The 64,297-nt window shown below is 37.0% G+C and overlaps 2 protein-coding genes and 3 pseudogenes across 2 annotated transcripts; 1 reads left to right on the top strand and 4 right to left on the bottom strand.

Moving 5' to 3' along the window:
• Positions 1-15,866: 15,866 nt before the first annotated feature.
• LOC147292065 (basic leucine zipper 24-like) lies at positions 15,867-17,511 on the bottom strand. The gene is given in 3 exon segments (XM_086238293.1): positions 15,867-16,025; positions 16,028-16,824; positions 17,351-17,511. Coding segments are annotated over 2 exon segments (789 nt in total). The 5' UTR covers positions 16,758-16,824; positions 17,351-17,511; the 3' UTR covers positions 15,867-15,966.
• Positions 17,512-20,376: 2,865 nt separating this feature from the next.
• On the bottom strand, positions 20,377-24,711 carry LOC147292066 (putative disease resistance RPP13-like protein 1). The gene has a single exon (XM_086238290.1). The coding sequence runs from the start codon at positions 24,709-24,711 to the stop codon at positions 20,377-20,379; it is 4,335 nt and encodes a 1,444-aa protein (XP_086094416.1).
• A 6,820-nt stretch (positions 24,712-31,531) lies between these two features.
• LOC147292067 (putative disease resistance RPP13-like protein 1) lies at positions 31,532-43,102 on the bottom strand (annotated as a pseudogene).
• Positions 43,103-45,975: 2,873 nt separating this feature from the next.
• On the top strand, positions 45,976-51,223 carry LOC147292068 (SKP1-like protein 1A; annotated as a pseudogene).
• A 9,064-nt stretch (positions 51,224-60,287) lies between these two features.
• On the bottom strand, positions 60,288-63,544 carry LOC147292069 (uncharacterized; annotated as a pseudogene).
• Positions 63,545-64,297: the final 753 nt, after the last annotated feature.

Raw genomic sequence — 64,297 nt, forward strand, 5'->3', positions numbered from 1 at the left:
CAGTTAAACAGTTAAGCAACGTTTCGTCTAAAACTACAACTTAAATAAACAATTGTTAAAGAAGTTGGGTTACGAGCTTACCTGTAGAATACAGTGCACGGACAGAACCTCAGTACAATTAAATTAGCAAAATAACAAAATAAAATAATCTAATTAACAAGAGTAAAAATTTAATAAAATTTTAGCAGATTTTCAACAGGGGTTGAAGAGATTACCGAAGGCTAAAAATGGAAATTCTAATTTATGCAGAACTTCGACTCTAGAAGGTGGGGCTCGGCTCCACGAACACTTAGGCGAAAATGGCTCGCCAATCGGACCTCTAAAACTCCACTTATGATCAAAATATAAATTTTTTTATTTGATCTCTAGAGAGAGAAAGAGAGCAACTAGAGAGAGAGAGAGAATTTCTAGAGAGAGAAGCTCTAGAAGTCTAAGAGATGGTGTGAATAAAAATGATGGTTTTGGGGGGTATTTATAGGTGGGCAATAGTGGATGTAATGGCTAGGATTAATTTAGAATGGATGACTAGGATCAATTGGAAGGATATAGATCCATAATTAGAAATAAAATAAATAAAAATTAAATAACAAAATAACAAAAATCAGAATTATAGAGAATTCTACAACATTCTAGAAAATGGGCTTTGGGCTTTGTGGGATGAGCTTTGGGCTTTGTGGGATGAGTTTTCAAAACTTGAAATGAACTTTAAAAAATTTAGTGGAAAGGTGCAGCCCAAAAGAGAGAGACATGGGCCGGGCTTAGGGTCAAAGCGTGTCGTCCAATCACGTTGCGCCACATGTCACCGAGTTTCCCACTTTTTATGCATTCTTTAAAAATTCGTCAAAAATAACTCGGGACTTGGAAAATTTTCCGAAAAATCCTACGGACTCGTCTAAGTGAGTACTAATTATCTAAAGAGTCAAAATACCAATTTTTCCCTTTGATATTTTTCAGAAAATTTGGGAACTCCAAATTAAATTCTAGAAAATTAAAATACTAAAGAATCTTTGGAAATTCATAGGATAATTTTCCAAATTTCAAAAAATACGAGGTCTGCACCGTTGGTCTTCTAAAAACAAACAAAACTTTTCCCGTGAACGCGTGTTACTCGAAAGACCTCTCAGTCTTGAAGGAAACAAATTTCCTTCACAAAATACATTTTAGAATTTCAATAAAGTCTCAAGAAAATTCTCAAAAATAATTTTGGAAATTCTCGGGTTTCACACAAGTTGGGCATGAACGATATTTATGCACCAATTTGAGGGGGGTGTTAGTGTGAGTCAACTGTATATAATAGGCAATCCTTGTGATCATGTAAATCCCTGTAATCATATAATTAATTTCTCCTGTAATTTTGCTATAGGCTTCTGTACTTATACCCACGTTTGTGGTTAAATAATATTATCATAAAATATTCCTAAAACACTTTGGCAATAACAAGTAAGCTGCAATTAATACCTTCAACATGCATAGAAAATAACAACAATATCACAACCATCAAGCTCTAAAAAAATAAACTAATATTACCAAAATATATATTAAATAGAAATCGGGTTGAAATCCAGGTTCAGATTCGAGTTCGGGTTCGAGTTCGGGTTCAAGCTTTGGCAGGTTAGACCTCTACCCATTCCCAACCCAAAAATATCAAGTTAAAATTATGTTCGAGTTTGGGCAGGCTTTGATGTTTTCAAACCCACCTACATGGATTCAAACACCGGGTTGGGTTTGGCCAGGTGGGTTTGGGGTTGGCCCATAATGAGTTGCATCCCTAATATGAGATTTTTAAGGCTTAAGTACATTTATATCCACCAACTATATGGTCTATTTCAAGTTGGTCCATAAACTATAAAATATTTCAAATTTTCCCATTAATTATATGGTTCATTTTAAATTGGTCCACGAACTATAAAACATTTCAAATTTCTCCATTAACTAGAGGGTTCATTTCAAGTTAGTCCATGAACTAACAAAAAACTTACAGAATGGAAGACAAAACCGAGTTGACAAAAAAACCAAACCGAATCGGATTATTTATATATATATTTTTTATTTATTAAATCAAAGTTATATATTTTGAATAAAAAATGTATAAAGTGTTTTTGGAACATGCTGGGTTTAAACCGATGACCTTGTGAGGGAGTGAAAGTGTAAATTCACACTACACCATTTAGTCACTTATGATATTTAAGTACATGCAATATATTTATAGGCATACTGATACTTGAAATATAATAATTTATAAAATTATAATTGGTATTCTACACCATAACCTTATACACTAAACCATAAAAGTCTGAAACCTTATACCTTAAAAATTAACCTTATGCTCTAATAATTTTAGTATATAAATTATAAATTATAGTTTTGGACTTTTAGTAATATGTTTACAATATAGAAACTATAAATTATATAAAATATAAACTAGTAAAATTTTTAGACTTTTTGCAATGATAATATTTAAATAGAGACCTAAAATAATATCTTAAAAAAAAAAAAGGTATGATATATAAAATATATTTAATTTTATAAATTATTATATTTCAAGTATCAGTATGTTTATAAATATATTGCATGTACTTGAATTTCATAAGTGGTTAAGTGGTGTAGTGGGAATTCATACTTTGACTCTCTTCACAAGGTCATGGGTTCAAACCCCAACATGTGCAAAAAACACCTTACATCTTTTTTATTCAATATATATAACTTTTATATAATATAAAATATATAAATAATCCGGTTCGGTTCAGTTTTTTTGTCAATCTGATTTTGTCTAACATTCTGTATGTTTTTTGTTAGTTCGTTGACCAACTTCAAATAAATCATATAGTTAATGGGGAAATTGAAATGTTTTATAGTTCGTGGACCAACTTGAAATGAACCCTATAGTTAATGAGAAAATTTGAAATGTTTTATAATTCGTGGACCAATTTGAAATGAACCCTATAGTTGATGGATATAAATGTACTTGAGCCGATTTTTAAATATGGATATAGAACTCGCACCTCCGGGGAGGTGCTAGTTCTAGATTCCTTTATTCATAATATTTAATTATTTTATAAATTTTATTATTTTAAAAAGTATACTATTAAAAAAATCTCAATGAGGTCTTTAAAATGAGACTAATATTGAATACATTTAAATAATTTTAATTTCATACACACGTTTGAGTCTTGCTATTTCTTTTTCTATCTACTTGGTTTGGTATTTTGCAATATTTTAATTAATAAAAACAATACAATTTAATGAATGCGCACAAAAGATAGATAAAGAAGAAAATAAAAATAAAAATGCTTAAATTGAAATATTTGCAAATGACACGTTGCGGGCTATCATTGGAGAAGGGATCAACACATTTAAATTTTAGCCAATCGAGTTTGTGCTAGTGTAACGTCAGAAGGATTGTTGCAGGCGCACTGTCAACGGTCACATGAAACACCAATCAACAATCACCAGCTGGATCACACTTTAAGGGGGGTTGTACTTAATCCAGACTTCTAATGACTTTCAAAGACCTTTTTTAAGTGATAGACTTTTATAAACTTTCAGAAATGTATCCGACTTTCTTGGAGTTTTATTAAAAAAATTTCATCGACCTTAATAGACTTTCAACGACTTCTAATAATTTCAATGACTTCTATAATTTCTTTTTCTTCTACTTCATTATCTCCATGCATGTTGTACTGAGAGATTATGTAGACAGAACCACCTAAGAAAAAAAAAAAAGTAATAAACAACGCCAAGAAATGCTCAGTAATATAACATCATTATAATATAATCCTGAAACATATATCCATTGTATTAGTACTAATAAACAAGAAAACAAAAAAATAAATTGTTGGTAGACGAAATAGCGCCCGAGGATGGCTTTTAGGGATTCAGAGACAAATTATTCATGTGTAAGGATGAAGAACGTAGACCTCATTATACAAATCCAACTTGCAAGTAACATTGATATTATCAGAGCAGCCTTAACAAATATAATTCTAAATTCTAATTATTTTTTGTGATTAGTCCAACCCAAAAAGTATTGTTATTTTCATTTGGGTTTTGAATTGCGGAAGTTATCTGAGGAAGAATGAAATTGATTTGGGAGAAGGATGTATCATCAATAGAAAGTATCAATATAAAAAAATGAAAAATATGTTAGCAGATCCTGGTAGAGAAGAAACCAAGCAGATGATCCACTTTCTAAAAGTCATTCAAAGTCAGTTGGGGGGGGGGGGAATGAGAGAGAAATAAGGAGTTCTGATATTTGTATTTTAATGCCAAAAGTCTTTCAAAGTCTATTAATTTGATAAATCTATGAAAGTTATTGACATTTTGAGTATCGTATGACTTTCATACATTTTTAAAAAGTCTTTATTGAGTACCTCCTGACTTTTATAAACTTTTTAAAAGTCTATAAAAGTCTTTATTGAGTACATTTTGACTTTTTAATTTAACAAAAGTCATTAGAAGTCTTGATTGAGTACAACACCCCTGAGCAAAAGCCTTCTCGCCGTTGGACCACATTGCTAGCAGCTCGCCCAATCGTTGCAAGGCACGTGAACCACACTATCTTTTCTCGCCTATCGAGTTTCTTCAACTGGATTGCACTTATTCTCGTAAGCTTTTCTGGGATGTTACCTGTTCTTGGTGGGTTCCACTTGTTCTTGGCTTCCATGCATCTAATGTCCAAAAAACATGCGTATATATAGAAACAAATTGTGACATTTCCATTAATTTTTTGCTACCAACGGTAGTTTTGCATTGGAGATTGATTTAAGTGTCCATTTATGGAAATAGCAACCTAAATATTTCTTGGGATGGAGTTGCGCTAAGTAAACCATAGTCTATAGTACATTGAAGTTTGATTGTATTTTTTCATAGTATATCAAAGTTGAGGAATCCAATATTAGCATTAATAAATACGTATGTTGGGGAAAGTAATTTTAACTCAAACGTATGATGGAGAGATGCTTTAAGTGCTATGTGCTATAGGCAGCTATACATGTTGAGGAATGTACGTGTAAGCTAGAATGCATTCAGCTATAAGAAGTATATCGAAATTAGAAAATCCAATCTTAGCGTAACACTTGGGTAGAGTTGGAAAAAGGTTAAACCCTGCATATATAGTGTGCTCAAATATTACTTTTCACATGTAACCAACCTATTGCCTGGGGACATAATGAGTATTATAGATCATTTTAGTGCACGTAACGTACTCTTAACATAGGTTAGAATTCAATGCTAAAACTTTGTAAAATTGAAATTCAATGCTAAAACTTTGTAAAATTGAAAATCATTTGGCTATTAAGGTAAGAGAAATAACTCTAAGGAAGCATATAGCAAATAGTTCATTTTGTAAGGGTTGGGGGAGCTTATGGGAGTCATTATTAGGAAAGAGTACTTTAGGGCATGAAGAAAGTTCTTAGCCTATATAGGTTTTGTAGTTAATCCCTAGTCTAGTGGAGTTCTTTTTTTCTTTTTTTAATTGTTCAAATATGGAAAAAATTCCAACCCAAACTTATTGTAGAGGGGTGTTTTATCTGATAGACACTATCTTTGACTTACATGTTGGAGAACGTATCATGTTGGAATATATTCTGCTAGGAGAACACCGAAGTTAGGGAATTCAATCTTAATGTACTACGTAGAGTTGATACGGGGTTGAACCCCGTGCACTCAAATGTCACTTGTATTACCCAGGGCTGTGTTTTATTTCAACATAACTAATCAGACCGACAAACTGATCGACGCTGAACCGATTGGTTCGGTAGTGCTTGGTGGTTTTTCAGTTTCAGTAGGGTTATTGAACCGCACCGCCACAATCGGAGGCGGTAACGGTCTGGAACCCACCCACATTGGATCACCAAATACCCGAACCGCCATCTCCATTACCACCGACCGACTCCAACCAACACCGAAACTTCGGTAACCGATTGCCGTCCGTTCGGTGCCGGTTTGCTTCTGTGCCTTTCGCCCCCTTACGGTTCGGTTATCGGTTTCGTGGAATCGATTCGATTACCGCTCCGATTCCACCCCTAGACTATTACCTAATCAAAAAATTATTTATAGCCATAAATTATCCCAACAAGAATTTATAGAAGGGTATTGATTTTTTTGCACGTTACCATAAATAGCATCACATATGCACAAATTTTAAATTATGAACACATTTTTCTATTTTTTTAATTATTTTATTTTTGTGGGCAATGAATAATGAAAATAGCTTTGTGTATTCATTGCTTTTTTTGGGTTGCCAAATTTTATCGAGCTAGGCTCAACTTGTGGGCTCAATTCAACATTAACTTTTTTTTACAAGATTTGTTTTTGTTATAAACTATTTTACAAAATGAAATTACATAAAATTAGCATCGAAAACATGCATGTATTCAATATACTTATGATTTATTAGGGGTGTAACTCGGGCAAGTTGAAAGGTCGGCCCAAACTTAATTCGTCCCTTACAGTGCGAGTTCAAGTTTGGTTCGGACAGTTCAATTACTAGGCTTTTCAGAATCATTAATTTGGAATGACTTGTTTTGTAAGATCAAGTCACTCCAAAACTATTCAAAAATCGAGCAATGGCTTAGTTCGAGGTAATGACCGGTTAGGACCAACAATCATGACTAGGTTAGTTCGAGGGAGCTCGGACGCAAGAACTGACCTTTAGACATCATGTCTTTTGGATCGTTATTTGACTATAACCTCAACTTAAATAAGCAGTAATATTTTAAATAAGTTGGGTTCACGAGGTTACTTGGTCGAAGATCTCCCACGACAAAACCTCGTTACTAGGGTTACTAATTTAGAAAACAAAAATAGTCTAATTAATAGGAGATTAATCTATCAAAATTTTGACAATTACTCAGCTAGGATTGAAAGATTTACCTAGAGAGCTTGAAAAATAACCTAAACTAAGATTGAGAGATTACCTAGAGAGAATACCTTCACACTACTAGAATCGATGCCATGATCACTTTGGCGAAAACTGAACGTCAATTAGTTATAACTCAAGATATTTCAAAAATAAGATTTTGAGGATAGAGAAAGTGAGGAGAGTAAGTGTCTCGGGTTGAGAGAGAAAAGCTAATATGTGAATGAAGGGGGTTTCGACTAGGTATTTATAGGGAAGAATGACTGATTTAACTTGGGCTGACTCGGTCAACTTGTTCGAGTTGATCGGTTTGACCTGGCTAAACCGTCACAATGTGGCAGCACATGGTGCAGCCACGTGGCATGGTTCCCATATGCTGGCACCATCAAAGTCGCAAGATCTTGCCCTACATGCAGATCGAATAGCCCAGATCGTGCCACGTTGCACTATCTGGCGCTTATTTTATCCTCCCTTTTTTTTTTTTTTTTTTCCTATTTTTTGATATTCTACCAACTTCGGAAATTCACAAGGACTCAAAAAAATTTTCCAAAAAATCCTATGCGCTCCTCTTGACTTCTTGAAAATTAAAATAACCTCTAAAATTTACAAAACTTTGGAAACTCGTAAAATAATTTCCTGGAATCCAAAAGTTACAAGGTTTGTACAATTTGATTCATAGTAACGAGTACTACCTTCCAAGGGTCTTGCTTTGGTCAAGGAACCACCCTAGGTGAACTTAAAAATTAACACCAAGGAGGAAAATTTTAATTTCTTCACCAAATAATTCTAGAGAAAAATGTAGAATATTTTAAAAAGTGTTCGGAAAATTTTAAAATAAATTTGGATAAATTATGGGTCTCACAAGGCATATTATTATTGTACTTCTCGTGAATTCTAATTTATGAAATTTATCGTTTTTAAGGCCTTCAAACATTGCAATATCACCAACAAGTGCAAAGAAAAATTGGTGAAATGAAAATTAATGGAATCATATAAAATAAGAAATTCTAATATGTATATTAAAAAAAAATTTTAATATATTCAATATTAGTCTTATTTTGAACATCTCATTAAAATATTTACAATGATATATTTTTCATAAATATTAAATTATGTAAATTAGAAATTAACAACCACTTAATCAAACTTAGGTATATTTTTTTTTACCACTAAACTTAGGCATATTTTAATTGGGCACAAACATGTGATTCCCAAATTTGGCACTTAGCACCATAGTAGCTATAATAATTGATCCCAAAATTAGCACTATTTGATTCCCGAAAATTGGTTTGAGTATCACAATTTGGGTCTCATCATTGTAGAAGACCTAAGAACGATGACTAACCTGCTATCTTAGGAAGCCAAGGTGCAGTGGCGAAGCCAGGATTTTATTATAATGGGGACATCCTAAACAAAGTTAAAAATGTGATTTGCATTCAACAATACTAACAAGCTAATCATAAACAAAACACCATAAATACAACTAAATATGTTAAACAGCAGCCAAAGAAATTCCATGGCAAGGAAATATTATTAATTATCATCCAATAGGAAGTTTTTTGGCTGCAAGAAATGCCATGAAAATGCAAGATATTTTATTTATTATCATTTTTCCACATTCACAAATGTAATTTACATCTTTGCAAGGGGTCTATGTTTTTGTTTTGAAACAAATTATGGGTTCAAGATTAAATACATGTGGGCAAAACAATAGACTTATTGGGATCACATGCCACCAATGACCCCCACCCGGGCTCCGCCACTGCTAGGGTGGGTTAAAAAATGCTATATTGACAACCATATATATAATATATATATATAAAGGATCCCTCATGGAGTCTATATTATATTGTATTTCAACTATTCAAACTATCTATTTTTTATTTCTCTATTTATAGATCGAATAAAATTTTACCACATTCTATTATATTTACCACATTCTTATACCATATTTTTATACCATCTTACGTGTCATTATTTTACTGAACAAAATTTTTCTTTTTCTTTTTAGATTTTTGTTTTTATTTTTTACTGTCCAATGCATAAATGTCATGTAAGTTGCCACATAAGGTGGTATGAAATTATGGTATAAAAATGTGAGATGTCTAGCACTACTGTTATAGATCATCTATACAAAAAATTAGACAGATAAAAAATTATTAAGATATCTAATTTTGTTCAAATAAATAGACTAATAAAATTTTTCAATAAACACTTGAAATGATGACCATTTAATAAACGGTTATGTGATTTTCAATTGATCTAATTTTTTGCAAGGATGATTCTTCAATGAGGTTCAAAAAAGTAGATAATTTCGATCATAAAAATATAATAAATAAAATTATTTAAAAAATCTCTTAAAAAAACTCCCACATAAATTCATAATATATATATAAATTATTAATGTACACGCAAGAAAAGAAACTAAGTGATGGAATAATATTTCCATACTTACCAACCTTCTGGGATGTCTTTTTCAGCTTAAAGTCACATCCAAACACTATACGAAATATATAAAGCTTTCAAAATGTTTGGAATTATTCAACTCATCAAGAATTGGGCTGAACCTTAATAATTAATTAGACTCATGACACGCATGCTGACAGTCTTTTTTATTTTGCAACAATTAATTTGTTTTCGTTGTGGAAGAGTAGAAGACATATTGAGTTTGTGGTATAATTAAATGGATAATTTTGATAAAAAAACAAATAAATAATAACTAAATAGATAAATAGATAAGTTGTTGTAGAAAAAACTTTATGTCAATGGACAAAAAATAGGGAAAAACTGTTAGTGAATGTGTTCTTTTCTTATTTTCGTTTTAAATTTTTTAACAGGGTTTTTTATTTTACTATTTTATTTTTTCCCTATAATAATAAAATTTCTTTATGTTGGCACATTAGTTAAGCATTTGTATTTTTGGTATTTTGAAAATTTCACTTAATGAATATGTTTCTTTTATATATACTAGTCCTTTGACATGCGCTCACCAATTAACTTTTTACATGCATGTATATAATTATATATAGGCCCATTCCATTAAGGGATTCCTTAAATAATTTTATTTAAGAAATTCCTCATAGGGCTCACTCCATATAGTATTTCAACGATCAGAACTGTTTATTTTTTAGGTCTATATTCAAATATCATCATTGCAAAAAATTAGATAAATAAGAAATCATTAAATTATTTAACTTTAATCAAATAAATAGACGAACAAAGTATTTTCTATAAACAGTTGAAATGATGACCATTTAATCAAACAAGTAAGTGGTTTTCGATTTGGCTAATTTTTTACAAGGGTGATCATTTAATATAGATCTTAAATGTAGACGGTTTTGATAATCAAAATACAATATGGTGAACCCCACAAGAAATATCTTATTTATCTTTAAATAATGAATCCTTTAATACAAATAAGCCTAAATATGAGATCCTACACTTTAAGTTTTTTTTTTCTCTCTCTCTCTCTATATATATATATATATATATATATATATATAAGAGAAGAATTCATGACATCATATTTTTTACACAAGTTTTCAATGAGGCCTACTTCATATAAGATTTTAATGATCCGAACCGTCTATTTTTTAGGTCTCCATTAAAGGATCATCCTTGCAAAAAATTAGGTAAATCGGAAAACATTTATCATATAAGATTAAATAGTCAATATTTCAAGTGTTTATTTTGTTGACCATTTAATCTTTGTAAGTAAATGATTTCTGATTTACGTAATTTTTTTGCAAGAATAATTCTTTAATAGAGACCTAAAAAATAAATAGAGACCTAAAAAATAGATTGTTGATCGTTGAAATCTTATATGGAGTGGGCCCTATAGGGGGTGGATCCATGACATATCATTTTTTACACAAGTTTTCAATGTGACCCACTCCATATAAGATTAAATAGTCAATATTTCAAGTGTTTATTTTGTTGACCATTTAATCTTTGTAGGTAAATGATTTCCGATTTACCTAATTTTTTGCAATAATAATCCTTTAATAGATACCTAAAAAAATAGACGGTTGATCGTTGAAATCCTATATGAAGTGGGCCCTATAGGGAGTGGATCCATGACATATAATTTTTTACATAAGTTTTCAATGGGACCCACTCCATATAGGATTTCAACGATTCGAACCGTCTATTTTTTACGTCTATATAAAAAAATAATCCTTACAAAAAATTAAGTAAATCGAAAATCATTTATCTACAAAGATTCAATGGTCAACAAAATAAACACTTGAAATGTTGACCGTTTAATCTTTTATGGTAAATGGTTTCTGATTTAACTAATTTTTTATAAGGATGATCTTTTAATAAAAATCTACAAAATAAACAATTCGAATCGTTGAAATTTAATATGAAATGGGCCCCATTGAAAACTTATGTCAAAAATATAATGCCATGAATCCTTATATATATATATATAGGAGACTTAGAGTTCAGTCTATTTTATGAGTCTTTCTTAGATTAAGACTGGTAGTAATTTAAGTTTTTTAATAAAGTTATTTTATTTTTTTTCTTTAACGGCTTTATGTTAGGTTTTAATTTCGGAATTTTGGACGGAAGCCTCTATAAAGCATACTCTATACCCTAGGAGGTAAAATACCCTTCAAATCGAAGAAGGACTTTATTATGAATTAAAATAATTTTTTTATAAATTTTAAAACACCCTCGGTGTTCATCTAAAAATTATTTTTGTAAAAGGATCAAAGTTTAATTATCTATATATATATATATATTTTTTTTTTTTTTCAATGAAGGCAGGCGCCGGTAGGGGTGGACGCGGTGCGGTTCGACTCACTTTTCCCCCGGAACCGTGCGCCGCGCCGGATATTAATGGATGGTGTGGTTCGGTGCTTAAAACCGTGAAAAAAATAAAAAAACCAAACCAAACCATTCAAGGTGCGGTGCGGTTCTAGGTCTAATGGGCTATTATTCAGATTAACACTTTTGGGCCTCACATTTATTTTTTTAAGCCTAAGCCCAATTATTTAATGATGCAAACTCATCCTAATTAACAAGTTTTGGCAACAAAAAAACAAATTTACAAGTTAATTCAATGAACTTAACCAAAAAGACTCACACATTAAACTTTGCTTAACCTGCTTAGTATTTAAAACTTAAAAGTTAAAAACAAAATCAATTATACAAGTATACAACCAATGACTACAAGTTAAGAACCTGCTTAAAACAAAGTTACTAACTTACTAGTTACTACAAGTTATAAACCTTATATGGTATATACCCTATACACTTATATAGTATATAACTATATATTATACCCTAGAATTATAAACAATTAAAAATTTTAGTATATAGAGTATAAACTATAAATAATATACTAATTTTTTTTATATACAATATAAAGAATATACTAATTTTATTATATAGGGTAATGGGTATAACTAAAATTATATACTAAAACATTATTAATTTATTATTATATTATATATCTAGAAAATAGGTCATAGGGTTATATAAAATATATTTTAGGGTCTAAACCCTAAAATATAGCTACGTTAATATTAATTCTAATATTTTATTAGGGTTTATGGTCTAAAGTGTATAAAAATGTGTACAAAAAGTGTATAAAAAGTATATAATAATTGTATAAATATATATAAAAAATATATATATAATGGTGTATATATGTATAAAAATATAAAAAAATATATTTTTTGCAAGTATGCAGTGCGGTTCGGTTCGGTGCGGTTAAATAAGGTGTAGAACTGGTGCGGTTCGGTTTTTTTGGCGGTATTGACTCTTTTTTGTCAACGCGATTTTTTTACGGTGCGGTTCGGCCAGTTTTAGCGGTGTACGGTTAAAATGCCCACCCCTAGGCGCCGGCATTGTTGGTCTACAACTTGCACAGGATCTGCAACTTTGCAATATTGTTTTGGAGATTGACGCTGCAGATATTGTTCGTTGTGTGAATGATCCAGACGCTTCTTTGGCAGCAGATGAAGTGTTGATAATCATGGAAGAGCTATGGATTGAATTTTGACGAAGCTTCTTGTCAATTTCGCTGGAGAAATCATAACCATGCTGTCCATTTACTAATTGAATATTTTGTCTATAACCATGGCTTTAATGTTTGGTTAGATGTGAATTCTGGGTCTCCTTAAGTTGGTCTAACTTTGTATGATGATTTATTATCATGATTAAAATGCACAGTTCTCTCTGGCCAAAAAAAAAAAAAAGGAGTACAATTCCCATTTCAATATATATATATATATATATATATAGAAGAATATTGAGGTATACCTCAACTTATTTATGTTGAGATATACCCTATTAGGGTCTACACGAGTCGTTTTGTGTCGATCCGAACTGTTCATTTTTTACATCTTCATTTATAGATCATCCTTGCAAAAAATTAGTCAAATCGGAAATCATTTACCTATTTAACTTTGATCAAATAAATGAACGTATCAAATATTTTCGATAAAACAGTCCATTTGTTTTATTAAAATTAGATAGACAAATGATTTCCGATTTGACTAATTTTTTGCAATAATGATCTATCAATGAAGATATAAAAAATGAACGGTTTGGATCAACACAAAACGACTCGTGTAGGCCCCAACAAGGTCATACCTCAACATAAATAAGTTAAGGTATACCTCAATAGAAGGAGGCTGTATATATATATATATATCCTTTCTATTTAGGGATTTTTTAAATAAGATTATTTAAGGAATCTCTTGTGGGTTAACTTCACATTATATTTTAATGATTGGAATCGTCTACTGTTTTGGTCTCCTTTAAAGAATTATCCTTACAAAAAATTAGGTTAATCGGAAATCATTTGTCGTTGATTAAACGGTCACCATTTCAAGTGTTTAACGAAAATATTATGTTCGTCTCTTTATTTAATCAAAGTTTGATAGCTTAATGATTTTCAATTTATCTAATTTTTTTGTAAGAATGATCTTTAATTATAGACATAAAAAAAAGACAGTTTGAATTGTTGAAATACTATATAGAGTGAGCCCTATGAGAGATTCTTTAAATAAATTTATTTGAAGAATCTCTCAATGGAATGAGCCTATATATAATTATATATATGCATGTAAAAAGTCAATTAGTGAGCGCATGTCAAGGGATTAGTATATATAAAACAAATAGACTCATTAAGTGAAATTTTTAAAATACCAAAAATACACAGTTAGAATGTCAGTCTAAAAGGGTGTTTGTTACACAGGATTAAGGGGGACTGTCTTAAATAAGACATTAATCTCATGTTTGGTTGGACACAGTATTAAGTGTAATTGGCTTATGAAATCCGGTCCCACTAAAAACTTCTCCTTAGCCATTCTAATTTAACACTATGTGAAAGTAGCTCACTAAATAAGAACTTACATTCCTTGCACCAATATCCCCCAACCCCTCCCCGCCCCTACCCAGCCCCCCCCCCCCCCCCCCCCCCCACCCATCCCCTCCCCTCCCCGCCTCCACCCAGCCCTTCCCCATTCATCCCTGCCTCCACCTAACCCTCCCCCACTCATCCCTGCCCCCACCCATCCCATCCCATCCCATCCCCTCCCCTCCCCTCCCCTCCCCTCCCCTCCCCATCCATTCTCCCCCTCCACCTAGACCTGACTCGCCCCACCTCCCTCCCCTCTACCTAGAAACCAGAAACCAAAACCGAGAGAGAGATGGTCTCGCCAATCGGCTTGGGCTAGAGAAGATGATGCCGAGAGATGGTCTCACCAGTCGGCGTGGGCTGGAGAAGATGATGCTCAGAGAGAGAGGTAGTGAGCTTGGGGAAGAAGAAAATGGGAGAGAGAGGGAGATAAGAGAAGAGACAAATTGGGAAAGGAAAATATTTGGGTCACTCCTAGGGGGTATTCCAAAGTCACCCTATCTCCTCAAATTTCGATTTCGGTAATGCCGGTGCATGATCGGAACCGTTCACTTTTTAGATAACCAATTAAAGATTATCTCTGTAAAAAATCAAATCAATCGGAAATCGTTTGATTATATAACTGTTGTCAATTAAGTAAAAAAAAATTGATGGTTTTCAATTAAAGAGTGATTTTTTGACCAAACTGTTGATTTTTTCTATTTAATTAACAATAGTTATATAACTAAATGATTTCCGATTGACTTGATTTTTTATAGAGATGATCTATAATAGGTGATTTAAAAAATGAACGGTTCCGATCATGTGCCGGTATTACCGAAATTGCGATTTTGGAGAGAGAGGTGACCCAAGTAGTGTCCATTGGGAAATGGGAAGAAAATAGAAAAAAAAAGTGGAAAATAGTGAAGGCTTGATGCACCACCAAACGTAGGACAATATTAGTCTAATTTAAGCTTGTCCGAGATAGTTTAGGACAAGTCTAAGAAATAGTGGGTCCTTAACAATGAGGGGTACCAAACAAGCCCAAAGTGAAACAGACGAGTCACACTACATGACTCAGTTCTCTTACAAAAACTATACATATGCCGCAAACAATTCAATCAGAGCAGAAATAAAAAGATGGAAGGCTTCCTTTTTTATGAATTAGATGCAACCCTAATTATCTCCAAAACCATCACCATTTACTTTGCTGTAACTAGCAATCAACAATCCCCAATTTAATCATTCCTTAGCAACTCTCCATGCATTAAAGAATTTAAAAGGAAAACTTAGTGATGATCTGATCTTTATATCCTCACTAATGATATAGTTTGCATGTCACCTCATGTTCTGAAAGCTATTAACTAAAAGGACTTTTCATTTCTAAATTAATTAATGAAATTCATCCACAAAAACTGGATAAGCATATATACATCAAGAAGCAAAGAGAGGAAGTATTATTTACATGGTGGGTATATATTATATTATTCAGAGAAACCAAAGCTACAAATGTAATCATCCAGTATATATATATATATATATACTTTGTTGACCTGAATTTGATTACAGTAAGGGGCTTAAAATATGGACATACAGTGGCACTTAAATCCTTTAAACACTGTATTAAACTATTACTCTCAGCTACAAAAGAAGTGTCATAATAAACGCTAGAATAAAGATATTTCTCTGGCAAATATTAGTGCAGGAAGGTTGAATGATACAGAATACTTACATACTATATTTCCCTCAGTAGCTACTCAGCTTGTGTTGCTGATGATACCGAGGTTTCTACTATGTCTAGAGTTTGTACACAGCACTTGCCATCTCAATTTTATTTGCTTGGCAATCAACTATTGCAGGCTGACAATTTCCTCCCAAAGACACCATAGTTCTCCCACTGGTACCAAGACTAGCCTGCAAAGATGACCCAACAAGTGGACAGAAGCATGGTAAATCGGTTTGACAACGAAGGCCACCTGCCACACGAGTAGTAGACTGCAGATCACAATCACCTTCCTTGAAAATAGAACTAGTGTTACACTGTTTTCGGAAGGGGAAAGCACCCAACTCATTATCAATTTTTCCTCCAAGGTTCAGCAAAAGGCTTCTCAGCCTTATGAGCTCTGCTTCAAGAATTGCCTGCCCCTGTATTTTTCTAACAAGTTGCTGGTTCGACAGCCTCAATTTCTTGACTTCCTCTTCCAAATAAGCTGTATGAGCCTTCTTTTTCTCCCGGTACTTCCGAACTGCTTCTCTATTGCCCGAAGCCCTTCTTCTTCTTGGTCTTGAGGTCAAATGCTCTTTATTGTCAGCGCAATCATCACCCTCCGACGGAAGAAGTTGGGTGTGTGTGTGATAGCAAGTATGTGTATGTTCAGCATCAGGGCCAGGTGGGTTGCAAGCGTGAGTGTGAGTGCATGTCCGGGTGTTCTTCATAAACTCATCTAGAAATGTATCTAAAGAAGTTGAACCTTGAAAATTGTTTGAGGAATTGGGATTTGGGAATAAAGCATGGTCTGAAGTCTCAACCTCCCCATCATCCATTTTTGCTTTCAGTTGATGAAATAAGAACTATTGGAAGCCAAGCCAGGCAACAACAAAGAGGGCGTATCTGCAAAACCCAATTCTCATTTTGTTTGTCAACAGGTTCTACCACTACCATAAAGCTATAACCTTTATGCAAATTACAAGAACTTCATGCATAATTGAACCAAATCACACTGTTCTTACTCAAAATATAATTCAAGAATATATGCAAAGCAGCACAGCCCCCTGAACAAAATCTACAAATTACCCATAGCATCAAATGTCGTAATTAACAAAAACATCTATTAGAAGTTAGAACCACTTATTTGGAGACCTATAAGCAGAAATAAACCCTAAGCTTATGAAAAGCAGGATTATTCAGAAATTTAAAAAGAAATCCTTGACAAGATTATGGTATTGATCATTCTACTAGTGGAGAGAATCCAAGCTTCAAGTGGGGCAATATGATGGAACATAAAAAAGAAAAAAAGAAAAAAAAAAAAAAAAGACTTTTGTGCAGAATCTAAGGAAAAGCAGTAACATGAATTTGCTCAGATTGTGCTGCAGAAAATTCTGGAATTATTTGCAGCAGCAGTGTGACTTTTAGTTACCTGATTTTCACTAAGGTTCTGTGACCATGATATTGATAGTTTCATCTATTCTCTATCTGCCAGCTTTAGCCCATATGGAGCAACAAGCATCTCTCGAGTACTTTTCCAGGATTAGTTGGCCTAAAACATGGATAAATGTCAACCACTGTACAGTATACCCACCGTTGGACCAGTTTAGTCTGCAGAAAATAGAATGGCTTAATAGCAATTCTATTCCCTCCATCTAGGACTCGCGGATTAAATTATCTTTTAAATTAAAATTTTGGTAAATTAAGATGATAAAATAAAAAATAAAAAAAATTTCAATTTAGGTGTCAGAATTAAATCAGAACTCTCCTTTTAACATTGGTTAAAAAGTCAAAGGTTAAATACTCACGGTACACGCGGGCCCACGTTTTGGCCAACATGTAATGCTGAACAACATCTCTTGAGGGGCTTTTTCCATACTCCCACCCGGCATTTGCATTTGCTCTTTGTTTTCATTTTTACCTAGTTTTTATTGCTAAGTCAATTGTCACATGAATTTTGAACTATTCTTTTTCAATCACAATTTTGACAGGCTTCTGTAGTTAATACTTGATTTTGGATCACATTGCAACCTTTTCATTGTCATGAAAGTGATTGAAAATTGTAGTTGCTGATAGCTCACCTCTGTTGGTATTGTCAAACCCTATGTACCCTTTTGTTATATTATATGGTTTAAAGTATTTCTTCTCCCCTGTTTTAATGTTATGCTGGTCAGTATTTAAACAAGGACAGGGGTCTTTTATATGCTAAGTAGATTAGTCTTCGAATTTCATTCAACTTTCAAAGGTATTACTTGTCATTCCTTACAGCAATAAACTGTTAGAAAAAAAAAAAAAAAAACTGGGCCTGAATACTATATTTACAAAAATCCAAAACAATTTAATGCTATTTTCTTTTCTTTTTTTGTTATTTGGAGAAGCTCAAGAAAATCACAGCACACATACTTGAGGGGACATGAACAACCTTACCCCTCAAACGAACAAAGCAAGAACCACAAACAGAAAATGGTTAAAAACGCAACAGAATAACCTGTAATTAGGCAAAAACTCCAAATCATGGACATAAGCTGCAGCCACAAAAGAAGGAACCGACGAACACCATAGGAAGAAATGATTATCTACCCCTCAAGGCTGGTCCTGAGATTTAAGAGACCTTCTCTATAAAAAGTAGATTTTTTTTTTTTTTTTGGTTAAAATAGCTGATGCCCATATGAGAGACCTTCTCTATAAAGTTTTGTATCTTTGGTTCTGCAAATTAGTTAGAAGTAGATTTAGGCCATAATTGCAAACTTGTGCAATTAGTTAAAAGTATCTCAAATTGGTGTTGTCATGCTCTATTTCCTTTATATATCTTGTGCATCAGTACAAAAACCCTAGTATTTTAATTGAAGCTGGTGTAACATGTATAAAATCTTTATATAAATGTCTAAGATGTTTCTTTAGCTTATCAAATTACATGTGGTTTCTTTAGCTTATCAAATTACATGTGGTTTCTTTAGCTTATCAAATTTGAGTTCCTACTATGTTTTAACTTTTAATTCACTGGTAAAGCAGTAGATAATGAAAACATGAATTTGTGAGACAAACTGTGTTTGAGAGCATATAAGATATTAAAAGAGATTAGAAAAAAAAAAAAAACAAAAAAGAATAGGACCAGCCTAATCATTTATAATATGGTGATTCAGCTGAGGAACAACATTGGGCCTGATAATGTGGATTTTTTGTGTGGTCATGGGCTTGATAATGTGGATGAAAATGGTATTTTGATAACTTTGAAAATACATGTGCATACCCAATCCCAAATAAACCAATCCCAACAATGGTAGATTGGACTGCTATACTCATGAAGACAGCATTTCAAAGTTCATATGAAGTTGCTTTTGGTCATACTTTCACAAGCAGCAATCAATAATCTTCTAAAAACAAGAAAGCCACTGTTTAGAAGCACATATGTTCAATTTGGAGTTCTAGACACTCAGAAAATATGCACATCAATGTTACACTCAACAGTCCTAAAGCTGATATATATAAAAAAAAAAGTATCCAATATATCATTCACTGCATAATCACCAAAAAATTGTGAAAGAAAATTAGAACAGAATGCCAGATCATGTAAGCTTCTAAACCATACTGTTGCAGTGTAATAAATGTGGAAAGGCAACAAAGTCGACCTAAGGATAACTTTTTATTTTTTATACATAACTTATTTCTTATTTTTGGATGATTGACACCAAACTTTCACAACATTTACATATAATCTTTACTATTATGTAAAAGTGAAAATTTTGTGTCAGCTGAATGACTGAAAATAAGAAATTTCTGCTAATAATGAGCAGAATAATAATGACAATTTTATTTCTAATTCCTTGTATACAGTCTTTTGATTAACCATGTAGCTATTAACCTGGCCAAAAAAATCAAAAAAACCATGTAGCTATTTAAGGGGTTGTGGGTTGCATCAGACCTCCACTACAAGCATAGCATGATGTTGGCTGCTCATCCTTCAACAGTCAGACACATCTGCTCACAATCTCAGTTTGATACTTCCCCTTAATGGAAAACCTTTGAAGCAAAGGAAGCAGCTACTTTAATTTAGACAGTTAATACAACGAAAATCAAATATATGATGTGTGAACTGGTGCATCACCTGCAACTAGTCAAAATGAGTTTACACGAAAGATAAATGCTTGCTACTGGGGTCAGAGCCTCGATGAGAGAAATGGAACCGAGAACCTGCCACAAGTTTAACAATAGGAGCTTAGGATATTATGATAATGATGTACAGTGAATCGAAAAGGTGCATGTCAAAAAAGCAAACCTGTAGACATTTTAGGACTCCATTTTACTGCTTCTGGTACATATTGTGATTGAAAGAACAGGTAACTGCATGGAGACCACATGGTCATGGTTCAGAACAAAAGATGTGCAACTAATGCTAAAATATGAATGCCACTTTGTTAGGAAATCAGAAAGCACACCTGGTGAAACTTCTCCATTCCATTAACTCAAATGCACAAAGGGGATGTTCTCAATCTTGGGCCAATCCTCTCCTTTGAGATGTTCACACCGATGTTTCAAAAGAGGACAATCCCAAATTTTTAGGTGACAAAGCATAGCTGGCAGCCCCTTCATTGGCAAAGATTGGAGCTTACCACAGCCCATGATACTTAGTCTTTCAAGTGAGGCAAGATTCTGGAGCACCTCCGATATGGATTCAAGATCTGGGAGTCTGTCAATGGCAAGAGAGGTTAAAGTGTCGGGAAGAAGAAACTCATTTGAAAAGGACACCAGCCCATGAAATCCACCAATGGTGAAATCATTTAGAGAGGTGAGTTTGTGAAGCTTCCACTGACTTATGGGATTAAGCTTTTCACAATCAGTAACTCTAAGTAATCTTAAATTGGTGGGGAGGCCCTGCTTTGGCAAGGATGTGAGACTAGGACAACCAGATATCACCAATTTTTGGAGACGTTTGAGTTTGGAAATAAATTCAGGTAGGGACTTGAGGTTCTCACATTCGGAAATCGTAACCATTTTTGTGTTGGTTGGCAACCCACCCTCCGGAAAATGCTCAAGAAGGGGGCAGCTAGTTACTTCCAAGTTCTCAAGATTCATGAGGTTGAGAAGGGTCGGTGGTAAGGTCTGGAGCTTAGAGCAATTTCCAATCTCGAGACGCTCAAGTGTTGTAGGTAATTCACCACTTGGAAAGGACATGAGAGAGGAACAGTTGTCTATCTCCAAGTACTGAAGAGACACGTTGTCTTTGCACATCAAACCCTTAGGCAATGATCTCAGACTCTTGCAATAGTAAACTTTCATATGTTTTAGAGTGGTAGGCAAGATTCCTTCTTCAAGAAATGAAGTGAGAGAAGCACATCTATGAACCTCCAAATACTCAAGAAAATTGTTGTTGCACAATATCTCCTGAGGAAGGGTCTTAAGAGCAGCACAATCACGGATTACAAGACGCTTAAGCATGTGAGGCAACCCCAATTCTGGAAATGATTCAATCTTTGGACACCATTCAATTCTCAACTCTGTAAGACAATCAAGCTTGTAAAGCTTATGCGGCAACTTCATCAAGCCCTGACAATGTTTCAAATCCAAATATCTAAGTAGAGGTGGGAGCTTATCATCTTCATCTGGAAAAGCAACAAATTCAGGGCAGTGGGAGATTGTCAGGCGTTGAAGAGATGCAAGTTGTGCTAGTCCTACTCGCTCATTTGACAAATATTCAAGGTTGGAAAAGCCCACAATACTCAATTCTACAAGTTTTGCAGACTGTCTAATAAAGCCTTCAGGTAGAGACTTGACATATGAAATATTATTTAGGTGCACAGAGGTCAGTGAGCTCAATTCCATTATACATCCCAGTAATTCAGCATTAGAATCTAAAACATACAATGTATGAAGTCCCACCAGTGTTGGAAGTGCAGACAATTTTCCACAACCGTCGATCTCAAGCCCTTCCAATGAAGGGAGGGTAACAGGAAGTTCATCAAGCTCACTACAACCTACAAGAACAAGCTGTCGAAGGCAAGGAAATTCTACAGTTCCCAAGTTCCCGAGTGCAGGATTCTGTGAAAAAGTAGTCAGAGCCCCACATCTCTTGATGCACAGTTTTTCCAGGGAAGCAAATCCATGTGAGAACTTTCTTAACTTGGGACATATGAATATGGATAGATTGCGAAGGCCAGGAAATCCTTCGAGTCTTCCATCTTCTAAAGATGACCATTCCTCCCACTCTTTCATATTCTCAAATTTCAGAGTCTCCAAAGTTGGAAAAGGAATAGTGGAAGCATCACCATCCCCATAAAAATCAAGTCCAACTTGCTTTATTCCATCCATTGCTTCAATTGTGAGATCTTTAAGAGAAGGTAGTTGGCCAAGGGATGGTAAAGATGTGCATTTTTTGCAACCTTTGAGATGCAGGTGTGTCATGTTAGTTAAAAAAGTATCACCCATCCAACTTGGAAATTCTGTACCACCATAATACCTAATGGTGAGCTTCTTCAGGTTTTCATGAGGCTGCAGTGCATCGAGTACATCCGTCTCAATTCCTTCATTTCTTGAAGCATTAAAACTGTTGCTCCATTCCAAAACTAAATGATCGAGGTGCTGCTTAGTCTCCAATTTGGCCTCAATTGCGTCTCTAACACTGGTCACGTCATGCAAACCAGAAATGGAAAGTGATCCTTGGAGATTTGATAAGTCTTTAAACTCTGCCATCCCTGATCCGATAGATTTCCTCACAACAAAATGAGACAGTATTTGAAGGTTAATCAATCTTCCCATTCCCAAAGGCATATTTTCCAGCCCAGTTCCTTCAATGTTGAGATGCCGTAACTTACATAAGTTTCCCATGTCCGTAGGCAGCTTGGTAAGGGAACGACATTGGAATAATATCAATGTCTGCAAATTGTATAGGCTGCTTGTTGACTCAGGTAGCTCTTTTATTTCACAATGAGATAGATTGAGGTAGCACAGATGTTTCAAATTGCCAATGGAATCTGGCAACTTGTCTATGACATAACCACTAAAGGATAGCACCCGCAAGAATCTTAATTTTGGCATCATATCATGAGGAACCTTGTCAGCTAAGTAGCTAAAATTGAATCTAAGAAATGGGTCTAATGGTAGAAACGTTCGCAAACACTCAACTTTGCTGAATGGCTCAAATTTCTGAAAAACTTCGTTGTCTGTACGAATGTATGATAAGTGGCGAGTTTTTGTGGAGTCACTGTTATTCTTTGCATTTTCTTCCAACCTAAAAAAGGTTTTCCCAGAAACAGATTGAGCTAGATCATGTATGAGGTCATGCATCACAAAACGTGACTTGTCATAGATGTATTGCTGAAAGAAGGACCTTGATGATAATTCATAAAAGTAATTCCTTGCTACATCTTCAATTGTTTTATTTCCCTGTGGCTCCAGCACAAAACCCTCTGCCATCCATAACATGATTAACGTTTCTATCTCATATTTATAGTCCTTAGGAAACATTGAGCAATAAGCAAAGCATCGCTTCAAATATCCAGGGAGGTGATGATAGCTTAGCCTTAGAGCTGGTAGAATGTTGTTCTCTGGCAGTTGCCAAATTTTGCTGTCCAAGATATCATTCCAGAATTTCTCATCTTCAGGTTTAGAGCGCAGGAGGCCCCCAAGTGGCTTTGCAGCCAATGGCAAACCTTTACACTTCTCAACTATTTGATCGCCAATCACTTTCAAGTTTGGATAGGCATCTAAGTTCCTGTTTTGGAACACAATTTTTCTGAATAATGACCAACAATCATTTTCTGACAACCCCTTCAAAGGGTAAGGTAGAACAGTGCCCATAATTGATGCAACCTTTTCAGAGCGTGTTGTGGTTATGATTCTACTCCCTGGTGCGCCAACTGCGAAAGGCACTTGTAAGTCATCCCAACTTTCATACTTCTCATTCCAGACATCATCCAGAACAATCAGAAATTTCCTTTTTTTCAACAAATTTCTCAGATTATCTTGAACTAATTCCAAATTGTTTGTGCTCAAACTGTTCCTCGTTGCAGACTCAACAAGTGTTTTTGTTATCATCAAGACATCAAATACATCAGACACACAAGCCCAAGCTTTCAAATCAAAATGACTACCCACAGTCTCATCATTATACACAAGTTGGGCAAGCGTTGTCTTTCCAATGCCCCCCATGCCTACAATTGGAATCACGTAAACGCCATCATCATTTTCCTCCCCCAATTTAAGCAACTTAATTATCTCCTCCTTATCAACCTCTCTACCATAAACACCAGATTCATTAACCATTGGAGTTGTTGCCAATCTATCAATCCCTGACGAAACCCCTCCAGTGTCTTCTCTCAAACGAAGAATATCTTTTTGTTTCGCAATTTCTTCTAGTCTTTCTACCATCTTTTTTATTTTCGACTCTACTCGTTCCCTAAACGGATTAAGAGTATTAGCAATGTCCTTCTTCTTAAAGTCTAGCCCTTCCTTGACTGTCACACTTGCATTAAAAGGGTCAAACAGAAAACTCAGTACCTTATTGTTGTTGCTGTTATGTGATTCAAGAGCATCGTTGACAATATCACCCAATAAGTCCTCAGCATCATAAGCTGCAACTCTGACCTCGTCAAGCCAAGCCTTGACATGTAAGTCTTTGATTTGCTTCTCCTCAGCATGATTGAGAACTGCATGAATTATGAGTAGGTTTGTCTTGAGCTTTGCTAGCAAGGAGTCATCGAGTTTCCACTTGAGGAAAAAATCTATCACATCTTGAGTGGCCAACTTGTTGAGCAGCAGGCTTACAGAAGCAGATTCAAGTGCTCGTCCCAAAGGCATGGTTTCAGTGTTTTAGGTCTGTGAGAGAAATGATGGGAATCAGTCAATCAGATGATCGATATCCTAATGTATATACATATATATAATGGAAAATGTATAAAAGATATAAAATGTATCAACAATGGAGCTTCTTGGATGACTCAGCTGTTGAAAATTATTCAACAAAACCATCTATAAGAAGAAAACTAGTATAATACGCTGTAAATAAGAAGGAAAAATCCAAATAACTTCCCTTGTTTGTAAATGAAGGGTAAATTACGTTTTGGCGTTTTGCATTCATTGTAATACAACAAATAAAAAAATCACTTTATTTTCTAATCTTTCAAAAATCAAAAATCAAAAATCAAAACGTTGAAATATAGATTTAATGTTTAGAGAACAGTGCAATGTTTATCGATCTCTGTCCGTTGGATTGACCAAGTCAACTGTTTTCTACCAACATGGGCGTGAGACGGGTCCACCAAATTTGTAGATTATTGGAGAATACGCCTTCGAAACGTGATTTGGGTTTTGGAAGATTCCTATTGAGGTAAGATTCCTAAATTAGAATATTCTATGGACCCAATGGAATGAGGACACGTGTCTATGATGAAATCACAACTGAAGTGTGCATTCTAAATACATCTTGTGTGAATTTTAGAATGTGATGAGTTTAGCTAATTTTTCTTTGAGTCAAACTCGATCTCCTTTGTTTCCCTGAGCTATATCATGTTTTTTATTCATGAGCTACTGATTTTCTTGGAATCCAAACACTGGTAGCTCACTGATTTTCTTGTTTGCTTTTTGTTTCTCAGACAAAAACAAAGAAGGAAATATGTTTCGATACATGCAGCAGTTGTTAATTAAAGGATCACATTTTTCATACAGCTGAGTTTGAACTACATATATGTTATACACATGGCAGCAGCTCAGTCCAAAACCATGCAGTCAGACAGTCGATCTACAGTCTTCATCGCAGTCACTCCTAAAATGCTTTGAATAGCCTCTCAATAGAGCACCAGGTTCTCTATCCCTGTGATTCTGTAAACTCTTCACTCTGAAACTCAAAACCTGCAGAAGGTGCAAGGTTCTCTATATCCCTGTACGTGATTCTATGAACTCTTCACTCTGAAACTCAAAACCAGAAGGTGCAGGTTTGGGAAAACTCTTCTTTCACAGATTCAAATGGAGAGGATGCCAATCAACAGTTCACCAAAGAAACAATTTGTCAAGGTCCTGAATCGTAAGGTCTCTGAGTTCTCACAGCATTTGGTAACATCCTGCCTTTTTCTTCACTTTAAATTTCAAGATCAATTACTACTTTCACGATGCATGATTGTGATTTGCTACATGACATTAGCCCCTCCCTCTCTAAATGAGTAGTATGTCACAATTACTTGATAAGTTTCCGAAGATTTGGTTGGATTAATCCAAGTACTGTTTCATTATTATATATATATATAAGTTAATATAATGATGTCTTACATTTTCAGTTCTATTTATTAAATATTTTTGGCTTGGCAATCCCTTATTATTGTACTTAACAGTCACAATGGTTCCATGTACATTTTAATGGCCACAACTGTCACAGATAGACCTTAATGGTCACATGTAGACCTTAATGGTCACACTACGTTCACATGTAGACCTAGCTTAACGATCACAACGGTCACATATAGACTTTAACAATTTCAACGGTAACATATAGACTTAAACGGTCACATGTAGATCGATCTTAACGGTCATAGATAGATCTTCACAGTACGTCACATCATATGTAGATCTTAACGGTCACATGTGGACCTTCCTCTTGCAACATGTACTTTAGACCCACATGCATAAGAGGTCACATATTGTAACGGTCACATGCACAAAAATTTCTATGTGAGACTTAATTGCTTGATTTTATGTGTTATGTTATTTAAGAAGCTATTAAATTTTGCAGCATATATCGCCAGCATTTGTCAAGAACTTTGATGGAAAGCCACTTAATTTGCAAAATTTCTCTTAGAGGCCTTTGTGGAACATGGGATGTGGAATTGGATATAGGAGAGAGAATGGCTTGTGTTAATCTTCGATGATCAGGTTGGCAGGGTTTTGTGAAGGATTACGTTTTAGAGAAAGGGAACTTTTTGGATTTTAGTTACGACAGGGAATCGAACTTCGATGTCACAGTCTATGATAGAACCTGTTGCGAGAAGGATGTAGAAGCAGCAAAGAAGAGAAGTACTGGCAGTCTTTTTTCCTTGGTGGACAAAGGAAATCAAGCTCAAGACTCAGAAACTGAGTTGTAAGTTATAGTACTCCGTTTTAGTTAACTTCTCTCTAACAACTTGTTTTACACTTTTTCTTCTTGGATTGTGTCTCAATTTGGCACCATTTATGTAGGCGATCAAGTCATGCCGGAAGAAAGAGGTGCAAAAGGTTATGTAGAAGAAACATCAACAGGATCCATGGTGTTCAAATCAGCGAATTCATGCATGTTTTATGGAAACTTTTAAAAAGCATTTAAGATATCACATGGTGAGTACTAAGCCAACTATATATGTTTTCTAAACGTACCTTTACCTGTTGCGATTGGAAAATAGTAAATGATATCATTAGAATATCTTTTTAATGACAACAAAATATGTGACTCAAGTTTAAGGCTTGAGTATGAAATACTTCTAGCATGAATATGTTTTGATTTTTAGTTTTTGGTCAATTTCCAAGCTATCTTACTCTAGCGTCATGAAATTTTTTCCCCTTGATATCAATGAGGTTCCAAACTGTAGATGATTCCAAAGGAAATAGCTTTGGCAGAAGGTCATATGGGTAAGGAGAGTGTCCTACTTGAAGATCCATCTGGTAGGTCATGGCTTGTTAAACTTAGAAGCAGCGGCCAGTTTGATCCTAATCACTAGCTTGCTCATGACAAAAGGCTGGGCAGAATGCGGTAAAGCGAACCAGATTTCACTTGGGGACACCATCATCTTTGAGTGTGTTAAGCAAGTTGTAATTCAGATTGATATTTTCAAAGCAGGAGACAAGAGGTGCATGTCCTGTGGAACTTGCTGCTGCCTCCTGATCTCAAAAATTAGAGCTTGTTGACTCATTGCAATTTTCTTTTTAGAAAAATGTTGTAATTGCTATATTTGACTCCTTGCAATTTTCTTTTTAGAAAAATGTTGTAATTGCTATATTTGACTCCTTGCAATTTTCTTTTTCGAATATTGTTGTGATTGCTATATTTTCTAATCCATTTTGGGTAAAGGATAATGTTGAATTTAAGGTTATTTTTCATTCCCTCAAAACTCTTCTAATTCTGTTTGTGCCTGGGAAATATTTCTAAATGTTCTGTGATTTGACACTTGAGTTTATATTAGTTTACTTTCCAAATACGTACAACTAATCAAATGTTACAATTAAGAAAGCAAACAAACACCGTTTAAAATTAAAAAGGAAAAAAATGAAATGTGCTTAATTCGTGTCTGTGAAAGACTTTTCTCCTTGGCTAGCTAGTAGCAGTCCATAAAAAAATTTCAATGTATTGCTCATTTATATTATATGGACATGAGTAATATTATACATGTATAATATATTTATTCATGTGTCTTTTTTCATATAATTGAAAAGTATATGAAAAAAATTAAAAATACCTTCATATGCATATAATACCCATACTTACTTACTAGGATTGTGAGTGACGTGATTTTCCATTGGTATAAGTGAGTAGTAGTATTCAATTCAGGATAAGTATGGAAGATATGATTAAATAGGCTAATAGAAAGAAGGAAATTTAAAGGTCCAGATAGTCTTTACTTGTTTTCGTCCTCACATGTTTTTGAATTGTGTTTTCTGTCACCGTGATCGTAAAAATGTATATCGACCATTTGTTTCTTCATGTCCTATTATTTAGATGGTGTTATCTCATGGCTTCGATAAGGTCCAGTTAAACGAAATTCAAAGACGGTGACTGATATTCTCTCTCATAAGGTTCAATGCCATGACGGGTGCAATATTTGGTTAATAATATTTTCAGCTCGTTAGTTGTTTCCTAGAGGTGTTCTTTCAGCACATTTCCTGGAAGCTAGCTCAGTTACAGATAAGCTTGGTAAGTTGGGTAAATCTGATACTTTTTACCATACTTTGGAACAATTAGTTTCCTTTAGTCGTGATAGATCGATGTCGATGAGATGGTATATATGATGATAGGTTATCTTCTGAGTTGTCGTAGTTAGTGTTATTTTTTTATTAGCAAAAACAAAGAAGGAAATCTGTTTTGAAATACAAATGTTACCAAAAAGGACAGCTCAGTTTTTAAACTGCATGATATACACATGGCAGGAGGCAGCACAAGAATGAGAAAAACAGGAAGGCTAGGCGTTTCTGTTCTGTCTTCCCCTGCCCATAAATTTACTTCCAAAAACAGTCACACAGTGTAGAGAGAGAGAGAGAGAGAGCAGTCACTGCTAATAGCACAAGGTTCTATAGCGTCCATGTGATTTTTTTTTTCTCTGAAATTGAAAACCAGAAGGTCCAGGTTTGGGAAAACTCTTGATATAGCAGATTCAAATGGCGGGTAGGATGCCAAATCAACCTTCACCAAAGAAAAAAACGTTTTTCAAGGTCCTGGAAAGTGACTTCTCTGAGTTCTCTCAGCATCTGGTAACATCATTTTCAAGTTCAATTTATACAGTCTGATATGTGATAACTAGTATGGCACAATTTTTTGATGAGTTTTCAAAGATTTGGTTGAGTTATTTCCAAGTATTGTTCATCATTTCAACATATTAATTAATATAGGGATGTCATGCATTTTCAATTCTGTTATTAAATTAATTGTTTTGGCTAGGCCATACCTTAATTTAATTAAAAAATAATTGCATCTAACGGTCATAACGGTCACATGTACCTAACAATCACAACGGTCTCCATTTCACTTCATATTTTGTACATGGTCACGTACCAGATCTCTTTTCAGTTCATATTTGTATGTATTGGCCTCTTTCACTTAATTACGTACGCAAAATGTACGTGAGACCAAAAATTATAGTTTTGAGAGCCAAAAATTATAGTTTTGAGATATACTAATGTGAACTTGCTAGCTTGATCCTATATATTATGTTTATATAACAAGCTAGTTATTAAATTTTGTAGAAGATACCACCCGCTTTTGTCAAGAACTTCAATGGAGAACCACCTTGCAGATGTGCTCTTATTGGCCCTAGTGCGACATGGCTTGTGGAATTGGAAAAGAGAGAGGATGGCTTGTTCTTCCACGATCTTGGTTGGCAGGGTTTTGTGAAGGATCATGCTTTAGAAACTGGGGATTTCTTGGTTTTCATTTACAACGATGGATCAGACTTCAATGTCACAGTCTTTGACAATTCGTTGTGTGAAAAGGATATAGAAGCAGCCAAGAGGAGAAGTGCTGGCAGTTCTGTTTCCTTGGGAAAAAAAGGAAACCAAGGTGGAGCAAAAAATGAAATGATTGACATTGAAAGCGAAAACAAGAAAGAAGATTGTGGAAAAAATCATGTTTACTTAGTAAACAAAGGAAATCAAGCTGCAGTAAAACTTGAAGTTGACTCTGAAACTGAACGTGACAACGAAGAATCTGCAACAAGTGGTAAGTTATAGCGTACTCCATGTTAGTTAACTTCTCTGCATGTTTTCTAGTGATCACTTGTTTTATTCTCTTTCATCTTAAATTGTGTTTTTGGCATGGTGTAAGCAATCATGTCAGGCCAGAAAAAGAACGTGCAGACGATCATGCAGAAGAAACATCGTTAGGACCCAACATGTTGATCAAACAAGAGAATTCATGTTTTAGGAAACGATGAAGGAAGAACCCAATCGTTGCTCATGGCAAAAGGCTGGAGACAAAGCTGTAGACAATGTGGTACTTGAAGACCCCAATGTTAAAAATTAAGATAGTTGACTCTGAAGTTTCTTTTTTTGTTCAATAACTCTGAAGTTTCATATTTCAATTTTCTGTTTTATTTGTTTGAAAACTGTTGTGATGACTATATTTGCTTATCTATTTTGGATAAACTGATCGAGTTCATATTTAATTCTCCAAAATTGTTAGAAAATGTGATCACTGCCAAAATTGGAGCAAAGTAATACTGTAATAAAGTTAATGATAAAAATAAATTGGTCAAAAAAAATAAAGTTAATGATACATATAGGATGAATAACATACACATATAATTCGATAAATTCGTTTAAAAATACAATAAGAAAAAAAATACAAAAAGAGTTATGCATGTAGATACTATAACAGTCCAAAAACCCAAGACATTAGCCAATTGCCCCTAAAGAAATAATGGTTCATAAGGGGAAGAGAGAAGATGGACATAAAAAACGTACAAAGAGTTTAATCCTATCTTGATTGATCAGAGCAACCTGGATGGACACGTTGACGAGAGCCACCAACCCTGACTTGAATACGCAGTGCCAAACAATGGGGCAAAAGTTTGAGATCTACACCTTGCAACAACAAATTATATATACAGCTAAACCAAAAGATGGCTTAACATTTGTTGTGTGCAGAGAGCAAAACAGGATTGATTTCAGTTTTGAGAGAGCACACACCGACCATATAAATTCAAGTTACACATGCAATTAACATGTATGCCAATATATGACTCAAATAAGTGGGAAGTACATTCTGCAGTACTTGCCCTGTATGTGTCACCACAGCTTTTGTTTTGAATATATATAGAAGGAATGAAGAATAATAGATCAAAGAAGTTGAATTAACCATGTACTTTTCCATTGCAAATGCCAATATATATGTTGTCTCTTTAAATTTCAAATACAAGCATGTCACCATAATCGAATTCCCCCCAAAATTAAAAGAAGCGAAACAGAACTAATATGAAAATTATACAATGGAGAACAAACAAACAAACACTTCCATCTTCCATCAACAAAGATTAGGCTTTTACAACTTTGAAACAGAATCCGGCCTTCTACAACCTGGAACTGGACTTCAAAACTAGAAAAAAACCTAAAATCACATCTGGATAAATTTAACTCGACAAGTAGTTGAACCCCTTTCATACATTTGAACTTCCTTGCATAACTTATCTTCCTCTTCTGTATCGAGCTCACCTGCATAAATTTTCATCTTATTCAAACCTCTACCAATCTTTAACAAATTCTTGATGATCGATTTCCATCACAACCAGACATCCCTTGAATCTTAGTATGGAGATAGTCTTGAGGTGGGAGTGTGGGACAAACAAGTAGACACAACCTCTGGTGGATTCCAATGATTCTCTGGGAATTTGAACTGCATTTGGAGCCCTGATGATACTTTAAAAGAAAGAATGAAATGAGAATCTTTAAGAGCTGCATGTTGAAATCACATAGCACAAGGGTAAAAACATCTTACATAATGTAAGCAAAGATCTTCCAGATTAGGTGATCTCTTGAGAAACACTGCCACCAAGTCCGAGGAACTGCAATCAAGACGAACCAACTCCAATTGGTTCAAATTAACAAAAGTAGGCAGCCCACAAACCTTCTTGAAAGTCTGAAAGACATAAGTATTGATCAAATAAAAACTCTTAAATAAAAATATGTTAATCCAAATCTTAAAGTGCTAAAATGGAAAAAGGCTTTCAGTCACTACAACTTATGTTTAGTACAAAGAACAGTAAGAATAGGAAAATGGGGGAATGCAGGGGATGTGTGCCTCTCAGTCATTGTTTTGAATAACAAGGTGCACAACTGGACCTTGTTTGGCTGTATGGGTGAAGGGAACGAAAAATGAGAATCTACTCATAATTACTATTAGAGAAAAAAAAAAAAAAAGATAAATTTGAGGTGAGAGAGTGTATTGGAAAGGGTAGTTTTGGAAATACAATTAATAAAAATATATTAAAAAAAAGAAAAAAAGAAGAGTGCATGTAGAGAAAAGTGAAGTGCGAAAATCTTCTCCTTATATTAATTGGTAATAAAATTAATTAAGGAAACAATTGGTGTGTATATTATTATTGATCCTTTAATACTCACTTGTATTTGTAGATATCTACTCACTAGAGGGAAGTGTTGGCGGGCATCCCCTTAAATTCTCTTTTTTTTTTTTTTGGTCAAACATCCCCTTAAATTCAATCATCTCATTTTTATTTATTTTTTTGTTCATTCAATCATCTCAAATAAGGACAAGAACACTGAAGCAGGAGAATATCCCTATAAATATGAAGTTCTCAACAAGAACATGCCCTGAACGAAGAAGTTGTTAAATAAATCAGTTCTATGAAGTACAAAAGAAACCTGGCCCCATGCTGAACATCATCTGGTTTTGGAGTTCAGGAAGGAAGCACACTGCTGCATTCATTAATCTGCTTTAAGGTGGATGGTTTAACTCAATGTCAACATCTTCTTTGCGCCATAGAAGCCATAATTCACCGCACGCAAAATCCAATAGCATCTATTCAGTTTGGACCAGAGAAACAAATTTCCTTAATAGCATCAGTCCCCCAATCTTTGTTGAACAAGATCCTTTCATGCTGGACAGTGTCAAGGAATCATTATTTTAGTTGACCTCCAGTAATTCTGAAAATAGAAGATGATCACTCCCGTTAGCCATAACAAACAGGAAAAAAAAAAAACAGAGAAGAAACAAAGGGATATTAAACAAGAGACGGTATATGTACAGCTTGTTGAGCTTGATGCCTGTTGAGTGGATCCTTCAGCATTTACAATTTTCCAATTACTTCTGTATAAGAATTAACAAGAGAAAACCTGTAAAAATTGTGATTATGAAATTCTAAGACCAATAAACGTTAATCGGAAACCCTGTCCAATTTTAAACAGCAATGAACTTAGTATCAAAACTGGGGAGAAAGGCAAAATGAAATACTACAAACCAGATAATATACCTAAAGGGCACATAGAGGTTGACAATGCCAAAAGAGTTTACCTGTCTGCAATTACTGTTTTCACTCACTTTCATGATAGTAAAAAGGTTGTAATTTGGTCCAAAATCAAGAATTGAACTAAGAAGCCTGTCAAAATTGCGATTGAAAAGAAAATGTCAAATTTAATATGTGCCAATTGACTCAGCCAAAAAAAAAAAAAAAAACTGCACAAAATTTAAAACAAAAAGAAAATGTTGCAAACCAATAAAAATATACCTTAAGTGCATACTGAGGTTGATAGTCTTTGAGTAGAACCATCCAGTCGCAAAGCTGATAATTGTAAGCCATTAAACCTGTAAGAGAAAATGTGATTGAAAAAACTGATCCAAATTGTAGAAAGATCTTGACATGTGCCAACACATACAACTGACACTTTTGCCAATGTCCCATCATATACAGTTGTATACAAATATAATTACGCGTTCAGAACTTAGGCAACAAAGTAACACAGAAACAAGGTTCAACTGACTAAGACAAAATTATAAGGAGAACATGCGAGTCTCCTAAGTAAATTTCTGTATCTTGATGTCCTCAGGGAATATCAAAATGAAAACCATTGACAATAGGAGCATATAAATTATACAGTTTTTTTTTTTCCCTCTTTCGAATAGCTTAGACACATCGCTTAAACATATGTGTCTAAAGAGTAAAGATTAAAAGGAAGGTTAAATTTAGAAACAGCAGTTACTAGTTGATGTACATAATGCAATGATATTAATATAATAGTCTTTCATAAGTTATAAGCAATTAAGCAGTAAGAAGTGTGTATGCAGATGTCTCAAAATTTGCAATCAATTTGGTAGTGAAGCATAGTGCAGAATCTCCTTGATTCATACTAAAGAAAAGGAGGTGGCACCTACTGTGAATTGAAATGAGAAGAAGAGACACATTTTATCTTTTCATAATCGATCACTATAACAAAGAAGCAAGCATTTTCATATTCAATATGCAAATTAAATTTGAAGCACAAGTAGGTACATCAATCTTTGTTACAATTACAGGGACAGATAATTTGGTACTTACAATATTTCAAGAGCTGGAACCCATCAACATTGAATATCATATCTTACATCGATCAATCTCTATGGCAGGGATGTGAGCAATCTTGGGCCAATCTTCCCCTTTCTCTCTTTGGAATCGTTGTGTTAGCAAAGGACATCCCCAGATTCCCAGCTGAGAAAGAGAAGTGGGTAGTCCTTCTTTTGACAAGAATTGGAGTTCAGGGCATCCCAAAATGAACAACTTTTCAAGAGAGTTGAGGTGTCGAAGCTCGCCTTCCATGGTTGTAAGATTGGGAAGATCGGAGATGCTGAGATAAGTGAGAGTGGTGGGCAGCAGACCCTCTTGAGGAAATGAATCCACTTCTTCACATTCGTAGAAGTTGATTATCACCCTTCTAAGAGAGTTGAGTCTTCGTAGACCCCACTGCGTTCGGTTTGCAACCTGCTTTTTGTAACAATCAAAATCAAGTAATTCCAATTTTAAAGGCAAACCCCCTTCAGGAAATGATTCCAATTCTGGACATCCTCGTATGTTCATATGCACAAGAGATGGGAGAAGGGTGCGCATTTGTTCTGGAAATGACCTCAATTTTGCACATTCATGGAAAGAAATCTTTGTCAATTTGGGGGCATCAATCCCTCCATCCGGAAAATGTACAAAATTTGGGCATCTAGATATCTCCAAGGTAGACAGTGAGAGGAATTTTGGGCCTTTAGATTCCTGTGAAAGTGAACCACTGAATGATTCCAGGTTACACATTTCTAGGCTTTCAAGCTTTGGGAGTTTATCTAAGGGTAATATTTCAGTTAGCTTGGGACAACCTTTAAGACAAAGCTTACACAGATTAGGAAAAATTCCACCTTCTTCATTACCTCCAACATAAGACCACTCTTGCCACTCCAACATATGTGTGAAGGTCAATTCTTTCGAAGATCTAAATGGCTTAGTTACACAAGCATTATTACCATAAAACTCAGGACCTATCGACGCCACTTCATTAAACCCCACAATGAAAAGTTTTATCAACGACGATAGCTGCCCCACTGGTGGCAAGAAGCAACAATGTTTACAATGTTCAAGTTGAAGAGAAACTATTAGGGAACGAATGATCTCCTAACCAACCTGGAAATCTGGTACCTCCATAGCAAACAATCCTGAGTTCCTTTAAGTTTGTGTGAGGTTGAAGCTTGTCGAGCACTTCTCTGTCTTTTCGAGAATCCTCAGTATCAACTGACCATATCAAATCTAGTTTGTCAAGATACTTCTTGTCCCTCATGATAATGGCTTCTTCTAAGGCCTTCCACTATGGTAAATCCATTTTTTGTGACCCAAAATCCATTTTGGATCACAAATAGTGTTGTGACCCAATTCTCACATTTATGGTGCTGTGACCCATTTTGGGTCACAGTGTTTTATACATATTTAAAATATGCCTAATATTGATTAAGTGATATTTAATTGATAATTTTAAATTTAAAGTATAATAAAAATGATTCTAGTGATCTTATTTTAATGAGATCTTTAAAATAAGGTCAATATTGAATATATTTAAAATAAGAAAATTTCATAAATTAGACAACATAAGCCTTACAACATCGGGACTTCAACAACCACAAACAAGAAAAACAACACGATGATTTAAAGGAAAAACAAGTACAACATGATCACTAAAAGAAAAAACAAGAACAATACGAGGATTTAAAGAAAAAACAACAACAACAACTGCATTCGACATGACAGAAAATGAATCGAACTTCTTATTCGGAGTCCGATGATGAAGAATAGACACCCCCGTAATTATACCAATCTGAGATCTTCTGTTCGGTTTCACACTCATCACATGGTTGAATCGGAGGGTTCTTCCCGCATGTGCATGGCACGGGTGGTTTGGGCTCTGGCAGGTGGTTCAACCATTGGTGGCGAAGATTTGGGTGGTTGGCTAGATCCTTGAGCTCCAATCTCTTGCAAAATGCACACAAAGGGACCAAAATATCATCCGAACACTTGCAGCACCTCCAGTCTGGTTCTTTTGCACGCTCCATCTTTAAACAATAATCGCACAATGGTGCAGTACAGTTAGGGAGGCACTTACAGAAGCTTTGATCGCACTGTTGTTTGGAGCTCTCACCGGTGCCTTGCTTGGAGATCTCACCGACGCCTTGCTTGGAGCTCTCACCGACACTTTGCTTGGAAGAGGAAGCCATTTCTAAATGATAGTTATGTGAATGTGTTGGCCTTATAGTTAAACCTTGGTATTTATAGGGAAAAAATGTGCATAACTTGCCCATTGGATTCCCTGATGGATTCACAAATACTCGAATCTCACATGTGAAGCAACAGTGTTATGCATGTGATGGAGTGTGGAGTCAGTGTATAGTCTTGTCATTGGTTCAGTGAATTATTTTGCTATATGTGATGGTTGTGTCATGTCATGTCAGCTAAGAGAAATCAATGCCTTTATTTCATTTCACAAACTGCAACTGACAAACACAAACACACTTAAACGGCAAATACAAAGACAAATAACAAACTTCAGGATCAACTGCGAAGATTAACCTAACAAATCATAATGAGAACAATATTGACGAACCATGATCCAGTCAATATGTTGGGGCAAGTGGTGGGTTCCTCTCTCGGATCCAGATGTGCTCAATCAAATTAGTTTTTAGGGATTCGTTGACATTTCGGTCCCTAAGCAAATTCCGACGAACATTCATCTCAGGTAATGATGATGGAGCGGCACCGGTCGGACATGGTTCTACACCTTCGTATTCAGCTTCTGCCCTTCTAGTGCTCGCTTCTGGGTCTATTGGGTCATCCCTACCGTCATCCTCAAGGCGCTCATCCTCCACGATCATATTGTGCAATATTATGCACGCCTTCATGATATACCCAAGCTCAATCGGACGCCAATAACGAGCAGGTCGTTTTATAATCTGCCACCGGGCTTTTAAAATTCCGAACGCCCTCTCCACATCCTTCCTGTATCCCTCCTGTCGAGCGGCAAACAACTTATGGTGGGGAAGAACGGGACTGTGCAATGTAGTGATAAGAGTTGACCATTGAGGGTAGATCCCATCTGCAAGAAAGTATGGAATGGTGTAGTCTATCCCATTCACAGTGAATTTCACCCTGTGGTTTCGGCCGGAAATCATATCATCAAAGAGATGAGAACAGTCCAGCACATTGATATCATTATTCGACCCAGGTATACCAAAATTTGCATGCCATATCCACGTGTCGTACCTAGCAACGGCTTCAAGGATAACTGTTGGGACACGATAATGCCCACGGTACACAGCTTGCTCGGCCATTGGGCAATTTTGCCATACCCAATGCATGCAATCCAAGCTACCAATCATACCTGGAAATCCTCTACGGCTCCCCTTTCGCAAAAGTTTCCTCAAATCGGTCGGGGTAGGCCTCCGGAGATACTCTGGTCCGAAGACGTCAATGATGGCTCTCACGAACTTCAAGAATGACTGTCGTATGGTGGTTTGGCTAATGGTCATTGACTCTGAGACCAAATCATATGGAATGCCATATGCCATCACCCGCAGTGCTGCAGTCACCTTTTGGTGAGGTGTGCAACCCACTCTACCGACGACATCAACTGTTGGCCGAAAATACTCATCCTGGAGGCAAATCGCTTCGAGAATTCTATTGAATAGCGGTTGGTGCATGCGGTATCGCCTGCGGAAAGTCACGGTGTCCTCGATTGGCGAGGGGATGAAGTAGTTGTCCATGAGACGTTCGTGGGCGGCTTCTCGATTCCGGTGTGTGTACCGGCGATTTGAAGAAGTACCGCCATGCCTTGGTGTACCGGCGACGACGGTATGACCCATTGACACAATCAACTTACCCACCATCTCCCTTCCATCCTCTTCCCTATCCCATTCAGCATCAGAGTCCGAAGACGAGGAGGAGGATGAATACACATACAAAGTATTCATTTGGGTGTTTATGGAATGAGAAATGATCCTGAAATAAGATTGAGTGTAACATGGTAAATATAGTGGTATTTATACTGAAACCACTTGCATTTGAGATAAGGAATGAATGGTCCACATTCATTTGCTTTATGATGGTGTAGTCATTTCATGCATCAGTCTTATCTACTATAAAGCATGCATCAGTCTGTGGTTAATAAGGGAGAATCCAATGTTGGGTGGAAATGCAAACACGAATTGAATAAATAGCAAACCATGACTTAAAACAAGATTGACGTTCAAATTAAAGGATACAATTAAAGAGCAAACATAATTTAAAACAAGATTAACATTCAAACTAAAAAACACATTTAAAGAGCAAGGTCTAATTCTAATTATTAGGCGGGTACCCCTGGTTTGAGTGATTGAGGTTGGAAAGATCTGGGTAGTATCCAGATGGAGTGCACTCCGAATGGTGGTTAGCACGCATTTGCCTCCTTGCAATGACTTCAGCCATCTTTTGCTCCCAATACATCCGTTGCCCATCATTCATTTTGGAGAGGTCTTGGCCCATAATATTTTGTTCTTCCCATTCTAGCTGCCTCTCGATCCTCATCCTTTCTCTTGCTTCCTTTGCGGCGTCTCTTTCACTCCTTGCACGCTCTCTGTCAAGTCTCGTTTGTATGAAAATCCTTGAATTTTCATTATAATGATCTACTGCCTCAAGCATATGAGTTTGGACGGGCTCGGCTGCCTTGGCCCGTTTTGCATGGTTTCTCCCTGGTCGCCTTGGCCGCGAGGAACCTATTGGTTGGAATGGTGGTGGGTTTTCGTCCTCTCCAAGTGGTATGACTGGATCGGTCTCCTCGGGATCATCATCGGCGGGAGTGTCGGCATCGTCGGTGGCGGGGGTCTCTGAATCACTAACCCGAACAGGAGCATGAACCGCAGCATACTTTGCACTTTCCTTTATTTTTTCCCAAATGTGCACCCAGGGAAACTTGAATCCAGTCTTGTTTCGAAAGCCTTCAAGTGCTTGCGTAACCTACAATAATAAAATAAAAATAAAAATATATAAATTTTCTTGTGGAAATGCAAACATAACTTAAATAAATAGTAAATTTGCTACATTTATAAACAAAACAAAAAACATAATCATACAAATATATAAATATGCTTGATAGATAAACAAAATACAATATAATAATATCATTATATAAATATGCTACATTTATAAACACAACCAAAAATAATCATACAAATATATAAATATGTTTGATACATATACAAAACAATAAAATAGTAATACCATTATATAAATATGCTTCATTTATAAACAAAACATATAATAATTATACAAATATATAAATATGCTTGATAATTGGATAAAACAAAAAATAATCATGCAAATATATAAATGCATAAAAACTTACCACATTGGCATCACTTGCACCGCTTGCACGCATTCGCTCAGCCTCCAATAAGCAAGCATAAAATTTGTTGCAATCACGCGCAATATCTTTGAATCGTGCTTTAACACCGCCAACCTTACGAATTGTTTCACCCCCCATGTTACGCTTGAAAATTTGATAAATTTGTTCCCAAAGCATGGCGGCTCTATTTTGGGCACCAAGACAACCGTCGGGAGACCTCTCTAGGTATGCCATCACTAGGGCTTCATCTTCAGCTACCACCCAAGCACTTCCTCTTGGAGCCATGACAAAGAAAAAAAAAATTTGTGTAAATTTGGTAAACAAAGGTTGTAAATTGTGATGAAACCATATGAGTGTTGTGTGATATATATAGACCCATTTGAAAATATAGCTGTTGGAGGGTTTGGGGAATTTTTTTGAAATTTTTTGGCAATTTTTCGGATATTATATCTATTTTAAATGATTTATTAAATATTTGTTAAAAAAAAAAAGGATTTGGCCGATCTGGACCGTTGATTATCAACGGTCCATTCATCTCAGCCTTTGATCCATTTTCCGGCCCATCTAAAAAAAAAATAAAAAAAAAATAACAAACCACAGCAGCCGTTGATCACCAACGGTCATCTCATCTGGACCGTTGGTGACCAAACCAGCCCGCCACGCGTCAACAGCCGAGGAAGCCAGGCGCTGCAACGGTCATCTCCAGCCTTCAGCCGACACTTGCGTCAGCAGCAACAGGCGCGGGGCCCACCTAGCTTTTTGCCCAGCTTTTGCTTCTCTCTCTTCACGTGGGTGGCTTTGCTGATTTTGGGTCACACACAAAATGGCTCACACTGAAACCCTCTTTTGGGTTACACCCTCTTTTGGTCACATTTTCCGGCCCATAGTGTTAAGGTGTGACCCATTTGTGACCCATTTGTGACCCAAAATGGGTTTTGGGTCACACTTTCCGGCTGCATAGTAGTAGGCCTAAAGCATCGCCATCATGGACATTATCAAGTCCTGAGATATGAAGTGTTCCCTGTACTTGTTTAAGCTCATTCAAGTCTACAATGTAATTCCCTGTATGCTTGTCTAAGACAAAGTCGGTTAATAATTGGAGATCTTTCAATTTACCCGTGTTTGGTGGCATCTTTTCTAATTCTGTACCGAAGACACCGGTGGTATCAAGATGGCTCAAGTTGATTAGTCTCCCCAAGTTGGTTGGTAACTGAACAAGTCCGCAATCCCACAACAATAATTTTTGTAAATTATACAAAGTACACAACGTATCAGGTAACCTTTTGATTGGATTGCGAGACAAGTCCAAGTGCCTTAAATGTTTCAAGTTACTAATTGAATCAGGCAACTCCCTAATATCATATTCTACTAACTTTAGCACTCATAAGTATTGCAGTGCTGGCAATAGATCATGTAATACCTTGTCTAATATTGGAAATTTTGGAGCAAAATAACCTTGTGATAATGGTAGGAAGGTGCGCAAATACTTGGCTTCATATAAAGCCTCAAATTTCTCAAAGCCATGATCCCTTCTTCTCATGTATGAGAAATGACGAGTTTTACTTACATTAATGTTGAGTGAGTCATCATCCTCCAACATAAAACAAAATTCTTCTAATACAAATTTTGCTAAATCATTTATAAGGTCATGCATGGTAAAAGTTGGGTGGAAATAACGACTTGAACGTTGGAAAAATGACCTTGAGATTAGATCATTGAAGTAGTCATCTCCAACTTCTTCCACAATTTTCTTCTTTTTGGGTTTTAAGAGATCTTCAGCCATCCACAACAATACCAATTCAGATTTTGTAAATTCATAATCTTTGGGAAATATCGAAGAACAGGCAAAACAACACTTGAGGTGTGAAGGTAAATAAGAGTAGCTCAACCATAGAGATGGAAGAATGTTACTCTCTTTATGTGACAACTCCCATATGTCGCTTTTTAGTATATGTTCCCATGCTTCTGGATTTAATTCAAAGCGTAAGAGACCACCTAGTGATTTGCAGCCAAAGGAAAACCTTTACACTTTCTAACAATTTGTCTTCCAATTACTTCAAGATTTGGATGTGCACTAACACTTGCATTTTTGAAGACATGTTTTGCAAATAACAACCAACAATCTTCCTCAGTTATTTGCATTAGATGGTGAGTTGGAAGAGTACGCATCACAGATGCAACAACTTCATTGCATGTTGTGACAATAATCTTGCTCCCATGTGCTCCAGATTCAAAGGAACTCCTTAAGCCATCCCATTGAATATAATTCTCGTTCCAAACATCATCATGAACAAAGAAAAACTTATTTGTTAAAGCCTCTTTCAATTTAACTTGAAGTAAATCTAGTTCTGTGATGGCACATGTTTCTGAAGTGATTGACCCATATATTTTTTGTGTTATTCTAAGAACATCAAATTCTTCAGAAACACAAATCCATGCTTGAAGGTCAAAATGTTGCTTTACTCTAACATCATTGTATACAAGCTGAGCAAGTGTGGTCTTTCCGACCCCACCCATGCCCACAATGGGAATCCCATTTATCTTCTCTTCAGTTGCACTGTCCGATAACAATAATTGAATGATGGTCTCCTTATCCTCATCCCTTCCATACACACCAGAATCATCTTCCAAAGAAGTACTTTCACCTATTCTTCCTTGTGGTCTACCTTTGACACCTTCTTTCAGACCAAGCACATCTTTTTCATTTACAATGAGTTCTAATCTCTCAAGAATCTCCAAAACCTTGGGTTCGAGAGTTTTGTCAAATTCATCAGACAACATGGAATTGAGATTATGTACCTGCCTAGTGCTGCTGCTGGTGCTGCTTCCAGATTCACTTTCTATCTTGCATCGCAGAGCTTCAGTATTGATCTCATCCAACAAATCCCCTGCTGCTTAGAGAGCATCTTTAAGCTCGTCAGGCCACTCCTTCACCATTGGGTTCCTGATTTGCTTCTCCTCGGCATCATCCAGCACTGCATTCACTGACAGCAACTTTATCTTCAACTTCTTGAGCAGTCTATTGGTGATTTTCTTTCCACGGATGAAGTCAACTACCTGACGAGAAGCCATCCTATCAAACAAAACAGAGAGAAGAAGAGAGAAAAGCTCCACCTACTAAAGCTAGAGCCATGATATAATTCTTGGTTAGTGCAGAAGAAGAATATTGAAACAAAGAAGAGTTTGGTTTGTGATGTGGAATTCTCAGAGAGTGAGCTTCTTCTTGCTAGAACTCTAATTCAGACTGTGAGGAGATGCTTTTGGGAGATTAACTTCATTGCTTACTATTTATTCATGTGAACTTGTTCAGAGTTCGAAGCAGTTGTCTGCTTAATTAATTTCATTCATAGGGACAAGCCCATTATGCATGTGAAGTGTTGACTATTGAATAACACTTTGCATTTCAATCTTCAAATATCATTTCACTTTGAAAGAATAGAGCATTAAGACAAAATCAACGGCACTTTGAAAGAATCCGATCATCAAATAAAGAGTACATAGATTAATAATAGAAGGTTTTTTTTTTTATCACAAATAGTACCTCAAGTTTCATCAAGTTTCACTAAAACATCAATTTTATTCCTAAAGTGCAATTTTATTCAATGTCATTCTTCATTTTTGCCACTTCACATTAATTTGGTCTGTTCGTCCATTACTGTTTAATTTTCTGTTTAAAATACAATTCTTTCAAGAACAAATATGTCTTAACACCCCATACACACAGTTTGAAAATTCGCCAAAAATAACTACGGATACGAAAAAAATTTCCAAAAATTTCCAAAAATTCTTACAGACTTGTCTTGACTACTACTATTTTTATATGGGGTTAAATTAAAACTCGTCTTGGCCCAATATAAAACTGAGGACTCAACTAGTTCTCATACTTTTGAAGAAGATGCCTGATTTCTTTCTAGGCATCAAATTTATTTATTATCTTTTTTTTTTTTAAACAATTCTAGCAAAATGACTCGACTTTTACACCATTTTTCAGATGAGGATGCGACATTCAAAGTGTTCCAATTAAGGATTCATAACTTACTTTTTGTAGCAATCAATCAAGGACTTTCCGTCAATTCAGTCATACATGTCGTTTAAAATTGGTCATGTGACCAATTTATGAGAGAAAAAATGTATTTTTAATCATTGTTAAAAAATAATAATAAAAAAATTAAAAGAATTGAAAAAAAAACTAAAATTAATTAAAAACAATTGGGAGGGATGGGGAGGATGTAGAACCCTCCCCACCACTGGGCCCCCCACCTCCCTCCCCTCTCCGGCCACCATCAACCCCTTTCTCTCCCTCCTCCCACCATCACCTCACTCTCCCAGCCAAATCTCTCTGTTTCTCTCTCACACTCTCTTTCTCTCTCCCCATCACCTCACTCTCTGGCAAAGGCCTTGCCTCACGACGACTGATCAAGGAAGGTTGGAAAGATTAGTTGATTAGGTTGACTTGAACACTCAGAGATGTGGAAAAGAAAGAGATAATAGATGCAAGTTTCTTTTGTTAATCTCTGTTTGCCATTCACATATAGCCAATGAATCTGAGAGTTACGGACCAACAATTCCATCCATTTTTTAATAAAGAACTCAAATGTTAATTGATATATATGATTTAATAGGTTAATAACTACTTTAGCTATTGCTGGGAGTGCAAGTGACAATTTGCTTTGCTTCCTTTTTTTCTTTTTCTTTTTTCTTTAGTTTTGTTTAAATAAATTTCTTTATATATATAAATATTTTTATATGATAGTTTTTAGGGAGACTTAAAGTCCAGTTCATTTTACGAGTTTTTCTTAAACTAAGACCGGTAGTGATTTAAGGTTTTTAATTAAGTCTTTTTATTTTTCTTCTTTGACGGCTCTGCCCAAAATCTCGGACTTAACACCTAACATGCAGCCTCTACAAAGCCTACTCTACACCCTAGAAGGAGATACCATTTAAATAGAGAGAAATACCCTTCAAATCGGAGAAAGACTTTATTATGAATTAAAAGAAGGGGATATCATTTAAATAGAGAGAAATACCCTTCAAATCGGAGAAAGACTTTATTATGAATTAAAAGGATTTTCTTATAAATTAAAAGGATTTTATTATGAATTAAAAGAATTGTCTTATAAATTATTATGAATTAAAGGATTTTCTTATAAATTTTAAAACACTTCCTGTCTCCATCTAAAAACTGTTTTTCTAAAAGATCTAAGTCTAATTATCTCTAGTTTTTATGTATTTTGTAGTTGAAAATGTAGTAAATAATAGAAATTTTTCAATAAATTTGGAATTTGTCAAAACAAATTTTCTAAAGAAAAAATTAGTAGAATTTCAACCCACCCATGTTGAAATCCTGGGTCTGCCCCTGCTCACAGTCAAATAATTTGGCTTTCAGCCCTCTTAGAGCATCATCAATGAATGAGGCAAATGATGGAGCAAACTTTATTTATGGTGTCATATCAGATTTTGAGCTTCTAATGGATAAGGCAAACTCATGGTTAAATTTGATCAAAGGAAAAATTATGAAATATTTTATATGTCAAATTAGAGTAAATTAGAGCCCACTTACTATCCAAACAATAAAAAAATTTAATTCTTTATTATTTCATGATATTTTCATCAACTCCAATAAAGTAGCTTTTACAAAATTAATAAAATAAAATTTGCTGTAATTATTTTTTTTATTTATTAGAGTGAAAAAAATTTAAGGTAACAAATTTTCAAGTCAAAGTGCCACGTGAGTTAGGAAAGAACACTTTTGGTTTATATATTTTAATTTTTCTAACGTGCCTGTTATCATCATATTTTTTTAACATTATGTGTTATATGGCCGGGCATTTTCCTTCTCCTACAAGTTTTCCTTTTCCTACAAGGAGAAGGTAATTAAGGGTTACTTACTTTCACTCCTATAAATCTCCCCAATTCTCAAAGCTTTTGAACACAAATCTCTCAGTCTTTGAAACCCAAAACCAAATCGTCCAAACTCCCAATCTTTGAAAGCCAACCGAAGTAACGATGTCGTTTGAGAAGAAGATGATAACCCTTGAGAGCTCGGACGGAGAGGCGTTCGAGGTGGAAGAGGCGGTGGCTCTGGAATCGTAGACCATAAAGCACATGGTGGAGGACGACTGTGCCAACAATGCGATACCTTTGCCGAACGTGACCAGCAGTATCCTAGCCATGGTCATCGAGTACTGCAAGAAGCACATTGAGGCGGCGGCGGCGAGCGAGGAGTCTCTCAAGAAGTGGTATTCGATAACGAACCTATTTACATGCTGGAAGCTGGAAACCGTCAGTTGTTGCTTGGAATTTATTTTTGAATTTTGAATTCTTGTTTGAATAATTATTGGATGTTTCCTCTTTTTTTGATAAGTCTTGAACCAGTCAAGAGTCTTCCTAGTTTACAGGATGACTTCGGTTAGTTTGTTACACAAATTGTATTTAATTCATCCTTCTCAATAATGAAAGCAAGGACTGTTTTTATCCTTCAATAACATTTTACATGGTATCAGAGCTTTACGATCTCCCCACTTCTTTTCTTTTCCTGTGCACACAATGTCCACAGTGACCAATCCCTCCTCAAACACAGCAAGCTCCTCCAATGAAAATCAACTTATCACCATCAATGTCACTGCCCAAGCTCCTCTCAAGCTCAACAGTTCCAACTATCTCTCCTGGAAACTACAATTCCAAACTTTTTGCATCGGATACGACCTTATTGGTTATATCGATGGCTCCAAAGTCAAGCCACCACCCACCATCACAATTAACAACACAGCCACCCCTAACCCTACCCACACCCACTGGTTACGCCAGGACCAGCTTCTTCTCAATGCTATTATTGGCTCTCTTTCCCACACCATCATTTCTTTTGTGGCTCAAACAAAGACCTCCCAAGAAGCATGGAACATTTTGGCCAATACATATGCAAACCTACTCGTGGACGCATAAAGCAAATCAAAGCTCTCTTCAATAACCAAAAGAAAAGCAATCTATCTATCACAGATTTTCTTCAATCCGTCAAGGCCCGAGCTGATGAACTCGCCATCTTGGGCGCCTCTCTTAGTGATGAAGACGTGACAGACAAAATCCTAACTGAGCTCGATGCTGATTACAAAGAACTTGTCCGAGCAGTTCAGGCTCGTGACACTTCCATTTCCTTCGAAGAGCTGCATGACAAACTCCTCACCTTTGAAGCTACCCTTTCCACCACCAAGACCGAAGTGACATTTCCAGCCACTGCCAACCCTGCCTCATGCAACACATCATTCTTTCGCCCCCCACCTCCCAACAATACCCGGCGCCCCTCCAACAATAAGAATTCTAGCTGGCGTCCCTCTGGTCCAACAATCCCTCTTATACACCATCACCTCGCAGCAACCGAACACCTCCACACCCATACCTTGGATTTTGTCAAATTTGTGGCACTCAAGGTCACACAGCCAAGCGGTGTCCCTCTTTTCAGGTTATACCTACCCAACAATACAACACAAGATCAGCGCCACCACCAAACCAATCCACCACACCATGGCAGCCCCAGGCTCATTTTGCCGCCAACACCTCCAACAATCCACCATGGCTACTCGACAGTGGAGCATTGCACCATGTCACATCCGACTTAAGCAATCTCTCTCTTCATTCACCATACACAGGCACTGATGACATTATGATTGGCGATGGCACGGGTGTACCTATCACCCACACTGGTTCTACATCGATTACTACTCATTCACACTCATTTCAATTGCATGATATTCTTTGTGTCCCAACCATGAAAATAAATTTATTATCTATTTCTCAATTTTGCAAAACCAATAACACATATGTTGAATTCTTACCCTCTGCTTTTCATGTGAAGGATCTTCGCACGGGGACAATCCTCTTGAAGGGAACCACTAAAGATGGAGTGTATGAGTGGCCAGCATTCAATCCAAAGTCCTCCCCAATTCTCGCATTCTCTAGTGTTCACACCTCAACCTCCAACTAGCACCATAGATTAGGACATCCTGCCTCTCCATTTTTAAATCACATTGTTTCATGTCATCATTTAGATATATCTTCTCCATTGTCAAAAGGCTTTTTATGTCATGATTGCCGTTGTAATAAAAGTCACAAGTTGCCGTTTTCTAATTCATCTCTCAAATCAACACAACCCCTGCAAATAATATTCTCTGATGTTTGGACCTCTCCTGTCACCTCACATGATGGGTTCAAATATTATGTAATATTTGTGGACTATTTCACAAAATACATATGGCTTTATCCTCTAAAAAGAAAACCTGATGTTAAAGACACATTCATTCGCTTCAAGAACATTGTAGAAAATCATTTTCACCATAAAATTACTACATTATATTCTGACAATGGTGGTGAATACATCGCACTCAACGACTATCTTGCCATTAATGGCATCTCTCATCTCACCACCCCTCCACACACACCTGAACATAATGGATATTCTGAAAGACGACATCGTCACATTGTTGAAACATGCCTCACATTACTCTCTCACGCATCCCTTCCACTACCTTTTTGGTCTCATGATTTCACCACGGCTGTCTCTCTCATCAATAGACTACCCACTCCCACCCTCCATCTCTCCTCCCCCTGTGAACTCATTTTCCATGAAAGACCCAATTATTCTAAACTAAAAATTTTCGGGTGTCTTTGTTACTCTTGGCTACGACCTTACTCTTCTCACAAACTTGATCTACGGTCCAAATCTTGTGTTTTTCTAGGGTACTTACTCTCTCAAAGTGCATACTTGTGCTTTGACCCCTCTGCATCCAAAATATATGTCTCCCGACATGTGCATTTTATTGAGTCTGTCTTCCCATACAAACACTTCATGCATCAGCACCTAAACCCACACCCACTTCCATTGACATTTGGATACCACCAACAATTCACTTGCCCACTTCTCCTCCAGCTTTGCCGGCAACCATCCCTTCTTCTGCAGCACTACCTCAAGTCGTGCCTCCGAGTGCAGCTCCTTCCTCAACCACTTCCCCTATCCGTGCAGCACCCCCCACGCCACAACTTGCAGCCCCCTCACCCGCCATTGCACAGGTACTTCCCCACCCACAACCCGTAAGTTTAGCACCCCAACTCCATTCCAACCCACTCACATCTGCTGTAGCAGCTCCACTCAACCCCACCGACAATCCACCTTCCCTCAACCAACATGGTATGACCACCCGAGCCAAAAACAATATCTAAAAACCACTCAAAAAAATGAACCTTCACACCCAGCTAGTTTCCTCACCCAATCAACCTCCAACCTCTGTGACCCAAGCTCTCAAAGATCATAAGTGGTGTCAAGCCATGTCAGAGGAGTTTGATCCTCTAGTCCGAAATGGGACATGGGAACTTGTTCCACTTGTTTCAGTTGCTAATATTGTTGGTTGTAAATGGATATTTCAGATTAAACGAAATTCTGACAGTTCCATTGACAGGTACAAAGCTCAGTTAGTGGCCAAAGGCTTTCACCAACTGCCCGGCATTGACTACCATGAAACCTTCAGCCCAGTAATTAAACCAACCACCATCCGACTTGTACTTAGTCTTGCAGTCAGCCACGGCTGGCCTCTTCGCCAACTCGATGTCAACAACGCATTTCTCTAAGGAAGGCTCACTGAAGATGTCTATATGGCCCAACCCCAGGGGTTTGTGGATGCTGATCGCCCCTCCTATGTATGCAAACTCCGAAAAGCCATCTATGGCCTCAAACAGGCCCTGCGGGCCTGGTACCATGAGCTTAGACAATTTCTTCTACAAACTAGGTTATGCAATTCCACTGCCGACACATCACTGTTTGTTCTCAAACATCATGATCATCTGCTTTATTTGCTTGTTTATGTAGATGACATCGTCTTAACTGGAAACAATAATGCTGCTCTCAACTCATTTGTGGAATATCTTGCTCAACATTTTTCCCTCAAGGATCTTGGCAATTTGTCATATTTTCTTGGAGTGGAACTCATTTCCAATCGCTATGGCATCTTACTTTCTCAGCGCCAGTATATATTGGACATCCTTCAACGCACGAACATGGTTGGTGCCAAGCCCGTACTTACTCCTCTACCACCTAGTACACCGCCCACTCTTCACGTAAGATCTTCATTAGCTGATCCCACTCAGTTTCGCCAAGTCATTGGTCAATTACAGTACTTGTCACTTACACGTCCGGACATATCCTTCACTATCAATAAGCTTTCCCAATTTATGCATCAACCAACAATGGAGCAGTGGAGTCTTGTCAAGCGTCTGCTCAGGTATTTGTGTGGCACTATTAATGAAGGCATTCAGCTCCACCGTGCCTCTCCCTTCACTCTTTATGCATATTCCGACGCTGACTGGGCTGGGGACAAAGATGATTTTGCATCAACAGGGGCTTATGTTGTCTACCTTGGGCGTAATCCCAAGCTCAAAAAAACAAAGCATTGTGGCTCGCTCCTCCACGGAGGCAGAGTACCGCTCTGTCGCTGTCACTATTGTCGAGCTTTCTTGGATCTGTTTTCTTCTAATTGATCTTTGTTTCACATTGTCCACTTCACCGGTTATTTATTGTGACAATGTGGGTGCAACCCACCTGTGCACTAATCCCATATTTCATATGTGTATGAAGCATGTTGCGATTGACTTTCACTTCCTCAAGAAGCGGGTTCAATCTGGAGCACTTTTTGTGGCTCATGTTTCTTCTAGGGATCAATTGGCTGATGCTCTAACCAATTCCTTACCAAGACCACGTTTTCAGACATTGAAGGTCAAGATTGGCCTCTCTTCCAGCAGCCTATCTTGAGGGGGCATATTCGATAACGAACCTACCTACATGCTGGAAGCTGGAAACCGTCAGTTGTTGCTTGGAATTTATTTTTGAATTTTGAATTCTTGTTTGAATAAGTCTTGAACCAGTCAAGAGTCTTCCTAGTTTACAGGATGACTTCGGTTAGTTTATTACACAAATTGTATTTAATTCATCCTTCTCAATAATGAAAGCAAGGACTGTTTTTATCCTTCAATACCATTTTACAAGTGGGACGCTGAGTTCATGAAGGTCGACAAGAGCGTAATCTTCGATATCATCTTGGCTGCAAACTATTTGGACATTAAGAACCTTCTGGGCTTGACCTGCCAAACTGTGGCCAACATGATGGCGGGAAAGGCTCCTGAATAGATTCGGAAGGATTTCAACATCAAGAATGACTTCACTCCTGAGGAAGAAGCCAAGGTTCGTGAAGAGAACGCATGGGCATTTGAGTGAAGCATTGGCCTTTCTTAACAATGTTTTGGTTTTTTTTTTTGTCTAAGTTTTGGTTAAATAATAGGAATATGAATTTTGATTATATTTTGTTTTTGGAGTTTTGGACAATAGTTGATGTTTTACGGTCTCCTAATTCAACTTGTTGGTTTTTATTTTATTTTTATGTCATTGGTTTAATCTTACTAAAGATGTTTACAAAACCACCTTTGGTAATGTTTTGTGGGTAAACCCACATGGATTCAACAACCTATCATGGATCGACACGTGGCCGGTCAGATCCAACTTCAAGCCTTGACTTTTCAATGGTTAAACTTGGACCTCCACGTCATCACATTTTCATTGCCAGCTCAGATCAACTTATCCTGGCGGATCCTTCACACCCGATTCGACCCAATCTGAGAATTTTCTAAGAACTGAGTGTACGTTCATCTTTTCTTGGTTATCGCAGTTCGGTTAGGCTCGGCTTTGGTGACCATCATCTCAAAATCCAAGTCGCAACCGGATTTAACTACCTACCTGATCGGCTCGGCCTACTTATCTATGTTCGATTCGATCACACATGGGTTTCACGTCTACACATGAGGATATGTGTTCGGGTCGGCTCGGCCTCGAATCGCTATTCCAAGAAGATCACGTTGGGACGAACTGCCATACTTAAATGCACCTGACATGACTCTCTGACAGATGGGATATCCCAGCTCACAGCCATGACTATCAGGGCATCCCACTTAATCTTCCATCCTTGCATTCAATCCAGCATTGAATGCAAAGGAGGTGGGTAGCTGTGCATGCTACTATTCATGGCCGAACGCGTGACCTCTTCTCAACCATTCGCCCACATGCAGGTAACTTACCCTTCACAACTTCCCTTACCTATATAAGCTGACTTATATACACAAAAAGAGCATGATGAATCACTCTCATACACAAACTCTTACTCACCAAAAGTCTATCAAAATACACTCAACTTGCTGAGAATAAACCCAGAACATCTTACCTTATTCTCTCAAGTTCATCACTTGTTCTTCCTCATTCTCATTCAAACACCTCCAAATACACATCACTGACTTCATCATCGGAGCGTATTTGGCAGGTACCACACTGGTCCATCTCCTTTGATCTTGTTTTTTATGCAGGAAGATCTCAAATCAACATCCACTTCATTATCCGGCAAGGCTTCTAATCAGTCAGGTCATCCGTTCTAAGTTGTTGCATCTGTTTTACGGAAATTTGCATCGACAGATTGGCGCCGTCTGTGGGAAAATCGTCTTCAGCCATTATGTTCATCACCACAAGTGTTAAGTTCTTCCTTCAACAAATCACCAATATCGCAATCCCTACGCCATGACTACTATTTTTCATGACAACAGCTTTTCCTCAGGAGGATCCCAGAATAATCAATAACATGAGCCTGAGACACCTGACAAAACGAGAAGAGCACAACTTGTTAAGGCAACAAAGTCCAAGAGCCCTCTGAAGATCAAGGCTGCTCACAAGCTCCTCAGGGAGAACCAACGACACCTAGCCTCAGGGGATCGGCTGAGACCTACCATGGTCATGTCTGACCGGCGCCCGGCAGGCGAGAGGATCACTTGCCAATTGGTGAACGAGAGACTCGGTGACCGAACGGAATGCTCGGCGGAAACTGCTCCCGAGTCGACCACACCCAACATGGAAAACCTTGTCCGAACTTTGGTCCACCAAATTCGGAGTGTCTATGATCGGCTCGGCCAAGTCGAGATCTCTAGGGATACCTCAGCAGAACTGATCACGGGGAAGAACTTCCTCTCCCATACACCAGCATAATTATGAATGTTGAGGTCTCTCAAGACACCAAACCCCCCAAGATGGATCAGTACGACGGGGCCAAGAACCCCTTTGATCATCTTGACAGCTTCAGATACGCTATGGAGGCCCGCTAGGCGTCTGAAGTCACGAAGTGCAGAATCTTCCTTTCAACTTTGAAAGGATTGGCACGGGAGTGGTTCTGAACCCTCAAGCCGAACTCCATCGACTCTTTCTCCGACCTTCGAAGGGTCTTCCTGACGAGATATCGAGTTGTATCTGAATGACTATACAACTTGAACGATATGTCGCTGATCAAGCAACAGGAAGAAGAAAGTCTCAAAACCTATTTGATCCACTTCAACATTGAATACACAAAGTGCGAAGATTGCGATGACCAATCAGCCAAGAATGCTCTTATGCAAGGTCTGCTCACCGGGAGACTTCGCTCCCATCTGATGAGGAACCCTCCTTCAACTTATGACGAGCTTTCTGCCGAAGCCACCAAGTGGGCGCGAGCAGAAGATTATAATGCTCAGGTGGAGGCCCTAAAATCCAAGCCAACCTTGGTCAAAAGGAAGGAAGAAGAAGACGCAAGCCCCAAGCCTCAAGTCCAAACCAAAAAGACCAGGACTAAGGAGCGACGCCAATTTCTAGGCAAGGGGCCTAAGTTTGTCCAATACACGGAATACACCCCTCTTAACACCAGCTTGGAAACAATTTTCTCCAAGATCAAGGATCAACTCCTAGTTGTTAAGGAGATCAAAGGCCCGCCCCTAGATCAGATCAAGAAGGGCATTTTTTGCAAATATCATTTCAATCACGGTCATGTCACAAGTGATTGTTATGCTCTCCGTGACGGAATAAAGACTTTTACCCGGGCAGTAAGATCAATCAATTCCTGACCGGCGAACCAAAAGTACCAAAGGCCGTTCTGAAGAAGCCCACAATACTATTGACGTCCGGGACGACTGGGCTTCAGTCACCTTCGAGCCGAACGAGTCGAATGAGATCATCTTCCCGCACTATGATTCGGTGGTCATAGTCGGTAAAGTGGCCGGAATCACCATCGCTCGTTCGTTCGTCGACGGAGGAAGTTCGGTCAACATCCTCTACCATTCCGCGTTCGAGCAGATGGGGATCGACAAAGATAAGTTAGAGGCTGACACACCAGCTCTGATCGGATTCGGAGGTGAGGTAGTCCGACCCCTCGGACACATCTACCTTTCCCTTTCGCTTGGGAAATGACCGATCAAAAAAACTTGCATGACGTATTTAATCGTCGTCAAGCGACCGTCAGCTTACAACATCATCCTGGGAAGACCAACTTTGGTCGGTCTCGACTGCATCATCCACTATGCCAACCTGCTCATCAAGTGTCTGATGGGTGATGAGCGCGTAGTCATCCAGGGAGACCAGTGTTTAGCTCGGTCTTGCTACACCACTTCTATAAAATAAAAGAGCCAACTGCCGAACTCCCAAGAACTTGACTCCATGGCTGATTCCGACAGATGGCTGAGGGCAGAGACATTCGAATTCACGATCGAGCCGAACACAGATTCCCTATCTCTCCCAGCCGAGGCTTGGGAAGAGTTTAGCGTACGAATAAAATAACTTTTAGCATATCCAGATCGACATAGAACTTCAGCATTCATTGTTAGAAAACACTCTGAGCAGAAAAGAGGAAAAACAAGAATAGTATTTAATTTTAGAAGATTAAATGATAATACTTTTGCATTTAATTTAAACCTAAAGCAAATATTTGTTAGCTCACCAATTTCAGCAATAAGTTATTATAAAACAAGACTCTAATAAGTAAGCCCAGTGTAAGTAATAGTAATGTAAATCAACAGGTTTTTAAGGCTACTTAGACAATTAGTAAGGAAACTCACGAGCAAGTATTAGAAAAGGCTAATAAGCTAGTTCCTTATAAAACACCAACAAAAATTATTGGTGAAGATTAATCTTCATCACTTGGAGTAAAAATAAGGCAACTCCCTCTCCACCTTCAGCAGCAAATATTTAAAGAGTTCTCAGAAGTAGCTACAACTTTTGCAGTTAGAACTACAGAAAGCACTATACCAATCAATTACTAATCCTAAAGCACGCATAGACATAGTCACGTAGATAATACCACCATGTTTTTGTGCAAGACCAAATTTTTGTGACTGCAGCAGTTCATATAACAGTATAGCACTAGCACGCATCAACATGCAGGACAATGAACCTTGGCATTTCAATTATGAGCATAAAGGGAAGCAAGAAGTAGTTAAAGTACTCCTAAGCTACTGATTGATTGTGGTTATCTTAGTCAATTATATGTTTCTAATAGTGACCATCTTCATCAATTCTCTTCCAAGTTCCAGTATTTAGTAGATTTTCTAAGCATTCCTCTAGAATGGTTTCATGATAGAGTCCATAATCAAGCTTATCACTTAGCAGTTTTTAGTAAGAGCAGGCATTCAATTACTTCTATAGCATGATACAGGTGGACACCAACAATTGAGCATATCCAAAGATTTCGAGAAGGAAAAATTATGCAATTTGACCAATTTGATGACACACGTCCTAAACTAACACTAATAGGATCGAGAAGAGGATAGCATAAGCATTTACAGTAGAGAAAAGGTTCTCAATAGCCCTTTCGGGCCCATACTTCACATGGGCACAGAATCACGGGAAGCTTTTGAGAAACTTACTGCACAGTTAGAACATCAGATACAAGCAGAAGAATACAACGATCATTTTTGGAATAATCTCACTGGCGAAGTGCTCCACAATATCGAAAACATGATCCTAGTCATATCCAGAAAGAATTTTATGTCTTCTCATAATTCAGCAATAATGGAGCACTCTCAATTATGGAACAATCTTCAGCAAAAGCAAGGCCATGCAGTAATAACAAGATCATCATCCAACTACTTTAGCAACATCACCTTTATTTCTTAAAAAAGCAAGTCAGCCTACGACAAAAATTTTTACTATTTGAAAAGACAAAGCAACTAAACTAGCTGGACCACCACAAATAAAGTTTTGCCCTTATTGGTCTTTCCACAAGACAAGTGACCTTATTGTAAGTCAAAATCAAGTCAAATACCTGACCTTATTGTAAATAAAAATCAAGTCAAAAATCAAGACAAGTGTTGAACTATTTTGACCCTCTAGCCCAAAAAATAACTTTTATGACCTTTTGCATTTAAAATGTCAAAAATACCCTCCATATAAAACTTATTTTTTTACTGTAGTTTTTTTTTTCTTTCTCTTCCCCAGCCAACCACTGCCTCTCCCCTCGCTCCCTAGCTCCCTTCCTCCCCAGCCAACCATTGTCCCTCCCTCCCTCCCTCCCTCCCCACCCAACCACTGCCCCATCCTCATTGCACCACTCGTTGTCCCAGCCGTCGACGCCCCCATCCTCCGCCGCTGCAGTAAACCCAACATTTGCAGCAAACCCAGTGGATCCAACAAACCCAGTAGATGCAGCAGTAAACCCAGCAATGCAACAGCAGTAAACCCGCAAAACCCAATAATAAAAAACTCACGTCGCCTAGCAAAACTCACAAAAAACCCAGCAATACCATCTAAATGGGTTTTTAAATGGGTTTTTCTTTAAATGAGTTTTTCTCTAAAAAAAAAAAATCCAAATTTGGCTGAATTTTTTGTCGCCACATGGCTATAGCACATTCGACCATGTGGCGACCACAAATTCGACCATGTGGCGACCATAAATTCGACCATGTGGCGACCATAAATTTAACCAGATCTGGTTATAGCACATTCCACCAGATCTGGATAGAGCACATTTCACCAGATCTGGGTTTTCAAATTTTTTTTGTTCTTTTTTTTTATTTTATATTTGGGTTGGGAGAGAAGATGATGGGTCGATGGCCGGTGCCCACCCCATCCTCCAACTCCCCCACCGACATCTCATCTTTGTCTCTTTTTCTCTGTCTCTATGTCTCTTTCTCTGTCTCTCTGTCTCCCCTTCCCTCTCAACTCATTTAAAGAAAAACCCAAATCTGGGTTTTTGAACTTTGTTTTGTTTTTTCAGATTTGATTTTAGAGAGAATGGGAGAGAGATAGAGAGAGGAGATGATGAGTGTTGGCTGGTGATGGAGGTCGCTCTCCATGGTTGCTGCAGCTTGCAGGAAGAAGGAAGAAGATGGAGGAAACTGTTGCTACAGTAACTCGAAGATGGACGAAACAACTGCTACAGTGTATTTGTATAAGGGTATTTTGGTCTAAAAAAAAAGAAAAAGGGTCATAAAAATTATTTTTTGGGCTGGGGGGTCAAAATAGTTTAAGAGATATTAAGTGCAGATCTCGAAGGATAGCTCGAATCGGCTCGTCTGAGTGGGAGCTCAGCTCGCCCCAGTCCAGCGATCGGCCATACTTGACTTCCTCCGTGCCGGTCCCACAGGCTGAACATTGACCAGGGATGCAAACCGGTCCGTCAAAAGAAGAGGTCGTACAATCCAGTTCGATATGCAGCCATGGCTGAAGAGGTAACCAAGTTGCAAAACAACGGGTTTATCCGGGAAGTCAATTATCCCAATTGGTAGGGCTGGGTTGGTTTGACCGAAAAACCGAGACCGTACCCGAAACCGTTCGAGCCGATGCCGAAAATAACCGTACCGGAGAAAAACCGTACCGAGATATCGGTTTATCAACCGAACCGGTATATTCGGTTCCGGTTTAGGTTCTCAGATCTTAGAACCGTCGGTTTACCGAACCGAACCGAATATATATAACATTTAATTTAAATATTAAATTTTATACATTTTTATACCCTAAAATACCTTTCTGTAATACATTTATATACATTTCTATAATTTATATAAAATATATATAAATTTATAATCCCTAAAGTCCTAAACCCTATAATTAATAATTTATATAATAAATTTCTATATAAAAACTAATTAAAAATACCTTAAACTAATATTATACTATATCCTAAACAATTTATACCATATAACTATAAACTGAATACTAAACTCTATATTCTATTCCTATATCTCATACCCTAGACTCTATTGTGTATTTTAAAATGTTTAAATCATATACCTTATAAGGCTTATTATATCATATACCGATATAATTGATAATAATTCAATAATTTATAGTTGGTATATAACTAATAACCATAGTCTATAAAAATGTTTAGTATGGTGTAATATGATAATAGTCTATAACTAATAATTATAGTCTATATAAATGTTTAGGGTATAAAAATGTATTATATAAAGTATGTTTTATATAAATTATAAAACATATGTAATACAAAGTAAAAAATTCAAACCCCAAACCCCAAAATCCAAACCCTAAACCCCACCCAAACCCCAAACCAAACCCCAAAATACCCTAATGTATAAATTTTTAATGGATTTTTAACTTTTTTGGGTCAAATGAATTTTTAAAACTTAAAAATCAGAGTTTTTTTTTTTTTTAATCTTCTCTTCTCTTTCTTGCCAACACTCTCATTTCTCACTTTCCCTTTCTCTCCCCGACCTCACGCTCGCTCTCTCTCGCCGTGCCTTTGACCGGCGGTATCTCTGTCGTCCGGCGACTGATGGAGGCGAGACCACCTCCGAAATGCTTGCTTCTCCCTCCTCTCTTTGCCCATATGTTTTGATTTTCCAGAAAAGCAAGGATTGCGGCGACTCGAGCTGGGGCAGAGCCGAGCCCTTTGCCGGTGATCTCTGTGCTCCGGCGGCTTCGCGACTTCCCACCACCCAAATCTTATTCTTCTCGTCGAGCTGGTCCCTCTAGTACCTTTCCTCACGCTGGCGACGCCCCACGGCGGCGAATCGAAGCCACCCAGTCCGACGGGTTCTCTGCGAATCGAAGAGCAGCTCTCTCTCTCTCTCTCTCTCTCTCTCTCTCTCTCAACTCAAGCCGGTCAAGGCCCATACCAAGCCGAGCCGACCCGAAATTCCGGTCCGACCGAGTGCCGGTTTACCGGCATTTCGGTTCCGGTCTAGGTAACCAAAACTGCCATCCGAGGGGGGTCCGGTCGGTTGCCGGTTTGGGGTTCTCGGTTCGGTAACCGAACCGAACCCACCCCTACCAATTGGCTTGCCAACGTGGTCATGGTAAAGAAGAACAATGGGAAGTGGAGAATGTGTGTGGACTTCACCAACCTGAACAAGGCATGTCCCAAAGACAGTTTTCCCTTACCCAGAATATATCGACTTGTCCTAGTTGAAATCCTGGACAGGCCTAGCACCGTCAACGAAGAAGCCGCTGTCATGCAAACTAATGCCGAGCCGAACAGGATGATGCCGATCACCGACTACTTGGTCTCCGGGATTCTTCCCCCGAAAAGAGACTAGGCACGTCTTATCAAAACGAGGTAGGCTCGGTTCAGCATCATCGATGGTCAGCTCTACAAAAGAAGTTTCTCCCTACCCTACTTGCAGTGTGTCACACCCCAAGCAGGTCATGATGTGCTAAAGGAAATCCATCAAGGGATATGCGAGAACCACTCCGGAGAAAGAGCCATTGCCTACAAGACGATCAGACAGGGTTACTTTTGGCCTACGCTGAACAAGGATGCGGATCATTTGTCTAGCACTTGTGTCAAATGCCAACAATTCGCCGCGGTTCCCCATCAGCCTCCTCAATTGCTAACCTCTATATCCAGTCCCTGGCCATTCGCGCAATGGGGACTCGATCTGATCGGCCCTATGCCGAAGGCGAAGGGGCAAGTCACAATGACCGTAGTAGCAGTCGACTACTTCACCAAATGGGCCAAAGCTAAACCCCTAGCCACCACTACACCCGAACGGATGGAAACCTTTGTATGGAAGAACATCATATGTCGGTTCGGCATGCCACACACCATCGTCGCGGATAATGGCAAACAGTTCGACTATAAAAAATTCAGAAGTTTTTGTTCACGTCTGAACATCAACTTGCGCTTCGCCGCCCTTTACCATCCGCAATCAAACGGACAGGTCGAAGCCATCAACAAGATCATCAAGAAGACCCTGAAGTCCAAACTTGATAATGCTAAGGGAAATTGGCCAGAACTCTTGCCATAAGTGTTATGGTCCTACCGAACTTCCTATCACACTTCTACGAAGGAAACACCTTATGCATTGGCGTTCGGTACCGATGCTGTTGTTCCAGTCAAAATGGGGACCCCTTCATTCTGAACTGGCACATACAACCCAGAGGCCAATGACACCGAACTTCGGCTCGGTCTGGACATAATCGAAGAAAGGCGAACTGATGCCAATCTCTGCCGAGCTGTCTACCAACAGAAGGCAGGCAAATACTACAACAAAAGGGTCAAACCAAGAAGTTTCAGACTGGGCAATCTCGTCATGAAGAAGAACCCTTTAGCCATCAAGGAGAGCTCATTCGATCCAAACTGGACTGGACCCTACAGAATCACAGGCATAGTCAAGCTTGGCACTTATAACTTAGCCACTCTGGCCGAGAAACCTTTCAAGCATAGCTGGAATGCTGAACACCTCAAAATCTACTACTAGTAAATGTAGTTAGGATCGGGGATTGTCCGACCTAACATTCTCTCAATCAATGAAAAGAGGAACACCTTTTTTACCCATTCATTCTCAAGTTTTTTAAAGGAAACACTGGGGACTCTACTCCTATGCACCCCCAACAAAAAGGAAAGATCTAAATGTTTCATTCAAAAAACAACAAACTGACAGACTCATCAGGTCTATAAACTCTTGTGCCGAGCTGGCGTGCCATTTTCGGCCCGATACTCGGCATAGTACAGACTAATCAGGTCTATAAAAACCCTTGTCCGAGCCGAATTGACTTCCTACAGTCCTAACATTCGACAGGAAATTTCTAAAGAAAAATATCTTCACTCAAACTCTCATCGTGCATATCGAACTGATCTGAAAGTAAGTTTGAGGGCCTGGACCGCTTGGTAGATTGCTTACCTATCAAATTTATGAATATATATTTTATTAATTAATTAATCAAATACATAAAGCAACAATTAATAAAATAATATATTTGCAAGAAAATAACAACAAAAAAATAAGTTTAAAAATATGACAAACCTGAAGACACATAAATGAGTAATCAAATAACATTGGTTGATTAAGAGTGCCTTCAACACCAGGAGCTGTGGGAAATCGATCGATAAGGAAGTGTGTGGCTTGACATAAAGATGACATATTCAAATCTAGTCCAATTGATGGGCCGCTCATCTCTTGTGCTTGTGAGTTAGGTTCCTTGAGATCTATTAAGAAAATAAGTAATAATTAGAGTGACATAAGTATAAAATAATAATAAAAACAACAAAATAAATTAACAAATGTACTAACCTTTTCTTTTAGATGAAGCTTTCTTTTTAGAGTGTCTTGATTCCAAAGTATTCTTTATTCTACCTTTACTTCGACATTTACCCCTTTGAATTTTTGGGTCTCGCAAAATAGGATTTGCACCATCTTCATTCACTTGATTACCAATATTTGTATCACGTACAATTTGTTCCAACATATTCTTGTTCAGAAACGACACCAGACTTTCCAATTTTGAATAGCTTTAACATTTCAGACTTCACCAATATTGTGTATGATTGCTTGTTCCTTGCACCTTTTGCTATTATTCTCTGTGCTATATGAGATAACTCACTATAATGAACCATGAAAGATGAGCCCAAATCACTCAAAATTGCTTCCCTATGTGAGTCAAAATCAATAATATATGTAACATTATTGCTCCATCTCTTCAAGTAATATTTAGATGGTAAACTTGACAAGTCCAAGTCACGGAATCATTTAATGCATGTGCACAAAGAATCCCATCAAATTCAAACTTTTTACAACTACATGTTACCGACTGATCAAAAGGGGTATATGTGAATGACCTTCTTATCTCTCAAGTCCATGATTTCACAACACTATATCTACATGTTATGCCATCATCACTTTCTAATTCCAATCTCAAATCCAAAATTTCTTATACTCATCTTGGAAATTATAGAAAATCTTACTAGCTTGTATACTTCTTTGATGCTTCAACCTCCACATTCCATGCAGACAATAAATTACGCCTTGTTTGTTTACATTTAATCTCTACAAGCCTTTCCTTTTCTCTTTGATCAACTAAAGTTTTGTCATATTGCACAACAAACTTGCGAAGAATAAGGTTTCTTGAAAAAAACATTTTCAGAAACTTATTTATGCTTGCACTTCTCTAGGTTGTTGTCATGCCTACAAAAAAAGAACAAATTGGTTAAATTTTATCATTCCGTAAACAAAACAAAAAAATCATAACAATTTGTATTGTTGTCATACCTCCACAAAAGTGGGATCGACCATAAACTTGTGCCCATTTCTCGCGCAATCCATACAGACCATTTAGCCAACGATTTTCTCTCAATTCATAATCATTCAGTAAGGTTTCCCAACTTTCTTCAAATTCTTCAATAGTCTCTGGATCATATATGCATTTTTTGAAATCTTGTGAGAATGTCTTAAACTTAGCAAAAACTTGAGTCAAAGTTCTTTGCAGCATTCTGATATATATGCCACAAACAAAGCCTGTGATGGCATTAGGCAACCCTTCACTAATTGTAGCAGAAATTGCTTGTGCTTGATCTGTAAATATGTATGGTTTCTGTTTTTTTTCCTCCCATAGCTTGTAAAAAAACTTTGAACAACCATTTGCATGCCTCTATTGTCTGTCCGTCTAATAAACCACATCAAAATAGTACGGTCTAACCATGATTATTGATCCCAACAATTGGAGCACAAACCATATTGTAGTTGTTTGTTTTGATTGTTGTATCAAAACACACTACATCACCAAATATAGCATAATCACGTATTGACTTCCCATCACCAAAAAAAAACAAAAAAAAATTAACCACATATCTCATTCTCATTGTTTGTTCGAATTGCATAAAACAATGACTTATTTTCAATTTGCTTTTGCTTAAAATATTGAGGTAAACATTCTGCATCACCTTTTTAAAAAAAATTTGTGCGCCTTCTATTTATGAAGTTGTTGCAATCCACCTGAATGAAATTTAAATGTTAAGGCCCTCCTGCTTCTGTTGTCATGTATGAGAATATTGTGATGGTCTTAACCCTGCAGAGTGCATTTGATTAATCAATCCAGCTTGAGACGGTTCTATTTTTCTTTGTGGCCGCAAAAAATGTGAACTTGATATTGGAGCAAGATCATGGCCGTTTATGCTCAGCTATGAATTTTGTAACAGCATATTTTTCATCTTGGTTAAATCTAATCTCAAGCATTGCCATGCATCCACATCTTCTTTCTTCTCTTGTTTTCTTCGGAGTTGCTTTTTTACTATAGAAACCTTCAGAAGAGCAACAAAACTGTCTTTTCCACACCAAACCAGTACTATCTTTATTTAGTCTAAGCCTCCTCACACTAAACCCAACCATTCTAGCATATGAATTGTAATACTCATGTATGTGCATCTTTATCATTATCAAAAGTCATACCAACCACTGAAACATTGTCGCAAGTAATTGCCTCATTGGTATATGCTCCACTTTGCTCATCTTCTTGATCTTCCATGAAGATGATGTTGTTTATCCTGTATGTATACAATGAATATTATATATAGTCATAAAACTGGGTTCTACTTCCATGCCATTCATTAGGGAAAAAATGGCTATTTTTGGCCAGGTTCGACAATACAGTAAGTCAAAGGTGGAATTTGGACAAAAAAAATATTGAATTTCAAGGGTGGAATGATCAATGATGTTGAAGTTGAACAAATTTTTCACCATTTATAATATAAAAAAATTATATATAATACAAAAGACTAATGAAATTAAAAAGTTGAAAGATGGAATTACCTTCTAGTTCTTTGAATTCAAACTCTTAATTGCAGAAGCATCAATGAAAGAAGGAAAGTTTACAACCGAAAAAAGAAGAAATGATGCACATGATATGAAAAAGTTTTTTTTGGCCAAAAGGAGACGAAAAGGTTAAAGGTGAGAAACAAGGTATGTGTGAGGGTAAAAATGGAAGCTGATGTATTATTGAATGAGTTTCTGGGGTTGAGTGTAATATTGTGGCAGGAGATAAGTGACTATGGTTAGGATGTTTAACCAAATGGGACACGTGTCACTGTTTAAAGAAACTAGTGATGCTCACCACATTTTGGTGATGGTGAGCAAAATAGCACTCTTAAGTCTTAATCATATTTGGGAAAAAAAACTTACCTATCCCTATGTTGTAGTGATGTGACATCCCTTGAAGAGAGAGATAAAGACAAAAGATGAGAGAAAGAGAGAGAAGAGAGAGAGCCAATGAGAGAGGAGG

This window comes from Dryas octopetala, chromosome 3, assembly GCF_963921425.1.
Source record: "Dryas octopetala chromosome 3, drDryOcto1.1, whole genome shotgun sequence".
In the NCBI taxonomy this organism is placed as follows: domain Eukaryota; kingdom Viridiplantae; phylum Streptophyta; class Magnoliopsida; order Rosales; family Rosaceae; genus Dryas; species Dryas octopetala.

Excerpts from the sequence above, each read along its gene's own strand:
- LOC147292066 (XM_086238290.1), bottom strand. The coding sequence starts at position 24,711 with ATGCCTTTGGGACGAGCACTTGAATCTGCTTCTGTAAGCCTGCTGCTC.